This window comes from Wolffia australiana, chromosome 9 (assembly GCF_029677425.1).
Source record: "Wolffia australiana isolate 7733 chromosome 9, ASM2967742v1".
NCBI classification, from domain to species: Eukaryota; Viridiplantae; Streptophyta; class Magnoliopsida; order Alismatales; family Araceae; genus Wolffia; species Wolffia australiana.
The window spans coordinates 6,394,429-6,466,517 of record NC_135843.1 but is presented as its reverse complement, the minus strand read 5'-3'; the positions used below and the strand labels follow the sequence as shown (position 1 = coordinate 6,466,517).

At 38.1% G+C, this 72,089-nt stretch overlaps 3 protein-coding genes and 1 non-coding gene across 21 annotated transcripts; 1 reads left to right on the top strand and 3 right to left on the bottom strand.

Moving 5' to 3' along the window:
* Positions 1-18,642: 18,642 nt before the first annotated feature.
* LOC144707543 (HAD-superfamily hydrolase, subfamily IG, 5'-nucleotidase) lies at positions 18,643-33,377 on the bottom strand. Of its 2 annotated transcripts, none has more exons than XM_078580714.1 (19): positions 33,225-33,377; positions 32,843-33,135; positions 31,399-31,694; positions 27,499-27,576; positions 25,730-25,950; positions 25,164-25,256; positions 24,753-24,836; positions 24,516-24,632; positions 23,863-23,968; positions 23,712-23,774; positions 23,549-23,602; positions 22,139-22,196; positions 20,933-21,009; positions 20,659-20,729; positions 19,760-19,820; positions 19,522-19,581; positions 19,297-19,359; positions 19,077-19,205; positions 18,643-18,989 (listed from the first exon to the last, which is right to left on the bottom strand). In XM_078580714.1, exons 2-18 carry the CDS (start codon positions 33,114-33,116, stop codon positions 19,083-19,085), a joined length of 1,899 nt encoding a protein of 632 aa, XP_078436840.1. In that variant the 5' UTR covers positions 33,117-33,135; positions 33,225-33,377; the 3' UTR covers positions 18,643-18,989; positions 19,077-19,082. The 2 variants fall into 2 exon arrangements, with proteins under 2 accessions (XP_078436840.1, XP_078436841.1); XM_078580715.1 differs by having other exon boundaries at positions 33,249-33,363.
* A 5,110-nt stretch (positions 33,378-38,487) lies between these two features.
* On the bottom strand, positions 38,488-42,917 carry LOC144707915 (phosphatidylinositol transfer protein PDR16-like). Of its 17 annotated transcripts, XM_078581191.1 has the most exons (10): positions 42,509-42,666; positions 42,315-42,367; positions 42,172-42,224; positions 41,452-41,502; positions 41,317-41,379; positions 40,984-41,052; positions 40,669-40,845; positions 40,083-40,181; positions 39,378-39,623; positions 38,488-39,274 (listed from the first exon to the last, which is right to left on the bottom strand). In XM_078581191.1, exons 6-10 carry the CDS (start codon positions 41,038-41,040, stop codon positions 39,023-39,025), a joined length of 831 nt encoding a protein of 276 aa, XP_078437317.1. In that variant the 5' UTR covers positions 41,041-41,052; positions 41,317-41,379; positions 41,452-41,502; positions 42,172-42,224; positions 42,315-42,367; positions 42,509-42,666; the 3' UTR covers positions 38,488-39,022. The 17 variants fall into 17 exon arrangements, with proteins under 17 accessions (XP_078437317.1, XP_078437315.1, XP_078437308.1 ...); XM_078581189.1 differs by lacking the exon at positions 42,509-42,666 and adding an exon at positions 42,686-42,917 and having other exon boundaries at positions 41,317-41,502; XM_078581182.1 differs by having other exon boundaries at positions 41,317-41,502; positions 42,448-42,668.
* A 7,044-nt stretch (positions 42,918-49,961) lies between these two features.
* Positions 49,962-53,080, bottom strand: LOC144707720 (Sec14p-like phosphatidylinositol transfer family protein). The gene is made up of 6 exons (XM_078580951.1): positions 52,539-53,080; positions 52,144-52,239; positions 51,828-52,004; positions 51,330-51,428; positions 50,964-51,209; positions 49,962-50,438 (listed from the first exon to the last, which is right to left on the bottom strand). The coding sequence occupies exons 2-6, from the start codon at positions 52,207-52,209 to the stop codon at positions 50,217-50,219; spliced, it is 810 nt and encodes a 269-aa protein (XP_078437077.1). The 5' UTR covers positions 52,210-52,239; positions 52,539-53,080; the 3' UTR covers positions 49,962-50,216.
* Positions 51,536-51,639, top strand: LOC144708182 (U6 spliceosomal RNA). Its single transcript, XR_013582716.1, has one exon. It is a non-coding gene; the product is annotated as a U6 spliceosomal RNA (small nuclear RNA).
* Positions 53,081-72,089: the final 19,009 nt, after the last annotated feature.

Here is a 72,089-nt window from a genome sequence, read left to right as displayed (position 1 = left end):
TCCCTAGATCAAACTCCCAATGACCCGCGAAATCAACTAGACGTCTAGACAATGAGGGGCGTATGACGGCCCTGGAGTGTTTGGCGTCTAGGCCAAAGAATATCCGTCAACCTCAAGAATTCCTACACTCAACGACGGTGGCTATCCTATCCGTGAATTGTAATGAAAATAATGGCAGAGGACGCGATAGCGGAAGACGAGACTGGAAAAGATAATAATGCTGGTAAACGGAGGGGAGACGAGACTAACCTTAAGTCCCACTAATCCACGGCGTCAAATCTCGTTCTGGCAGGTGATGTGGTGTAGATGGTAACGTATCGGTCGACGACTCTAGCGAGATCGCTCGGACGTCAGACTGATGAGCGCAGGAGGTGATCAAGTCAACTGACCTTGGGACCACGGCAAAGGATGTGGCAGCAGACAGCATGCGCAGAGGTGTTTGGTGCGCGCGCGCACGGGCTGGCACGAGGAGCACGACGCGCGCAATGGCGAGCGGATGCACCGCACGGTGGTCGTAGGCGAGGGCGCGCGGACGCCTGCAGCGGCGGGCGGAGAGGCGCGCGGGAGGGGTACCCTCTCGCGCGGGCGCCGGGTGATGAATGGTGGAATGGTGGTCGAGCAGGAGGCGAGGGCAAGGGGCCAAGAATCGAGAGGAAAGAAGTGTGGGAGAATTGAGGGTTCAAGAATGGTAATGGGGAAGGGTCAAGAACGAGATGGGGAAAGGACCAAGAACAAGATGGGACGGATCAAGAACGAGATGGGAAGGATCAAGATCGAGATGGGAAGGGTCAAGAACGAGATGGGAAGGATCAAGAACGAGATGGGGGGGTTCAAGAACGTGAAGGGACGGATCAAGAACGAGATGGGAAGGTTCAAGAACGTGATGGGAAGGATCAAGAACGAGATGGGGAGGGTTCAAGAACGTGGAGGGGCGGATCAAGAACGAGATGGGGTTCAAGAAGCGTGAAGGGACGGATCAAGAAGTTCAAGAAAATGGGTGGGCGTGGGAGAATCAGGAAAGGGGGCGAGGGGGAGGAATCAAGAAAACGGGGGGGGGGGGAAAGAGGGGAAATTCAAGAAATGTGGGAGGATGTTCAAGAACGGTGGTGGCGTGGATCAAGAACGAAGAGAAGGGGGGGGTATGGATCAGGAATGGTGGAAGGGTGGAAAAAGGTACCAAGAAATGGCTTTCTTGAACTGTAACAACCAAGAACCCTCCAAGAAAGAGGAGTTCTTGATAGATCTGGGGTGTGTTCCCTCGGCGGAGCAGATTTCCCCAGTTGATGACGTGTCGGCGACGCTTCTTGAATCTCCCAAGACCCCCGGAGTAATCTCGATGAAGGCCTCTTTCGATTCTTGATGGCGGCGGCTTCTTGAAACTCTTTCCTCACACCGGAGTGATCTCGACGGTGCGCTTTAACACGTCTCCCTCGGAGTGATCTCGACGGGAGAGACGTGGGCTCTACCCACGGAGTGATCTCGACGTGGGGTGGGGCTAGCCAAACCCCCTACACTACTCTCTACGATAGGGGAGAGACGAATTGTGAATAAACTTTTCAACAATGACTCCAAGGTGTTCCTTGGGCATGCCATCCCCTTATATAGTGAGGATGGGTGCCAAGTGAACGTGGGAGAGGATGAACCGTCGCGAGACGTGGTTCGGCCTCTCCTTACAAATTCAAAATACAAACATAAAAAGTAAAAATGACGAGGACGGGGCCCAACAACATTGGCCCAGTCCACGAATCTGAAAATACAAACACACATGAAAATGAGCATAAGTAACAAGATAAAAGTTCTTACGCGGGGTACTTAAACCCCGGGTGGCGAGCGTCGGCGCGAGCTGCTCGGCGTGGCTGACGACGTCCCATCGCGTCATCCTCGAGATGGTTCTTCGTCATCGTGGCGTCGTCCTCGAGATGGTCCTCCATCATCGTGTTTCTTGATTTTTTCTATCTTTTTCTCTCTTTCCTTACTTTTCTCTCTCTCACTCTGTTTCTTTCTCTCTTTCTCTATTTTTGTTTTCTCTCTCTCTGTTTCTTTCTATCTTTCTCTATTTTCTCTCTCTCACTCTGTTTCTTTCTCTCTTTTTCTATTTTTCTCTCTCTCACTCTGTTTCTTCCTCTCTTTCTCTAGTTTCTCTCTCTCACTCTGTTTCTTCCTCTCTTTCTCTAGTTTCTCTCTCTCACTCTGTTTCCTTCTCTCTTTCTCAATTTTTCTCTCTCACTCTGTTTCTTCCTCTCTTTCTCTATTTTTCTCTCTCACTCTTTCTTCCTCTCTTTCTCTATTTTCACTCTCAACTCTCTTCCTTTCTCTCTTTCTCTATTTTTCTCTCTTTCACTCTCTTTCTTTCTCTCTTTCTCTATTTTTCTCTCTTTCACTCTCTTTCTTTCTCTCTTTCTCTATTTTTCTCTCTCTCTCATTCTGTTTCTTTCTCTCTTTCTCTATTTTTCTCTCTTTCATTCTCTTTCTCTATTTTTCTCTTTCTCTCTCATTCTGTTTCTTTCTCTCTTTCTCTATTTTTCTCTCTTTCACTCTCTTTGTTTCTCTCTTTTCTATTTTTCTCTCTTTCACTCTCTCTTTTTCTTTCTTTATCTATTTTTCTCTCTCGCTCTCTTTCTGTATTTTTCTCTCTTTCACTCTCTTTCTTTGTCTCTTTCTCTATCTTTCTCGCACTCACTCTCTTTCTTTCTCTCTTTCTGTATTTTTCTCTCTTTCACTCTCTTTCTTTGTCTCTTTCTCTATTTTTCTCGCACTCACTCTCTCTCTATTTTTCTCCCTCACTCTCTTTCTTTATTCTTCTCTCTTTCACTCTCTTTCTTTGTCTCTTTCTCTATCTTTCTCAAATTCACTCTCTTTCTTTCTCTCTTCCCCTTTTTTTCTCTCTCTCTCGCTCTCTTTCTTTCTCTCTTTCTCTATTTTTTTCTCTCACACACTCTTTCTCTCTCTCTCTCGCTCTCTTTCTTTCTCTCCCTCTGTATCTATATCTCTATATTCCTTTGTCCTCTCTCCTCTCTCCTCTCTCTATTTCTCTCTATATATCTCTATCTTACTCTCTCCTCTCTCTATTTATCTATCTCTACCTCTACCTCCAGCTCTACCTCTATCTTCCACTCTTGTCTGTGTATCTCTATCTCTATCTATATCTCTATCGCTATCGCTATCTCTCTCTATCTCTATCTCTATCGCTATCTCTATCTCTACCTCTAGCTCTACCTCTATCTTCCACTCTTGTCTGTGAATCTCTATTTCTATCTCTATCTCTATCTCTATCTCTATCTCTATCTCTATCTCTATCTCTATCTCTATCTCTATCTCTATCTCTATCTCTATCTCTATCTCTATCTCTATCTTCCTCTCTTGTCTGTGTTTCTCTATCTTCCTCTCTTGTCTATGTTTCTCTATCATCCTCTCTTGTTTGTGTTTCTCTATCTCTATCTGTATCTTCCTCTTTTATTTTTCTCTGTGTTTCTCTCTCTATCTCTATCTTCGTCTCTCTTGTCTATCTTTGTTTCTATATATCTATGTCCATGTTTCTCTCTCCATGTCTGTTTCTCTATATCTATCTCTATCTTCCTCTCTCTTGTCTTTCTCTCTCTGTTTCTCTATCTCAATCCCCAGCTCTATCTCTTGCTTTCTCTCTCTTGTCTTTCTATTTTTCTCTTTTTCTCTATATATTTATCTCTCCTTCTTTTTTTCCAATCACTCTCTCTTTTCTTTTCTTTTCTCTATCTATCTCTATTTTTCTCTATCTCTACCTTTCTATCTGCTCTTTTTCTGTGCTTCTCTACACCTATCTTTACATCTAGTTTTTCTCTCTAACTATACCTCTATAGTCCTCTCTTTTTTCTCTTAGTTAAACTGGCTAATCCAATTGACATTGCCTTGATGCATAATACTAACTAAAATTGGGCATTTTAACTTAACTTTAAGGAGTAAATGCGTGGCTGTATCTATATGGTTATCCTTTTCTTAGGGAACAAAAGATATTTTAACTCACCAGTAGACACCTTGTGGACAAGGAGAAATGAATGGTATGAAGTTAAAAAACTCAAATTTGTGAGGTAAATTGGAATTTTTAATGAAAAATTTAGAGAGAAATCATAGACTGAATGTGAGCTCTTTAGATATAAAGTGGGTCATTACAGAAAGATAAATTGGACTGATAAAGAGAAAGAATGATGTGATCAAAGAAAAAGTGATAGAAATTGATAGAAATAAATGAAAAAAATCATTTCAACTTCCAAGTAATTCATGTTTGAGCCTTGAGCCCTCAGTTCCTCTTCCTTCATCGAGATTCTTATATTTTCATCCAATTTAGCTTTTTTACTGCAAGAAGAGGAAGCAAAATTATAGAATACTTCAAAAAAGTTACACCAATCAAGTTGAATATGACATATCCTAGAGAGCATTGTCCTTTTGGCTGACAACTGTTGCAGTGCATCCAAAATGACAGGAAGGAGGAGAGAGAGGGAATATCAATACAAGAAATCCTTAAATTTCAATTCATAATTTCTTAATCTCTTTCCTTACCCTTGATGTCTCCTACTTTGTTAGTTTATAAATCCTTCAATGGAATCTGTGTACCTCTAACATCTTTTTATCAGGCAGTTGGACTAGTGGATAGAATCAAGAAGTTCCTACACCTCTTTAACTTCTCCCTTGAAGCCCTAAACCCAAATTCCACATTTATAGCTCCATAGCCCAATGAATTAGCATTAAATTCCAATGGAGATTTCCAATCCAGATAAAACTAGTTTATTTATTTTCTATGCTCCTGAATATACGACGTTAATGAATTATATTCACCAATCAAAACTTCCTAAATATTCAAAAAATATTGAAAATTTATATTTTAATAACATGATACATTCATGCATATGACTATACCAAACTTAATGTTTATTATCATTTATATATTTATTCTTAGTTGACAATATTTGTAAATTTTAAAAATAAAATATTTAAGTGATATACGATGAGTGAGGGGTGGAGCCAAATAAAGACATCAATTTGACTTTGGAGTTTTGTGCACTTGGAAATGGAAGAAGTGAGTATATAAGGGAGAAATTTATTTTGATACAATTTCTGGATTTTATAGCTTTTAGGTAATATTTTATATTAAATCAAAAATTGAAGAAAAAATGAAAAATGAAATTCTTTTATTTTTTCTAGTCTTATTTAAATTTATAAATCCAAAATAATGTTTAATAATAAATTATAAATGAATAGAAATGATGTACAACAAAGTCAGTTGAGCATTCAGTTAGGGACGACAATCGCAGGTTTGCTAGATGAGAGGGTGTTGCCCACTCATAAACTCACGCCTTCTATTGTCTATGGAGTTTTTGGATTATGATTCTACTTTGGTCATTATGGACTGGTATCAAAAGACCTGATGTTAATAGCAAGCACAATCACAATAAAATGACTCCTTTATTAAGATTACATGAGCAAAAACCAAAGTCATTGGTGAGCTTACACTATTTCTTCAAAATGAATTCTTACGTTAAGGGAGTTGATAAGTTGAAAGCACCCCAATTCCAAATAGGATAACCCTAATGATTAGCATCACCTGCAGTTCCATCTGAAAGCCTATGCTCGTAAGGATCAAGGCCCATACGTAAGCACACATGGGGATCACACTCCAGGAAATTCTAAGCACAAATTGTATAGTGATAGCGCACGCCATCAAGGATCGTCAACGACGTCATCTGCGCCACGCGTCTACGACGTCAATGACCGGGTGAAAGACGCTCGAAAAATCACTTTGTTTCATCGGTCTTTTCTCGCATGTTTTGTCTTTTCCCGTACTTGCCGTCGTGTTTTCATCGCGTTCGCGACGTGTTCCATCCGCCCACATTTTATCGTTAAGGGGGAGGAGCCTCCCGTTGCCCCCTTTTCCCTTGATTCCCCTCTTCTTTTTTTTATTTCTTTAATTTCCCCTTTTTTGTCTTGTAATGGGGGTCCAATTTATAAGGGCCCCCTTAGTGAACTTCGTCTCCCCTTTTGTTGACCCATTTAGGGGGCCCAGACCTCTCCCCTATATAAACGAAGAGGGGGGGGGCGCCATAAGAAAATCAGACCAGGAAATTTCAAGAAGTTTGTTTGTTCAACGAGTCTTGGTCTCCCTTCCTCGATCAATAGAAGAACAGAGAGGGAGGAGGAGTCGTGGGAGAAGATTGAACAGGGAACTCAGGGAGAACAGGAAGGGGAGGCTCACCTGTGACAAGAATCACGGGCCACTCAGCTCCCGCTCTCCAGAAGTGGGCAAACCCGGAATCGCGAGATCGGCAGCTGTGGCGAAATCCTGGATTGGGGCTTCGCCGGTGACGTAAAAGAGGTGTCACCCAGACAATCGAAAGAAGCTGTCAGCGGTGGAATTGGAGGGGAGAGGGAAAAATTTGCGCCCTGACGACGTGGAATGCAGCGTGGCCGGCTGAATTGTCCCGCCAAGTCTGCCATTCCCTCCCAGTCAAATTCGATTGCGGCTGCAATGGCGCCGTAGCTCAGTAACCCAATGGGATTGAAGTCAGCGAGTCTTCTACCTCAGAACGATCCCCCCCCCAAAGCATTGCTACTTCACCGCCTCTTCAACCCATCGGAATTGTTGCCACACTGGCGCTAAAGCTCGACAAACACGTCGTGTTGAGATCTGCCATTTTGGCTTGGCGTCGGTCGAGAGCCTTACCAACTGAAGAAGAAAACGTCGCATGGCGGTCAGATTCTATCTGCCAGGTCCGTCGTACCTTCCCAATCGGTCGATCTGCGCCTCGTGTCCCTGATCAACTACTCCAAGCCTGGCTGACTTGCTATCTCATCAAACCTCTGGAGTCGTAGCTGCGATGCCGTAATTTGAGCAATTATTCCTGGAATTGAGACAATTGAAGCTAATATTCATCGGCGCCACCAGTTTGATGGGAGTCCTATAGCCATACTCTACCTTGCTTGCGCACCAGGATAAGTACACAGTTGAGTCTCCTGCTGCAATCGTTTGTCGTCTCACGCCTCTACGGCCTGAGGATTTGCTGATTGAACCCCTCTCGGCACCTCGGACGTCTCGGACCCCCCCACATCAGCCGCCCGTGAGGCATTGCCACGTTGGCCTGCCGTAGCTCGCCTCCACTGCTCGCTCTAGACCGTGTTGCTACATGGTCCGGGTGCAGAGACGGGACTGGTTAGTGCTTGAGCCGCGCTGCCGCTTGACGACTCACTCATCACTCCTGCGACTCCTCTGACCTTTATTGAAGTTCCAGCAACACCACGGCTCGTCGAGCCGCCGTCAGCTCTCCGACGCCTTTCCGCCATACCCGCTCCGACCGCTGCAACCGTCGACGACTCCCGCCGCTTGTCCAATTATCGCTTGTAGTATAGTTTCGTCTTGACTCCACCGCGTTCGGGCTTGGTAGGTGAGAGAGGTATTGAGAGAAAACTAAGATGTATTTGAGTGTATTACCAGTACGGATGAGACCGTCCGTTACGTGTGAGCCCTACGAATTGATTCCATTCGGCCCTAGTCGCCTTCGTCATTTCGACGAGGTTCGAGAGGCCACCGATGTCGTCACCCCGTGACCCATCCAAGCTTGGAGCTCGGCACCTCCTTCGAGTCGGAGCCTGCACGTACGACACGTAGGGCACTCATTTTATTGCATCATAGTCTCATGACCCATTAGGGTTTCATCCGTCGGACGATGACACCGTCGACGTTTGATACCATGATCCCCTATCAACACCGAACCATCATATTCTGGGTCGACCGGACGACGTCCCCGACAACTTCCAACATCATATAGGCTAACACCTTAATATTTTGATCTTACATCCAGATATTGAACTTTTTTTCTTATGGGTAGACAGCAAAGACAATCAGCAGGGGTAAGCATGCAGCCTTGGTCCTTCAGATCAGTTGGGAATATGAATTGTGGCAAAAGCACAGTGGCTGCACAGAGCTACAGGGCATGCTAGGTGCACAGTTAGGGGTGAAAAATAAAGTTGTCTAGAGAAGCTTAATATGGAGAACTAAGATATATTTTAGGGTTTTACAGACATAAAATGACCCATTATAGAAAGATAAAGCGGTAAAAAAGGGCAGATAGATAGAGAGTGCTTGAAAATGTAGGAAAAGGGAAACATGGAAGGGATGATGGTGAAAACTTAGATCTAGGTTCCCAAAGTTTGATAATCAGATTTTGAGCCTCCAATGCCTCTTCCTAAACTTTGCTTCTTATATTTTTCTATAACATAACATTTTTTCAATAAAATGATAAAAATTTCAAAATACATGCCAACCAGGTTGGACAACCAGGATTCTAAAGATATGTATTCTACTAGTTTTTCATTGCTAGACAACATCCATAACAATGGAAAAGGAGAGAGAGGAATAGAATACTATAATGCCCATCCATCATTTCCCAATTACTAGAATGTCCATCCATCGTTTCTTCCTCTATTTTGATTGGTTGAGGGGTCCATAACCTGAAATAATCTCATTTTTAGCATAGAAGTCATATAGATTAGTGGGTGATCTAGGAAATAATACAAACCCCTATATTTTAATCCTTTCAAGCCCAGAATATAAATATTACAATCTATCCCAATGGCCAGAATACATAGCTTTAAAATTCCCCCAGATGTGTTATCTTATTCACTATCACTCCATTAAATTAACATCATCAATAAACAATATTGTTAAGCAAGTCTACCGGAGTTAGTTTCAAAATTCCAACTATGCAAAAAATAAGATTCATATGAAATTCAAGAACACTATAATAACATGATAAATCTGATATTTACAGACTTAGATCCTATTAAATGTATGAGTTTATTGGCACATTTTTATGTCATCACCTGAATTTTGTCCACGAATGAATGATGACTAGCCAATATTTTTATATATTTTATTTTACTGAAATGGAAAATAAATTATTATTTATATTGTAAATTATTATAAAAATTAATAAACACATTCTAGTCAAACCCTTATCTACTGTTTTGCCTATAATTAATGAATTAAATTCCTTTCTCCTTGTGGATCACCCACTCCACAACCCTACGTCATCTGTAGAATTGTTAAGGTTAAATAATTGATAAATATGGTTGGCTAAGTCTGACGTAGAAAAATGACTAGAAACACTGAAAATCTGACTCATCAACTACTGTAAATTGCTTTCATATTTTTCTAACATCAAATTTTATACTGGAGAATGGCATGTGATGTTTTTAAAACTCTAATAGGGTACATCTAGAATGAGGAGAGAGAGATTCAGATGACACTATCAATGCATAGGGCAGTAATATTGAGACACTCACTTTATTTTTGTAATAGCTCCCCTCACAATATATTATCTTTTGTCATTAGCTCATGGTTTTTTGGTTTAAATTTCATGCTCCCCCTTTCGGGCGGAGTTAGTGATGGAATGACACATGTCCAAAAGCAATCATACCTTCCACATTTTTTTGGATATTTTCTTATAAATATAGTCATTTTTATGAAGATGTGGTGCTTATAATGAACTCATAAAACAAAAGACATTATTAGTGAATTACGATGGGATGAGAATGTGGTGATGGTTTATCTTTAGACATGTATTAATCAAATATGTGATATTTTAGAAGGACATCATATTTTCATCAATTTTATATTCAACATGGACATCAAAACCTCAAGATAGAATAGCTGTTCCTGATCCTTCCAATATGAAGAGGATGGTTGACCCTATAACCATTAGTGTAGAGATGTTAAGAGAGATAGCAGGTGTTGTTTAGAAAAAGAGTGCAGTGAATTGATATGTATGAATCACTAAATTTTTTTATGTTTAATGGTCAACCAAGTTGATTGGACCATTAAGTTAACACAATCATTATGTTAAGTTTCCTGCCCATGGGGTGCCAAGCTACCCCTCACACTTTAGAAAATACATATTATTAATGGAACTTTTACCCTCATTGAATACCATAAATTTATAATTCTTATTTCGTGTAAGACTCCTGAATGACTTAGGGTCTGGTTATCCATCGAATCCTAATACTACTAATCATAATGTGGATCCTAAGAGAATTCTCTCTCCAATATACATACTACCCAGGCTTGAGACTTAATGCGTCTGCTTTCTCGAGTCAATATTCTCCTATACCCATGTGTCACGCGGTAAAATTTCAAGCTAGGATCTATGCTTGAATCAAACACGTGCCGCCCTCAACACTTTGAGCAGAAACGCTGTGCAGCCTTTGCTTGTGCAGAAAAAGTCTCTTACAGTAGCTTTAGAATGGTGGGAGGTTAAGGAAAGAGGGTAGGGACTAAGCCCCGTACATAAATTCGGTCATTGCTTTATATTATGATAGATTACATTGTAGTTGTAGCCATTACATGGGTGAATACCAGGGTTGAAACCGAAATAATAAGTTGAGGCGTCGCGCACCTAGGTAGTGGCACTCATGTGCCATGAGGCCCACAACCCCTCCCCCCCCATTCTTGTCAGCAAAACCACTACGTGCTTCCTCCTGGTTCAGGCATCGCGCACCCGTGGTTCAGGCAAACCAGCCAATCTGTCCCAGTCTTGATGCTCTACGTGCCACCCGAACTTGGTCCACGTAGCCCCCGTCATGCTCGGTGCCCCAAGTTGGGCACTGAGCACTAAACACTCTTCTAGGGGCGCCACGCGCCCAACAGCCATCTCAGCGTTCTCTCTGCGCCACTGCCTTAGTCTCCTAGAGGGATGTCTCCCTCCAAGTCCTTGCGCATGCAACACGCGCTGTGTGCACATGCGGCATGCACGCCATGCATACATCTGGCGCTTAGCGCGAGCATGCTCGTGTAGTGTCTGTGCCTAGTGCATGCACTTCTGCCGCCTAGCCTGCATGTCCCACATGCGCACACAACGCTTGGCACTCAGGTGCGCGCTCTTGGCGCCTTGCGCACGCTCTTATCGACTCACACACGCGGCTTGTCCTCCATCGCACCAATGAGCACCCGCACCTAACAGACATTGGCTTCAAAGATCAGGGTCCCAGCGTTGACGCTCTACGTGCCACCCGCGCTTGGTCCGCGTAGCCCCCGTCATGCTCGGTGCCCCAAGTTGGGCACTGAGCACTAAACACTCTTGTAGGGGCGCCACGCGCCCAGCAGCCGTCTCAGTGTTCTCTCTGCGCCACTGCCTTAGTCTCCTAGAGGGATGTCTCCCCCCAAGTCCTTGCGCACGCAACACGCGTTGTGTGCACATGCAGCCTGCACGCCATGCATACATCTTGCGCTTGGCGCCAGCATGCTCGTGTAGTGTCTGTGCATAGTGCATGCACTTCTGCTGCCTAGACTGCATGTCCCACATGCGCACACAATGCTTGGCACTCAGGTGCGCGCTCTTGGCGCCTTGTGCACGCTCTTATCGGCTCACACACGTGGCTTGTCCTCCATCACTCCAATGAGCACCCGCACCTAACAAACATTGTCTTCAAAGATCAGGGTGGAGTGTCACCACCCAAGTTGTGTGTGGTACTCACGCTTAAGGACTGGATCCCTTATTTTGAGTCCAAATAGACTAACATGTCCTCACAATAAGCACGTAGGCCTTTGTGCATGAAATACCGCCTACTTTGGAGCCTTACACCAAGGTACATAATCCATTTTTTACCACTCAATCACCTTCATCTACTTCTTTCTTTGTGGATATACATATTTATGTATCCAAACTAAGACATGTTCGAGTTCCATGATTATAAAATCGTGAATCTTAGTCAAAACATACTCGTCCATGCACAAGGTATCCTCTATCCCTGAGACTTTTGGATCACTTATATGATCACGAAATGAATTGGCCTAACTAATGTTTTTGTGTAATAACATTCAAGGATTTGAGCAGATCAATAAAAAATATGGGTCCATGATTACACATATTTTTAGTTGATCAATCTAACCATTAAATAAATTGTATATGCGTGCTATCGAGCTTAAAATGATTAAATTCATTTTTGAATTCTGTGTGTATTGAATTCTATGAATTTTGAAGTACTTTTAGGGATTTTTTTTAAATATAAGTATTTTGAAAATAATTTTTTAAGTCAAAATATGATTTTTCCTGAATTGTTTGACATTATATTCCTCCTAGAGAGGCATATTGAAAGAAACTGAAGTATTGAAGGTCCATCAATTGTGTTCTTTGTGTTATAAGTTCTTGGTGAGGAACATAGAAGTGGGGAGGCTGATCTACATAAACAAAATGCCTTGAGCCCGATGGAACATAGGGATCTAAGGTTACCCACTTGCCTTACATTGGCCATTCTTCTACACATTTAGGTAGATCATCTATCACTCTTATCTATCATCAACATCCATCCTCATCTTTTATCACCCCTATCTATCATCATCTACCATCCACCTCATATAACACTTTCATTATCACAATCCTATGATGTGCCCCTCTACTTTTGTCTAAGAGAACTTAAAGCACTATCTCCCTCCATTTCAATCCTCACTCTACTCATATTTCTCTACCTTCATCACCACATCCCACTCCATTATCTTCATCCTATCTGAACTTCACACCCTCATATATTTTATTAAACCCTGAATTATAAAATCCTAAATCAGATACCTCTTATCATTAATTCTCATCTCATCTCACTGTCACCGATTTACATCTTCTTACTCTCTGGTTTTTTCACTCTGATAACGACTGTTACTCATGTATTACACGTCTCATTCTCCTTTAATAGGAAGTATCATTATCTCTGATCACTACCTTCATTCTACCGCTACCTCTTACACTATTCGCATGCCTTCTCGTCATCTTGAGTTCACCCTATATAGAGAGATATCTCCCTAAGATATGTTCCCTATGGAGACGACCCTTCCATAGGAAACATATCTTAGGGATTTTTACTCTCTATTTTGTGTGATTATCCTTTGTTTAACTACCCTCTAGTTGAATTAAATCATTGCATAAAATTCCAGTTACACACTATGAATAGGTATTTTGTATTTTATATTTGTGTTATTTATTTTAGAGATTTCACAATTTTGATGAATTCCAACTGAAATGGCCAATTGAAGCACACATATACATCGTGACTTAGGAAATGAAGTTGATTGAGGGGAAACCTCTAATGATAGAGTTACAAACAATGATGTTGAGGATTATGTGATAAATGAGAATGTAGGATTGGTGAATAGAAGATGAATATTAAATGAATATTCCATTCCTCTAGGGTATGAATCACTAACCAAAATTAACACTCTTATTGCTGAAGGGTCAAATTTTAATATAGTTCATCGTATCATTCAATCTGTTTCCACTTTTTATTGTATATCCCACAAAGAACCATATAAAAGTTTTGAATAATTCACTCTCATTTGTCAACATTTTTATTTCTATAACATCACTAAAGGTGTAATCAAAATTAGATTATTTCCATTCAACCTTTGTGATAAAGCTTGTAGTTGGTTCACTTCTTTATCCCTGAGTTTTTAATAGTTGGAAAAAAATGGTGATTGCTTTTTAAAAAATATATTATTTTGTTGGATAAACTAAGGCATATTATCCCTGAGTTTTGATAGTTGGAAAGAAATGGAGATTTCTTTCTTAAAAATATATTATTTCATTGGATAAACTTAGGCCTATTATCCCTGAGTTTTGATATTTGGAAAGAAACGGAGATTGCTTTATAAAAAATATATTATTTTGTTGTATAAACTAAGGCGTATTATCCCTGAGTTTGATAGTTGGGAAGAAATGGAGATTAACTTTTAAAAATATATTATTTCATTGGATGAACTAAGGTGTATTATCCCTGAGTTTTGATAGTTGGAAAGAAATGGAAATTGCTTTTTTAAAAATATATTATTTCGTTGGATAAACTAAGGCGTATACAAGAGCCATATGAGTATTCAGCCAGCGACCCAATGAATTCTTGGGAGATGCATGGGAGAAATCAAGGGGATGAACATAAAAATGTCCACATCACTGATGGAAGATTGGGAAATTTTCTAAACATTTTATGTAGGATTAAGAGACCAAGATCAGAAGATGATCAATGTGGCTAGTGGAGGTACATTTATGCATAAATATCTAGATGAAGCCATATAGATTTTAGGAACCCTTGCAGAGAACGATGCCTTTTATGCCCCCCTCAACCGACATGGAAGAAACACAAATGCAAGAAGGGGTTGATTGATCAAGGTAGGTGCATTTGAACCAGATTACGTATTGATTAATTAGTTAAAAATTAATCAACTAATCGACTAGATAAGATGAGCACGCATGAGGCATCTTGACCATCTCAACTAGATATGACATTATGCCATCATTGCTATAGTAACGATCATGTGGAAGTAGATTTCCCTTTACATACACAAGTTCCGGCTATTGATTGATCAAGGATGAATAGATCTATGTGTCAAAGTTCTTGGAATAATAGAGATAATACATACAACAGGTCAACCATGCAAAGGACCTCTTATCCGTCTAACCCCTCATCTTTTCAATAGCAATAACAAAGGGATTTCTACCCCCAGGGTTTATAAAACTCTTTTTAAGCCCAAAACTAAACCATCATATGATGAGCTGTATAGGAATGTGCAAGAAAAAAAAGACAAGATGGAACTGATGCGAGCTCAAATGTTGGGGATGATGCAAGAGTTCAAGAAAGATATGTTCCAGATGAGAGAAGCGCAAGCAGCAAGGATGGGCTATAAACAAAAAGATAAATTGGATGAAATTGGTTCCCAAAACAATGAACAAGGTCTACTCCTAACTCAGGCTTAAATACATCCTAGAAATATCTCATCCCAAAAATCATCATGAAACCATGCATGTAATTTCTTAGTCAAGAAATGGAGAAGTACCTCTTGATAATTATGAAAAAATAGATGAATTAGAAGTATATCGTGAAGATATAGAAGAAAAAAGGAAATATCCTGATCTTAAAGATTATGTGCCGTCTATTCTATTTCTCAATGCTTTGAAAATTTATAAGGCTAAATCAGGTGCTAATGATGAGCATCCTCTTGAAAATTTTAAGCACATTATGATTAACATTCCTTTGACTGACTCGATTCAACATATTCCCTCTTACACTAAATTTTAGAAAAATTTGTGCACCCACCCAGTAGGAAACAGAACAGAATCTCGTTATCAGAAAATGTGAGTTCAACACTTCAAAATATCCTTGAAAAACACAGGGATCCTGGAGCTTCTTTAATCAAGTGCGAGGTAGGTGGAATAGTCACCAGATCACTGCTTGATTAAGGAGAAAGGGTTAAAATTTTGTGTAAGGATTTATATGATAATTTTCAATTTGGAGATTTAGAACCAATATTTCTAAAAATTCAATCAGCAGATGGATCTATAAGGCAATCTTATGGATTGTTAGAAGACGTAGTACTAAATAGTGAACATTGTTATTTTCTGGAAGACTTTATAGTGACAGATATGAAGGTCATTGAGGATATTGACTGCCCCTGTCATCCTAGGCCGACCTTTCCTCACCACAACTAGGGACAACAGAAATTGGGGAAAGGGATTGTTGGATTGAAAGTTGGAAAAGATAAAGTAGAAATCAATATGTCTCGGTCAATGAAATATCCAGTAAAGGCTTGTGAGGATGTTTTCTTGGTTTATTCTAATGATGATTATGATGTTATGTGTTCTTCATCTCATGATTCGTAATATGGTTTCACATTTGAGAATAATGTTTGTTCTATTGACTCAAAGATCGATTTGAAACCATTGTCGTCCACATTGAAATTTGCATTCCTTGGAGAGAAAATGAGTTTCCTTTTATCATATCATCAACGTTATCTTTGCATCATGAAACTAATTTTTTTACGATGCTTAGGAATTATTAATATTCCATTGGTTGGTGCATTTCTGAAATCAAAAGGAATTGGTGCAGTTACATGTGTTCATGCAATCTTTACTGATGAGAATGCTAAACCTACTAGAGAGTGTCAAAGGGAATTAGACCCCATCATACATGAGGTAAAAGAAAAGAAAAGAAATACTGAAATGGTCGGAAGTTGGATTTCTATTTTCGACAGTCATTTGCTTAGCCCAGTTCATGTAGTTCCTAAGAAAATTAGTATAACCGTGACCAGGAACAAAAAAGGGGAAGAGATCCAAACGAGATTACCAACTAGCTGGAGAATATTTATTGATTATAGGAAGCTAAATGCAGTGACAAAGAAAGATCACTATCCCATGTCCTTTCTTGATCATATTTTAGAGAAATTAACAATTCAAAACTATTTTGTTTTCTAGACAGATATTCTAGGTATAATCAAATAGAAGTTCACCCTGAAGACCTGAAACATAACATGGTTATGTGCTTCACTCTAGAGCCACATAATATCCATCTCAATTAAGTATATCTTTCAACATCCAATGTTTTTTTTTTCAACCTTTTGAACCCATCTACTAGTTTAGTTAATAAGTCTGATACCACAATAACCTTACTAACTTTATGAATCAACTATGTATAACACCCAGACTAATTAATAATGGATTGATTTAACCTTTAGATACATTGAGCTACCAGCCTACGGGGTGCCAATGCGACACCTCATGTTATAAAAGCTTCAAAGGAATTGATAGAAATTTTTAGTCATCAGTTACCATGTATTGTGTTCTATGGTTATGATGTATTATCAAAAATAATATTTCTTGCAGAATAATAGGCAAATATTTTTATTTTTCTATAATATAACGATGATCACATCACCTTGTGTAGAATTTACTTCACTCTCACTTTGTTCACTCAAAGAGCTTCTTCCAGCCATTTACATGCCCAATCTCATGACGTATCCATGCAAATCCATGCAAATTTTGGGACGATGGATCAATAAAATAAATTATTCAATTTGAAGTGAAAATGTAGTTGATCTTATCACCATCAAGTCTCACTTGAGGATGGATGTTTTAAGAAATAGGGACGACAAGGGCCTCTGAAATCTAGCTAGCATGGGTTCCTAAAATGGGTGCCCTAATTTTATATCTGATTCAGAAATTTTCACAAACCGTCCTACTTTGAGTATATCGACCAACCTCCATTTAAGTAGTGTGTGACAGTCTAGGCCCACATATTAGTCTGCTTAATGTGTAAAGACCAAATAGTATTTATTGGCCATCCTAATTAATTAGTATAGTGACATATAGATGAATTAATCAAGGATATACTAATCCCAATTTATATCTTCAGTTTCTAGCCCATGGGGTGCCAACCTACACTGCATGATCTAGAAGGTACATATTAATGAATGAACTCTCTTATTTACTGTATGCGTATAATCCCATATATTGGAATAGCAGATTGGGGTTTCACAGTCTACCCAATTGTAAGTCATTTGGAAGTCATAATGAAGTCATTAGTTATAGTATATGTAACAAAGACAGACCATGGAAGAATACCTCCAATAGATCCAGTGCACTAGAAAATGAAGTCATTAGTTATTGTATATGTAACAAAGACCATGGAAGAATACCTCCAATAGATCCACTACACTAGACAGATTTAATGCATATTCTTCCTCGATTCAGTCTCCTCTTACACCGAGGACAAACAATATCCTCGTGTTTCTTGCTATATCTGAGGTAAAACCACTATGAAACATGAGATTAGGAACTCGTCACAATAGTCAAAATATGATCAGCCATGCACAGTGTCTTTGATGTCTCAGGTCTTAGGTCCACTTCAACAACTGTGACCTAAATCAAATGGTCAGACATTTAGGTATAATATCATTCAAAGATTTAAGATTATTGTGAATCAATTCAGTGAAATGTTTATCCATTAGCGTCTTTGCATTAATAGCAGAATAGATACTGTGGTTAATATTAGAAGTTGGTGACTTAGAGTGAAACTGTGAGTTTAATAAATATTATGCATTAATATGCATTATAGAGCAATAAACTGAAAATGTTCTATTATATTCATATAGAAAATGGCATTATGAAATATTGGTGAAGCCCTTGGAATTTTATTTATAAAGTAAATGGCGATAATCTGGGGACATTAGAAAATTGAGAACTAAGTTATTTACAGAATAAAGTGAATCATGGTGCGATTGAACTGGGAGATAAATTAAATTCTTCTGTTGGGGAGAATGTAGAAAAAGTAAATTGGTGAATCTCACTCAGACTGTGCTTATATTTCTAATATTTAAAGAGAAATTCATTCTTTTATGATTAATTACATAACAATGGGTGTAAATGAAACTTATACTTCGAGCACCTGCACACGTTACCAGAGAAACTGCAATGGGGCAAATGTAAGAGGAACTATGATTGAGGAATCACGAAAGGGAAAGACAATCAGTTAGGCCTTTATATTTCATTATTATCTATTAATTGGACCTAGATCCAAGGATAAGTAATATTTCCCCAATATAATTTAGCATCATCCATCTCACTAGATCAGCTATTTCACAGCAACGTGTATCATTGTACGGCTCCTCATCTAGATCTTGCTTAACCATCACATAATTATATGGCATTTCAAAAAAAATCAACAATTGCAATGTAAGTGTAAATGGCACTAAGAAATATTTTTGTATAGCAGTAAAATTTTGTTGTCATAGATGAAGAACGCCACAATTCGGTACTCATCTTAACAGACTGCATCTTATACAAAGCCCTCTTTGATCACAATTTGGGATAGCCTCTGATTAAAAAGGAACCATCAAGAAGAACACTACAAATTATAGTTGTGGTCAAGTAACACTCCAATACAAATTTGCAAATCATTTCCCACATTCAAGTGGATCACAACATGCATCAAAGCATCAAATCTTTTTGTATTTTTCCAGAACACTTATTTAAATCAGGAAAAATAGAGAATGCTTGAAGAATCAGAATATCAACACCAGGTAAGCCCCTCCCCCTTGCAGAATTTACACATCAGAGAATAAAAGTATGGGCCATACCATGCAATTTATGTACATCCAAGTTTGGATATTATGATTCTGTTGCTTCTGTGCAAAACAGAGTTCCACATGGAAGAACCTGCATGAGATTAATAGCCTCAGAGATTGACTTTTTTTCTGAAATAAATATATAAAAAATTGAGATAAAGATTTCATTATCTCTCACTTTTTTTTATAGTGGAAGGATGTCAAATTCATGGGGCATGAAGTCTTCCTTGGGCCTGTAGTACTTGTCAGGAGAGTAGAGACTCAGGTTGGTTACTTGACTAGTGTACAGGCAGGCGAATCTCTCCACCTTTACAAGAAAAAAGCCAAATTTCTTCAAAGTTTTAAGGAAATGTTGCAAAAAATAAAATAAATTAAGATGAATGGTGAGTTCCAAAAACCTGATGCGCGAAACGAGAGTTCTGGAAACCAGTCTTCATAAGTTGCCCCCAAACACTGTGGAACTGCCGCATAAAGAAATAAAATTTGTTGAATTTTAAAAATTAAATAAAAATATTAATTTATATGTAGTAGATGGTGATGTCCTTAATCCTTTTATACATGAAACTGAAATAAATAGAAAGTAAGGATCCCTGCGATTAAAGAGCGACAAAGAAGCCACCAACCTTTTGGTGGCAGTTGCGCTGAGCATGTTGATGAAGACTGCGAACTTTCTCTCTTTTGGCCTACATTTGACGGGTATAAGAACACGAGAATTCAGTTTCTTTTGAAATCTCAGATTTTACTCCAAAATAAATAGGATTATTAATTGGGAACATAAAAATTATTTGTACGTATGTCACTATTCTATAAATTCACATCATTATTATGAAAACAAAAAGCAGTCTGTAGACCAAAAGGCACCTCTAGTTCACATAGTTCATGGGATAGTTTTTGCTTCTTTTCATCATCAAGGGCTCCAAACCTAAAGAAACGCCACCAAAGACAGTGAATCAGAGATGATAAATTTACTACTTTGTTAGATTTAAAGCATTATTATTAATCTGGCTAAGAAACACCAGCAAAGACAGTGAATCAGAGATGATAAATTTACTACTTTGTTAGATTTAAAGCATTATTATTAATCTGGCTAAGAAACGCCAGCAAAGACAGTGAATCAGAGATGATAAATTTACTACTTTGTTAGATTTAAAGCATTATTATTAATCTGGGTACACTTGCAATGAAGTGATAGAAATTTCCACAAAATGCCATAAAAATAAATTCTGAATGTATAAAAAATGAACATGGTCTGGCTTCAAAGCGAGGATCATGACCGTATCGTTCTTTCCAAAAAACCCAGCTTGAAATAGCACGACGACGAACTTAGAGGCCAAAAATACATTTATAACCTTATTATGTGATACCACTTGCATATTTTATTTGTAATCATATTTTTTTCATTGGAGATTTTAGGGCCTCGTGGATGGGACAATCCTTTCATCCAAACCAAGCCTCTTAATGTTCAGACGAAGATATTTTTCTCCCAGGAGGATGAAACATTAACCCCACCGATAAAATTATTAATATTTTAATCAATTTTATTAAAAAATTAATTTAAATCTATTCATAATAAGGTAAATAAATTATCACAGGGCCTATACATTTTTCATTATATTTTACTGGTCCACTTGCGGAACAGGACAATCCTGCTCCACCCTCCCGTTCTGATGTCCCACAGTGTTTTAAAAAGCATAAACCATTGAATTTGCATTCTTTGGGAGAAAAAATGCACAAATCAAAAGTAAAAGGTAAATCCTTACTTAAGTGACCACTTCAAGTGATGAACTCTGTCCTCGATAGTATCCCGCTCATTTCTAAGCCCTCTAAGTTCCTGATCAAATGAAGAGATGGTTGCATAAAGTTAATACTCACACAGTGCATTTCTATTAGAATCAAAACTAAATTCATCATTATTATGTTTAAAATAATTTCAGCAGAGAATTCAATTAGCATAAAGGTTACTCCAGAGAAAGCATTCTTAGATGTCCAGTAATTAAACGCTCATTGAACAAGACAGAAAAAATAATAGAGCACCTTTCTCAGGTCTCTTGATTCCCAGAGCAGCTCCACTTCCCTCTCGAGCTCTGGAACAACAAGCATGGTTCTCCAACCTAAATAAAAAGGTTACTGATCAAGAAGATGTAGCTATTTCGAATTGGATCAAATCGAATTGAATTGGGGTTAGAGATCAAAATCTGGTCAGCTATTTGAAATTTGGGTTAGCGATAAAATCAAATTGGATCAATCAATGTCTGGTCAAAATATTTGATCGATAATTGAAGCAGAGGATTTGATCAGGTTAAATTTTCCTGATCGTGTCATTGATTGTAATTGTGCAAGAGGGTCAACCTGATCAATCACATAGATTGCGCTAGATTGAAAGACTTGATCTGATCCAATATCTGGTGAATAATTTACGATCGATATTTTCCGTGATTTACGAATAACTATTCAGATATCTTGCAGAATATCAGAATGAATTAATATCAATCAATGGTAAACCATTTGGTGCCGGTATCAGAATGAATTAAATTGAGTTGAGTACACGTCTTGTTTTCCCTGAATGTAGTTGTCTTTATAATCAATCGCAAGTCAAATATTTTTTACTGTCAGATCAGTCTGTGGCTTTCGTGATCATAGACTCAAATAATCGTTCATTTTATCGATCAGATCAAATATCCAAGCATTAAGGCAGCCAAGGCACAAAAAAGAAATTGAAGAATGAAATATTTGAAAAACAAAAGGTTTATGTCATTTGCAAAAATAACAACGAACTCTGTCAACTTATTTCTGGATGTTAGAAAACTCTACGGAAAGTAAACATGAACCTTGGGGTGCAGCTCATGAATTTGGACATTTTCCTCTTTAATCCCCCTCAGTATTATAACGAAAGTAGAGCACACAAATTTAGACACTTTCCTTGATAAAGAGTTGTTTTGGGACAAGTATGCAAGCAATAAAATATGATGACTAAGTTCCAAGAATTTGATGATAGTAGCTTTATGATTAAGAAGAGAAAATAATTGATACACCAGCTTCCACCAGACAGATTCAACAAAAATGCCAATAATGTTATTTTTCTTCAGACATTTGGTATTGTGTCCGTTTTCATGAGAACGTCGAGGAATTTCAAGACATTTCCAACAAAAAATACTCAATACAAGCCAAACTATGCAAAGATTCATCAATCATGCCAGAGATATAACCTAGAAATTAGTACCTTTGAGAAAGAAAACATACCTAGAACCTTCTTGCTGCGCAATATATCCCCATAGATATGATCTCCAACATATAAAACCTAAGAAAAAAAATAAAGAAATGCCCATAATCAGGAACGACAGAAAGGTCAAATTAGCTAAGAAGATTTTCTCACAAAAAACTTGTTATCGCCAGAGAAAGTGTAAATTACGCCTCATTGCTAAAAAATTTGAAGGTTTTTTATCTTGCCAATCACATCTCAAATATTCCTTTTTTATGTACAACACGTAATATTTTGGTAATCTTCGACGATAATAGATTTTATTGCACTTTTGACAATAAAGAGGTTCGTTTCTTTTTGAAAGAGGTGGGAGAAGGTCACCCAAGATCAGTGGACCTCCCTATATGATTATTAAATACAGCCTAGACCCAAGGGGTTCCCACACCCTCTGTTCACCTCCCTCTGAACCAAACCGAGGGTAATCTCGCCACATGGTGCACTTCGCAGGCTAGCAATGCCTATCGTCCTTTGAAGACAACCTCGTTGAGGTGCAGCCATATGGCCCAGAGCACAGCAAACGCCCATCCTCGTTTCTCTTGCCCCCTGGGCACGCTATCCCGTACTGAGTCCCAGAAGGTCTCCTCAATGGAGAAAGTTACCCCTGTCAAAGATTGGCTGGCCCATGCTGCCTGAGCAAGCAGGGATTCAAATAAACAGTTTTGTTATCCTTGTCACACTGGTCCAAGTGAGCTCTCTTGCAATTATGCCATTAACCATTTTGCCAATTAGCAACAGAAACAAGCATAGTGGTAGGAAAAGGTCAAAGAACCATCGATGGGTTCAGGATATATCCACTCAATACTCAACAGATGATTGGTTTGCTCCATTAGAAGGCATTTGAATCTTCTCACGTCAACTTTGGGTTTGCCGGAATATTTCAGGAGCTTCTGATAGGATACATCCGGGGTGTACATTCACAGGGCGAAAAAATCCAATAAGCAATCAGCATGTGGGGACCCACGCCCAAAAGACACTACAAAGGACCCTCCCCAGAACAAGGAAGGGCAGGCATAAACATTTTTGTGAGTTTCTCTTCTATCTCCCCATTCTGAAAATTCAAAATTTTAATTAAGATTGATTCTCTTTCGGAGGAACTCGTCTGTAGAATACAGATACAAGGTGTAACTCAAGCATACAGATACAAGGTGTAACTCAAGCATACAGATACAAGGTGTAACTCAAGCATACTTCTGGATTAGCGGGAAAAGTTGACATTTGAAACATAAGGGGTTCGCAAGAGAAAAAAGTAGAGACGTTTTTGAGGTTTTAGATGGGGCTTACCTTTGATAGAACAATGCTCAGCATAACGAAGGTCAGATAAAATGCAACAAGGAGATGAAAATAGGATTTGTAGTCTCTATTAAAATTAATCTTTATAAACAAGCTAATACCTGAGAACTTGATTCAATAGAGAGCAATCTATGGAGATGACGAACATTGCCTCCCTAAAGCAAAGGCAGAATAAGGAAATAAATGGTATTTCTTCAAATTTATAGTACCAGCTGACAAAGATAAGATATGGAGGCCAAGAAACCTAAGTCACCATAGAGCTACCTGAAAAACTCTGCAATCCTTTTTCAGTTCCTTGGCAGGAGAACTTGTTGAGGTTGATCCAATCTTGAGCAGATAAAAGGACAAGCAGATAATGTTAGTAAAAGAGAAAGGAGGGATCACATGGTAAGAGGAAATGTCTATTTCCCTATACCTGGGGAATGATATTGCCATTGTCTGTATTGAGGAGCATCCCTGACTTAGGATCAACTTCAAAGAGATTGGCACGATTGTCTTCATGAAAGAAACTTGGTTTTGCACTGTAAGAAAACAAATATGAAGTGAGGTCAATCAATCAATAGTTGTCCCCAAGAAATGAACCAAGTATAATCTAAGATGAAACATTCCACGATATGGAACTAGACTGATGTGCAAACCTAAGAACCCTCTTCTCACAAAAAAAAGAGAAAAAACTATTTCTCAACCCATCCTCCAAAATTCCAATCCCCCGGAAGACAAGTGTCCAAGGTAATAAGAAGATCATGTCACCAAACTGAAACCACAGAGGTCCACCATGGATAACTCTCAGTCAGCCTATATTTCAACCCATCCTTTCTTCTTATTACTGGTTTTTTTTTTATTTCTCTGCCGGAAGTGGCTATGGGGTTATAAGGATTCCACACCTGTGTCTCTTTAATATTAATTGAGTTTTCTAAGAGGGCACATACTATAAGTGACCCAAATGAGTTTTGACAATCAGGTAATAAAGAAAATTCATTTTGTGGGAGCCAGATATTCATTTGTGATAATATCACAATATTCACATATTTTTGTACAATAAATTAAAACTCAAATACGAATGAGCACCTTCCCGTAATAACCACGTCAAAATGGTCCAGCCAATCAAATATATGGGGGGAGGCATGATTGAAGTTCTTGTTCCCACAAAGGAAATTCATAACAACATTTGTGTAGTCCCACAAGCTGCGAGGCACGAGAAAATATGATAAGTTTCTGGTCAGCTTTCAATTGTGGAACATATCCCACAGATGGAATCTAAACGAAAATAAACATGGTTAATGGATTACAAGGTAGAAGTAGCACCTGTTGGTAACCATGAATGTACTTCGACCCGATGCCCTAAGCATTTTCAGCATTGGTACAATTGATAAGTCCTCTTTAATGTATCTGAGTAAAAAGACAACAATCTTGAGTAAGATAACTGGTTCTGAAACCATATTTCAAAGGGTTTTAATCGCAACTAAAAAATGCAACGAAGTATTTATGAAAAAATAAACCAGTGAAGGCACAAGAGATGGTTCCGCGGTGAAGGCAACTTGGTGACCTAAACTTTGGGAAATACTATATAAGATTCTCTTTTCAAAAAAAAAACATATGAGATTCTTCGGGAAGTAAAGAGAGAATTCATCAAAAAACATCAGAATTTTCCCTAATATAAACAATCAATATATATGTTGTATGACAAACGAAGGGTAAAGATCCATCCTTATTTACTTTCCAGGATCGTCCGCAACCATTTGTTTGAGAGTTCCATCTCGATGGCACAAGTCAACTGCAGCTCTTACATCTATGTACATCTGTTTATAACTGCATAATACAGAAATAAACATTTAATTTAAAACGCATGAGAAGATAATTATAGAGAAATTAGATTCACCATTAGGATCAAACGTAGAATACTGACCACTGCATTTTCAATTGAAGTTAAATAACGAATGAAAATTAATAAAGTTGATGCAAGTATATCTGGCGTGAAACATGCATGTGAATCATTTGAACTTCTAAAAAAGTTATAATTTCCAGAATGGTAGTTTTCATTCCGTAAGATATATAATCCAACAAATGATTCCATTCCGAGGTGAATGTAGACCAGGAAGCTTTGCATAAAGGTTGCATGGCCACTCCCATGTTCCTCGAGAGCATCATACTTAAGATCAAGACTAACAATACCACAGCTAATAAAAGAAATAAGGAAACTATGTATAATTAAGTTTCAAAGGAGAGGAAATAAAAATTAAGCAAATCATAAATAGTGAAATGAATACCGAAATGGTACCTACTCGGTGCCAGGTGGGACCTTGCCCGGATTTTTTTCAGAGAAGTCCACAAGTTGGGCAAACAAATAGGCTTCAGCCAGAGAGAAAAGAGTATCAATAAGTGCATAATCCGGCTCATCAAATGCATCTCGCGTCAAGGTGCTCCCATACGTGGAAATTTTTTCCTCTTTAGACATCTCCTTGAATCCATGATATGCTACTTTGACATACTTGTGACGGTCCATCTGATAAATGAAACTTATGCCAATAAGCAAACGTTATTCCATAAAATAGTTTGGTTGTTCAAACCGTTCTTGATGATAACAAATGTGATACTGAATTTTAAACAATCCCTAAGCTCTCTGCCTGTTAGAAACATGTTCAGAAATAAGAAAAGAAAAATGAAATTGCATCAATTCAAGTGTTTGGATAAATTACTAGTTACCTTGGAATCAGCAGTCACAAAAATTATTTCTGGGCGGCAGAAAACTTATACAGTTCTGAATGATAATTTTTTTTGAAGAAATCTAAAAGATAAATACTTAAGAAACCTGGCTAACAATGACAACAAAACACAGATGATTGAAAGTAAAAGAATGAGTTGATGAGTAACTGGAAGGATGCTTCGGTCCTGCTGCTCTCAGTGCCCTGTACAGAGCATGATACATTCCATGATATAATAAATAACAAAAAATTTTATTCTTGTCAAGACAGTTATGAATTAGATAATAGTCTGAATCCCCGACAGAAAAAACTAATTGGAAGAATGCAAGGAAGACCAAGGGAAGGAGATTCTGGACTTCAACCATGTTTGTTTTTGACGGAGCATTCCATTGTAAATTAGACAGGAAAATTCTAAGTTACCTTTTAGCATTCCACTAAATTTGAGGTTGGAGGGTGATATAAGCCCTGAACCCTCTAGGGATGTTTTGATATCTTTCAGCAAATTATGTAGCTTTCCCATCCCCTTAAAATTTTTCTACCCCTCCCTTATAGTTTGGTTTATTTCCTTTTTTAGTCCCTTTCTTGCCAATTACCCAATGTCTTCCTAACCTCCAGTCTCTCCCTCCCTGGACATTGAATTCTCATCTCCCTCTGCCCCTTCTCATCCCTGTCTCTCACTCAGAGACAAAGAACCACATCAAAAGGCAAACCCCTTGGGTCAAATAAAATAGGATTAGGCAAAACTTTTTAAAAAAATTGGCTTTAGGCTACTGTAAGAAATATGTCTCTTTATCTGTGAGTCAAACGTGGCAACACAGCCGTAGACTACTTTCCTGAATGCTGACTTCAATTTTTTGTCTAAATGTAAAGAGGTAAGATCATTATGGAACTGTTTTATGCACTGGATACATTCATTTGACCTCGTAGTCCACTCTTTCACTCAAGCATGATTATGGCAGACTTAGTCAGAAAAAGACTATGCATGATTATGGTAGACCTAAATGTCTTCAAGTACATGGTACATGACGGAATAAAGAGCTTCACTTTGTTTTTTTAAAAGAAAAAGGGCTTTCCTATGGTTTTTTTAATGATTCATATTTTTAAAGATGTCAGGGTAGACAAGAGACTTGCCCCTGATTAATGATAAATATTATACTGAGTAGAACCAAATAATTCATACTGCCACCTTCTGCATCGTTACTCATCAAATCAGGTAATAAGTATGCAGTTGAAATTGTACAAGGCCTTTCCCAGTTCTGAAACATTTAAGTTCTGAAACATTACAGCGTTCACCGATTTATCAAAAAATATAGAGATCTTCAAGAATGAAACGGTAGTCAGAGACAAACCTTCAAGATATTTCCTCGTTTCTTATCAAGGACGAGGCCCCTCACCATGTATTTCCAGTCAAACGACCACCTAAGCAACTGAAATCAACCGAACTATACACTCCATCAAATAATATATTTGCCAATATGACAATCACTATAGACTAAAATGTCCATTTACAGGGTACATTTATAGTGTAACAATAAAGAAATTGTAAATAAAGAAAAAGCCCACGAAAATGGTAAGCTAGAAATGAAAATGCCGGCAAAAAAAAGACACTTGATTACCTAAGTAAAAGAAGGACTAAATAAACTAGTGGAAGAAGCTTCTATAGTCATCCCAACCAAGTGATTAAAAGTCCAAAAAAAATCGAAGCTGTATAGTTGCGTATTTAAATATATGCATAAAATCTCCTACTTCCTTTGTCTCATTCCCATTCAGTGCATACACTTAAGTCACCAACTTGGTAGCTAGCTTGTGCACTCCCAGCCCAGTAGCCCCTTGGTGAAGATAACAGCTATCTGATCGACAGATCCAACAGAAACAATAGTAATGATGCCAGCCTCCACCTTTTCCATTGTAAAGTGTCAGCCTATCTCAATATGTTTTGTTTTCTCATGCCGAATGGAGTCATTGACATGGGAATTGCTAACTTATAATCACAATAGACTTTGATTGGCTCTCACTGCCTAATCCTCAATTCTGTTGGGATTCCTTTAATCCACAGTCTTTCACATATGACCCAGACAAGTTCTCTGAGTTCTGACTTCACACTTGACCTTGCAACAAGCAGCTGCTCCTTACTCCGCCACGTTACCAAACTACCTCCAATGACCTCCAATCAACAACTGACCGGACAAGGTATGCATCATCGTAGATGTTCCATGGCAAATCACCAATTTGATGGAATAAAAGTCCTTGCCCGACAGTTCTCTTCGGGTACACCAAGACTTGATTAGCTGATTTTAGATGAACCTCCCTTGGATCATTTATATGCAGAATCAACAGTCCCACTGATGTGTCCAGGAACTGACGCTTCCTGAGGGCTCTGGTCATAATTTGTCTCCTTAACAGTAACCATCCAAAAATCCCCCCGTTCAGTGGGACCTTTTAATTCCAAAGAAGTCGGCAGGTAAGAACAGTAGATTCCTCTTTTTGTTGGGCATATGGACATGTTGATCTGAAGTCAGTGTTGAAGCCCAGAGTTTTTGATTCTGTGGCATGTGACCATGTCCACAGTCAACGGAATGGTAAACTTGACCCAAGAGCCATTAAGTGTTCTATGGTTGGCTAATCTCTCTTTCTCTATCTCAGGAGGGTTATAAATGTTTCAATTCCTCATCTGATAAATCTTTTATTTCAGCAGATGAAACCTTTGGTGAGATTGAATACTTTTTCCAGAACAGCAATTCAAAGTCTCCAGGAAATGACAGAACACAGTCAAGGAGGGCCTCCTCAAATCTTGAAATGAAGGGCTCTCAAACAAGCACAGAGTCATCAGAGGAAGGTATTTTTTCCGGAGAGAGGATTTTGGAAGAGGTTAAGCCTGAGTTCGGTCGATCCATGACTGTTGAGTCTCCATCAGTGGAAGAAGCGCGTAGAGGAGCTGAAGGTGGTTACCGAGAGGCTGACGAGAGGCTCTCAACCTTAGCCTGCGAATGATATAGATGATTAAACCACTCAGAAAGATCAGTTGTATTGGCCTATCGCATTGCAAAGGTGTAAGGAGCAGTAAAAAAAAGACTTCCTGTCTGAAGTCCAATTACTTTGGCCTAAGCAGATTGCCACCTCGGAGTTGGGCTTTCCTTACTAACCTGGTGGATGTGGTCATTCCATGGTCAGTAGAGGAGGCCCTATCTACACAGGAATGGAGAGAAGCCATGAACCGTGAGATGAAGGCCCTGTGAGACAATCATACATGGGATTTAGTAGAGTCGCCAGCAGGTGAAGACCCTTTACTCAATCATATGAGATAGACTACTTTGAGACATTAGCACCGGTTGAAAATATGAATACATTAAGGATATTAATTGCACTTTCAGCCTATTTTAGCTGGGAGATATACCAATATCACATCAAGAGTACATTTCTACATGGGGAACTTGATGAAAAAGATATACTTGATTCCTCCACCTGGAAACAAGCTATATCATGAGAGACAAGTGGTATGTAAACTGAAGAAGGCTCAATAGGGTCTCAAACAATTGCCTCGTGCTAGATTTGAGAGGTTTATGTGGTCTGTGAAATGGCTCAGGTACCTCTATAGTAATTAGGATCATAACATGATATTTAAGCATGGCACAGATGGGAATCAACTGTCCTACTCAACTATGTTGACGATATTATTGTCGTAGGCAATGATGCAGAAGAGACCAAAAGACTGGGCAGATACCAATCTCACGAGCTTGACATTATGTCCCTCGGGACCTTAAAGATCCCTGCTGAGTCCTGATTTGATTATCCAGTTGGCTGTCGTAGATACTCTGTCACTGAGGTGGCAAGAAGAAACTGATTTCCATCTTTCTTCTTAGCCACAAATGGTGTTGCCTCTCCTTTGCCAGGTTCTGCCAGCATATGTAGCCTCATCTCCTCCTCCTGGACAGTATTTATTGTTTCTTCAAGGTTGGAAACTCTCTCCCAGTAAAAGATCTGGCTCTATAGAGTCTCATACTCCATATTAAGACCCATGAGAAATTTGTGGAGATGAACTTTCATCACATGTTGCCATTCCTAGGAATCAGGGTTCTTTATCAGTTGATGATGGTCAATTTCCCCCCATGGTGCGATCAGTTCAGCTGAATATTCCTCCCAGACCTAATACCCATGCAACAAGTTAGTAGCATGAGTAACCAACAGTAGATACACCTGTCAATAACTTGCTCAGAGCTACCGTGGAATGCATGATCCCGAATCACCTTTGAAGTCTTCAGGAACAAATTTTCTTGAATCGCTCCCTGCCCAGGAGCCAAGTGTGGACCAGAGTTTTTTCCTACTTCCATACTTTGTAGTTTGAATTTCCGAATCGGCCACCCTAGTAAGGTGGTCAAGATGTTCCAGTCCTTCGAGAATCAAGTCCAGTGAAGTAGATTTAAGCCATCATACTTCACAGAACAGTCAGGAGAGATAATGTTTAGTAGGCCTCAGCTGGTGTTCTGGCCAGAGTGTGTCTTTGGCTGTCTTTACGAAACCCCCAAACAAAGAAATTTTCTTCCTGTTCCTGGTATGAGGCAGAGCAGTCTCCACAAGGGACATTTGGGAAGGTAATATGGGGAGCTCTCCCATGCTCATCTAGCAGAACAAAGACATAAGAACGAAAAGTTTTTTTTTTCGAAGAAATGATACGTAAAATATGGAATAATTCAGATAACTGATGTAGTGTCATTTTAGTTACTCCCAAGAGGTAACTGAAAAAAGAAGAGGACAGTGATCTGGCAACCAACAAAACAAAACTTATGTTCAGAGAATTATTATATTTGATTCACATAGTTCAAAAAAAAATTATATTTGATTCACTTCAATGCTCCAAAAATTTTGAAATAGAACATGGTGCACAAAATTCTATAGCTAAGAACGCCACATGGAAGCATAGGAAATGCATGCAAAAGGTCAGATAGCATCCCGTTTTTAGAATTTAATGGCATAAACCTAGCTGTAAATACAAGTTTGCTTATTTTGCATGCCGAATCACAAAAAAAATCTAACTTGGAAGCGAGGGCATAACAACCTATAGTTGAGCACAAGAAATAAATATCACAAAGAAATAAGACAAATTATGGCTAAAAAATATTGAAAGATGGAAAGAGGAGGAGAATATAACTATTTGGACAAGAAAAACTAAACAAAATAGATACAAAACAATGCACAATGGATTCTGTTGTGTATATGTAGGTCAATCTAGAATTAATTTAAATGAAGCGTACCTCTGAAGGGTATCCCAAGTTATATACAAGCTTTCTGACAGTGCCCTCATAAGCTAAGGATTCAAAAGTCTCAGGCATGTATTGTGCTAAAGTATAATCCATGTCAAACCCGACTGCAACGATATTTTTCATATTCAAGGACCTGTTACAAAATATTTGCTTTCCCAAGGCAATCCTTTCTCCACGCTCAGATGAGGACCATACATGGTTACCGTTGCTACCAAAATCACGTTTATGGTCCACTGTAAGAGAAGCATTCTCTCCCTTGCTAGCCATTGTGGGAAAGTCCTTATCTCCTGGTGAGTATAACGGACGAGAATCAAAATTAATAAAACGGGTGCGATTGGTTACAAACAAAAACAATAAATGAAAGCAAGAGAGAGCTCTGAATTTCTTATCAAAAGACAGGCACTACAGAAGATCATCATGTATTCTGAGAGGTCATGATGCTCTATTCAGAACCTTGAAAATAAAGAAAAATATATTGATATTTATTAAAGTTTGCCCAATCATGTCATTCAACAAACGTGTAAAACATTGAATGTCCTGCCAGGTTCATAACATGCATACGAGAAATTGGCGACACAAAAAATAGAAGATGAAAAAATATTGATAGGCCGCAGAACATGCTTACCAATGTATAATTCATAATAATCAGATTGCAATATAGATAGAAGTGCGAGTTGAGACCTCTCTTAAGGAAGAAATTGAAAATATTGGCCGATGAGAATATTTCGTACGATTTTAATTCTCCTTTAAAACTTGAAAGACGCTTAACATAATTGAACATTCGAGCAAGCAACACACAGATCCAAAAATTACGTTTTCCGGAATATAGTCCAAAAAATCGGAGCACACTACAGACAGAGATGCGATTTGATGCCCCCTTTAGCGAGAAACTGTAAGAACGACCAGTCAGAATATTTTGCATGAATTTAGTTCTCCTTTCAACCAAAGATGCCTCACACAATTTGACATTCGGGGCAACCAACACGCAGACCAAAAAACTTATTGTCTGTCGGTGTATAATCATAACAATCAAAACACATTCGAGAAAGAGATGCGATTTTATACCCCTCTTTAGCAAGAGCAATCAATCAGATTGTTCGGTATGAATACGATTCTCTCTTCAACCGAAAGACACTTCAAACAATTTAATATTCGGGAAAGCAACATGCAGATACAAAAAATACATGCTTTTTCGGTGTATAACTATAGCACTCGAAGCACATTCGAGACAGAGATGCGAGTTGATACCCCCACCTTATAAAGAAACGGCAAGAAAAATCAACCCGAATATTCCGTATCAATTTGATTATCCTTTCAACCGAAAAACACATCAAACAATTAAATTTAGGGCAAGAAACACGCAAAGCCACAAACTACATTGACGACATCTGCCACCATTGACCAATCACTGCCAAGACGGCTTTAATCATCCTACCTCTGATAGAGTGAAGGCGATGATGACCGCCCGTGGGAGAGCAGAAGCAGGCAACTCTGGAAAAAGACGGACGCTTCAAGGCGATCAATTCCAAGGCAGATCCCGAAGTCGAACAAACTTCCGGTGCGGAACCGACAAAAGAGAACCGCAGCGCTGCGAACGGCCGCTTCAGAATTCTCATGCTTCGTGGCTTTAATAACCTCTTCGGGACCACGACGAGTGAAAGAGGCGAGATATCCGCTGCTCCACTGGCAGTTGCGGTTGGTGGCGACATCAACTTCGATCCATTCAAACTAGGTCAAACAAAGAGAATCAAAAACCAGTCCAAATTGAACAAAAAAACGACGATCACAGATAGGAAAAGAGAGAATTGACGAATTACTCTTGCGAATCGCACGAGATCTACCAATGCGCTTCTTCTGGATCAACGATCGATCTTCGTCCGCGATCTGAGGAGCTCTTTTTCTCCGAGATCACGAGCTCGAGAGCGAAGAAAGAATACTGTTTCGACTTTTCGAGTTGGTCTGACGTTGGCGGGTAGTTAGTTTTATGGGTATCCACGTGGCCCAATGAGTGGACCGGCCGGTTCGAACCGGATGGCGGACTCGTGGTTCACAACCGGATGCGTATCGCTGCGTACTGGAAAACAAAGATTCTTTTTAATTGGTTGTCTCTTCACAGAGCGCATGTTCTCCGTGCATGTCGACTTAGACTGTGTGTTGGCTTGCTTTCAAGCAACGGCGGTTAGTCTGTGGCGGGAAACTTATGTGGGTTGATCAAGATTTGTGGGGTCCACATAATACAAACTCGACCAGAAGGTCTTGTCCACGTGTCGACAGTAGCTGGCCTTTGCCTGAATTTCCCACTATGGATGGATGACGGATGACGAACGATGGTTCAGGACGGAAGGACGGGACGGAAAGGGACTAGACGAGACTGAATGGCTATCCGTTCAGTCAATTGTCTACATTTTCGTCATCCTTGCCATTCTGTCATCTGCCCGTTAAAATGGGACAAGACTAGGGAACAATAGCCATCATCCATCACATCACACCTCACGGTGACGGCAACGTGACGGATGACGTGACGGATGATGTGACGGTGATGGTGACAAAATTAGGGGCCTGTGACGGTGACGTGATGGTGACGGTGGGCCTCAGACGAGTGACGTGACGGGACAGCCGTCGCGGATGACGGCCATGACGGATTTTAAAAAACTATCGAAAAAGCTTAAAAATTGGTAGATTTAAGGTTTTCGACAACCGACATTTCCCCACGTGGTGTTGTGAACTAGATTTCTTGGCATTTTCCAGAAAAGTCCCTGCATTAATTCTCACGCGCAAAAGGATCCCGTCGAAAGATAATTGGAGGTATGCCCCTCTTATTCTCTCTCCTCCGCATAGTTGTTTTCCTCTCACACGTGACGATGATGCCGTCTGGTGACGGGGATGCCGCAAACCATGACAGTGACGCAAACGTGACGGACTTTTCTGAAATCATCGGACGTGTGACGGGGGAGGTGACGTGATGAAACTTTCGTGACGTCACGGTCCTTCATGGATCGTCATCCATCCCGTCACGTCCGGGCCGTCACGGCTCGGACGTGCTGTTCCCCATTGAATGGACATCCTTTCAGTCAATCATATACAATTTGCCAAGACCAGCGTCAGTTCGCATTTAGTCATCTTCACCATTCGAGAGTTAGTCTTGTTCTGTTGTGTGCCTGTGAATACAGGACGAGACAGAATGACTAACTGTTTGGTCAACCGATTACATTTCATCCCTCCTGTCATATCTTCGTCATTATTCCTTAGTTAGTCCCGTTATATCATTTGCTCGTTATGAAGAATGGGAGAGATGAGGGAAATGATCTAGGTTTTTTAGGTGAATGTCCTGTTTTTGATTCTTTGACATAGATTTATACTAGACGGTTTATATTAATATCCTAACTTAGAGCATCTTTAAATTTTCATGGTGAATTCAATTAATACTAAAAATTGTTTTTATTGGTAAAACAATTTTAATGAATACTACCTAGGTTTCTGACATAAAAAAATAATTTCCACAAGTATTTGCGCTCACATTGTCCTAAGTATTTAAAAATCACAAGTTGTTAAGCAGTCCAACTAAGTCAAAATAAAGATCAACACAATTCAATGAAATAATAACCTCCTATTCCCATTAATAGATGTTTACACCTACATCCATACAAAATGTCCCTAATTTTTGAAATGGTTAAGCACTCCTGACAGTCGGGTGACGTGTGTTCAATTGCAAAATTTACTTGGTGTGTATTATGAATGTTGTAGGATTCATATGCATTTTAAATGTTTTTTTTACTTTTTAAAAAAATACTCAAAGTTTAGTATGAGGACTTTGAAAAATGGTCTACTGAAATTATCATCTTTAAGATCTCCTTTGAAAATATAGGAAATTCTCCTTTAGAACCTAGAAAAAGGAAAATAATTTGTCCACTATTAAATTCAAACCAGGTAACCTACTAATTAACTTCAATAAGAAACGGATAATTACACCTCCAAATTGATTTTTTTCATTATTTTCTTTATTGAACTTCCAATTAATTTATTCAATAGAGATCTTTTTATAAAGTATCTCAAAAATTATATTTCACTACTATAATGAAATATTATAATAATTTTCAAATTATCCGTCCAACTTTTTATTGACAAGTCATGGTCCTGAGGTATGACCAGAACTTGATGGGCCTGCACCTATCCAGCCATGCATTGGTATCCACCTATCCAGCCGTCCTTCATATTTTTAGGCAAGGTTCAAGCCTAAAGACTTCAGATACATGTGGAACCCAATATCCATGCCTATGATAAAGGAAATGCATCACAGGCTGCCATATTTTGGATTGTTGATGTCATAGACTGAACTTGAAGGACCTTATGATTAAAAAAAATAAGGTAAATTTGTAGTTCACTTATTCAAATGTCAACATATCTTCATAAACACGAATGTACTAATAACTATTCAAATATAGTAATGTTTAAGTAGATTACTAGGTATTATGTAATATATTAAAGGTACCTTATAGGAATTCACTTTTGGTTTTGATGCCTAACTTATTTTAAAAATTTTGAACCAGTACACATTATGTATATGATAAATGCTGACTCTAATTACTTGTGAATACTATTATGTTATACTATCTGAGAATATATCATGAAATCAGTTGTTCATCACAACAAGCACTCAAATAAGGCTTCAGTTTTGTTTACATAAACACAGATGGATCCTCTTTGCCGAGAAAATTTTAATCAATTCCCTTCTTAATGATGCTATATGCATACATATATATATATACAATTAACTTATATATACATATTATTTTATTAATAATTTTGACCTAAAAAATTATAGAAAGCATAAATTGAGGAAATGAATAGCTGTTTGATAAAAGTGCTACTCTTACATTGTATATATTTTTTAGCCTTACTTTAATTATCATTGAATTGCTATATTGACAACTTGTTTCCTTTTTACAAATGGATCTCTATTTTAGCTTTGCATGTGTCATATGAATAATTAGGAAAAATATTGTCTTTGGCTTGTAGATGAATAAACATGCATAAAAATAAAGAATGTGTGGAATAAACCCTAGGTATAATTCAGCGATTACATATTTTATGTGTTCATAAAATTGGTCATCTTTGTTAAGCAATACGTATTAATCTATGAAATTATGAAACTTATACATATTTTCCCAACCATTGATTTTCTTTAAACAAGAAATATCGATTTTACTGGACTCCTTGAATGTCCAGATATATGGACTTCAAAAACTTATAAAATATTATGGATTCATCCAACTTAAACACATTGTTCTGCTTTTTATTTCTAAAATTCATTCATGACAAACCATAATGATTTTATACCTAAATATTATTTAATACTTTGATAAATCAATATAATGTGATCAATTCTAGAGAGGTCCTCACCAGGATTAGCAAGTGACCTAAAACATATATTTTCCTTCTGCAAATTAGCCTCAGTTTTTTAGATCACATAACGAATTTGAATATACTGTGAACTAGAATCCCCCTTTCAATTGTCATGATATAACATTCATGAAATAAAATGATGAAAATCATCCCAGGTTTTCAGTTCACTTAGTGCATTTGAATAAACTGTGAACTAGACTCCCCATTTCAGTTGTCATGGTTGAACATTCATAAAATGCAATGATGAAACTCATCTGAGTTTTTTAGCTCATTCAATGGATTTGAAGGAAAATGTGAGCTAATCTGCCCCTTTCAATAATCTAATATACTCTTATAGCACTATCACTTAATATTTTCAGTTCAAAGGTCACCACTCGAAAGGGAATGTGACACAATCCTTATAACAAATTTAAGCAGATGAAAATTTAGAGGGCTATTGTGGCTTAATTGTCCATTATTTTTGTCAATATTTGTCATCTTCAAGAATATGTTTTATTACTTAATGAAGTTCCTGGAACTTGGAGATAAAGTCTAGATATTATCTAAACATCAAGCTTATTAAATTAAAGGAAGTGTTTGGATATCTCTATAGTTTATATGGATTCATACAATTATAATTCATCACTGATTGTGGAATTCATGAAATATAGATTCCATGTAAGTAAAAAACTCTAAGGGATCAGGTAAATCAAACGAGAGGCAAGGTCTAGCTTTATACAATTATAATTAAAAATGAGTTGTGAAATGCAACTTACCCTCTGGAAAATCTTTTCCAATAAACAGATGGTAGGAAATTTCTTGAAAAAGGTAAATAAAAAATATGATTATAAGTATTAAACTATATTTGTGATTTCTCAATTTCATAAGATAGACTAATTACTGGAGACAATTAATAAATCTTTTTGAAAAGACACCAAAAGTCTTCCTCATGGATGACAGATCCAATCTAAATCCTAATTATGATCCAGTATAATTGAATTCCTATCTTTTTTCGAATTAAAAGGGTTTAGGTTTATAATACCTCCTAATTACTTAATTATGGATACTATATTATTATTAATGGAAAAAAAGTCGCATTACGATAAGTCTACAAAGTGGGAGCAAATGATAAAATGACTTACTACTCGAAACAAAATAATATTATTATGCTACAATAAGACATTTATGACAGTATTATCATCTACCCAAGAATATCTTACATTTGAAACACTAAAGAGTAGAATCCATCACAAGTTTTTGATGAATTCCGTTTATATTTTAATATGCTTGTGTACATGCACGAGATAAATGTTATATCAAAAAAAAAATCTCTATGTATAGTGTCTGAAAATCCTAAGTATGAGCACATGTTATCTACATTCTGGCCACAGAAAATTATATGTTTCAATGGAAATATTTAATGTTAATCATAATCATATCAATCTCTACGAATGGGCCATTTCTAGGAAAAAATAATCATATCAATAGTTTTCAGAAAATTCTCTTTTCAAGGAAAAAAAAGAATGGTTTTCGTATCAATCTCTACGAATGGGCCATTTCTAGAGAGATTCAAAAAATCACCAAGAATATTAAACTAAACACTGGCCAAAATGTTAGATCAAGCAAACAATTTTTCTCACCGGTCATTAAGTTAAGTTGATTAAGGAAGTTTATGAAAACTATTGCTCACAAATAATGTTGATAAAAAATTCTCCATAGGACGTCAAATTAGCTGAATAATACACTTAAGTTTTGTGCGCAGAATTTGGTCCATATTTATATGGTCCGTTTTCTCAACAATAATGATACATATTAACCAAAGGGATTACATAAAAAAACGTAAGAGAAGCAATAAGACAGTGATAAGAACCCGGAAGTTCTATTCACACAAGATGGGGCTAGAGGAGCAGAAGCAGCAGTAAGATCCTTACCAAGAACTCGGAGAGAGAGAGGGAGATCACAGGAAAGATCACCACCAGAGGAAGGTTGGCAGCCGGAAGAGCATCACCTGAGAGGGAGAGAAGAGAACCAACTACTACCATTTACTTCTTGGCTTGTCTCCTAAAGGGAGGGCAGCCCTATTTAAGGAGGAGAACACGCATAATGGAAATGACAAAAATACCCTTAGAGGGTAAAATGGTGAACTTCCCTAGATACGATGGGTATCAAATAATAAGATAGCATATATCCCTTTTTGTGGTGTAATATTCTTCAGCAAAACAGCACCCATGGCTTAAGAGCATATGGCATGTAATGGCTGTTTTTCTTCTCCAATTCCCCAAAAAGCTGCTGATATAATGTCTGCGTTCAACATAAGCCTGGAGAACACCTCGTGATCATAACGTTCGCTTAGTTTACCTCCAAACTCCATTGGTAGAGTTTCCAAGTCAAAGTTCGCCCGCATAAGCTCTGTACTTTCTTCATTGTTTGGGAAGACAAACTTCAACTTTTGGAATGTCTTCTCGTCGACAAAATACTTAGCAATCTGCAAGGATAAAATAAATAACACCCCATAAACATCAAAAGTTGTATTAGAAATATGGATATAAACCTTAGCATTAAAGATGTTAGAAAGGTGGAATAGCTACCTTCCAAAATGGCTCAAAAAACCAGGGGGGATTGTAAAAGAATAATGCGCAAAGCCTCTCAGGGTAATGATTCTGCAAGATTTCCACGGCATCTTTTGCAGTTTTTATGGGCACGCATTGCCTGAAAGACCATCCAGTAAAGTCAATCAACCAGACCATCTGCTCTTGCTCTGGTGGTAAATGGAGAATTGCGCGCTCTGTGAGATAGACCAGGTGTCGGATCTGATTGTCGTATGTTTTTGTATTCTGCATACGAAATTAAGATATAAAGTTGATATAATCATCAGAGAGTATATCTCTGAATTATATGATCTACATTTAACAAATATGTAAAATGTCCCAGTCATCAATTCGTGGTATGACTCATATGTTTTGGAAATGGAAACAAAGGGTCATATCCGTGTAGCAAGAAAGGCATCAGAAATTTGAATCACAGAGATTCAACAGATACTTAAATTTCTAAAACCTGGAAAATTCCAAATTAATGTTCAGTGTATTCATGCCTTTTAGGAATGAAGACAAAGGGTCCTATCCATCAAGCAAGAGAAGCATCACAAATTTCAGGGAAATATAACTTCAGTTTCAAAATTTTGAAAAATCCCCCAGCCATAATTCGAAGTATAAATCGTGTGGTTATACTCGCCTATGTTTTTTCTTTCTCCATTCCATATTTTTCCTACACTGGTAGGAAAAGATTCAGTGCACCTGATTTCTTGGCCTCATGATGATAACACTCCTCCCCTCACGATCTTGAAAACTTGCTTTGTAGGCTTTCCCAGTCTCCCCTTCCTTTGCAACGTCATGCTGGAGATGAAATAATCAGATAAGAGTAGTACGATAGTCTTTTAGAAAACTAGAAGGAAAACTAACGCAGATAACCTTTTTTTTAAATTTCCTTTATCAGTTTAAAGCATTCTATTATGATTCAGATTATAGCATAGATCCAATTTAATACCAAATAATAAACTAATATCGAAATCCATGATTAGTTGGTCTATGCACCAGTTTGTTGGTTTAATTTGGAAACCAAACTTAAATTATGTTCCCTGCAAAAATCATGGGCAAATGGGGATAATCAGCAGTGATTAAGTCACTATCTTAATGATAATGACCAACAACCCACCATTTTCTCCTCCAATAAAAATCAAATGTTTTGACGGGTCAACCTCAAAACTCTATTGAAACCCATTTCCGCAAAATTCATAGGTTAAGAGTTTAAGTGCCATCATGATCTAAAAAAGAGAAATCAAGAAAATTTTATTAGAAACTCCAAGAGGGAAGAATCACCCACCCATTGAATTTCTTCAGGTTTATATTCTGATCTCCACTTCAACGTGGCCTCGAGCATCTTTCTTGCCTTTTCAACGTCCCAGTCACGTGATACCAGGTATCTTCTTAAGCATGCATTAGAACAGTATAGAAGGTTGCGTCCAGACATGGGCCCCATCAATCTTCTCAATTTCTCAACCTGGCTTAGGAATAGACCCAGTAAGCCTCTGGGAAAAAGAAAATAGAATCCATATATATTTTTTTAAATTGCCTAAAAGGAATTTATAAATAAATCAGTATATAAGAAAATCCTTGAACAGGATGTGGAGATCCTTACCTTCTGGTCATGGTCGCTGGTGATATTGTCAAGATCAGCTTTACCACAAGAGCCCATTGTCAAAATCTCCTGAGAACGTCTGAATGATTATTTATTATTTAAATCGGGATAGAAATATCAAAGTTTAGAACAAAGAGAAAGTAAATTTTAGTGAATTATAAAAGTTTAGAGTAATTTCTATTCCTGTGCCCAAAAGCTCTATGAATTTATCTCTGGGTTAGCTCACATCGGTTCACATACAAACCCGGAAGAACATGAGAGAATGAAGAACAGTGGACATGAACAGGGGAGGCAGCAATAGAAGAAAAAAGGATAACAGCAGTGATTAGGCACCTGATTTTGAAGAGAACCGAGGTTTCCTGCTTAACGACGAGGGCTTAGCCTTCAATAGATTAACTAAGAGTAGCCATAAGAGAGTGATCACTGAACTTTATAACTAAGGAGAAAGTAGAGGTGACTTTGACCCACAATGAGTTCAAAACCATCGTTGCCCCTTCTTCTCGGGCATTTTGGCTTACCCTGAAAAATATCGATTAACAATAACCATTACTTCAAATTTACAGATCACTTCAAATTTATAACGAATTAAGGAAGACTGGAAACGACTTTGACCCACAATATGGCTTTAAAACCATCTTTGTCTCTTCTTCTTGGTGATTTGGGCTTAGCTTGGAAAATATCGACTAATAATAACCATTAATTCATAGATTACTTCAATTTATGACGAATTAAGGAAGAATGGAGAAGACTTTGACCGACAGTACGGCTTTAAAACCATATTTATCTCTTCTTATTGGTGATTCGGGCTTAGCTTGAAAAATATCGACTGATAATAACCATTACTGCACAGATCACTTCAATTTGTAACGAATTAAGCGAGAATGCAGAAGACTTTGACCCACAATATGGCTTTAAAACCATCTTTATCTCTTCTTATTGGCGATTTGGGCTTAGCTTGAAAAATATCGACTGATAATAACCATTACTGCACAGATCACTTCAATTTTTAACGAATTAAGGAAGAATGGAGAAGACTTTGACCGACAATATGGTTTTAAAACCATATTTATCTCTTCTTCCTGGTGATTTGGGCTTAGCTTGAAAAATATCGACTGATAATAACCATTACTGCACAGATCACTTCAATTTATAACGAATTAAGCGAGAATGCAGAAGACTTTGACCCACAATATGGCTTTAAAACCATCTTTGTCTCTTCTTCTTGATCATTTGGGCTTACCCTGCAAAAAGTCGACTAAGAATTACCATTACTGCACAGATCACTTCAATTTATGACGAATTAAGCGAGAATGCAGAAGACTTTGACCCACAATATGGCTTTAAAACCATCTTTGTCTCTTCTTCTTGATCATTTGGGCTTACCCTGCAAAAAGTCGACTAAGAATTACCATTACTGCACAAATCACTTCAATAATTAACGAATCAAGGAAAAACGGAAACGACTTTGACCCAGATTATGGGTTTAAACGATCTTGATCCCTTCTTCGGCGGCATTTGGGCTCACCCTGGACAAGACTGACAAAGAAAAATAACTTGAGCAGTGATTGCCTCAAATTTATGGCCAACAAAGGAGGAAAGGAGACGACTATGACCCACGATTTTAATTTGACACCATCTCTGCCCTCTCTTCTACGGCATTCAAGCTAAGAAAATTCTGGGTATATGTTTGAGCATTGATCACCTCAAATTTATAGCCGAGTAATGAAGAGAGGAGAGGACTACGACCCACAAGATGACTTTGAAGCCATTTGTGCGGTCTCCTCTCTGGCATTTGGAGCAGTCGCTTTCCAATACTAACCACTTGAAATGGGAAAACAGCGCATGCCCACTTGAAAAGCGAAGATTTAATCATCTGGGCAACGCTGTAGAGAGCAAGTAAAGATCGAAGGAGCCAAGATTGGGTCTGTGTTCTTCATTGTCTGATTCGAGCCGGGTCGCTTTCAGAGGTTGGTAATGAGTCAGTTCGACCAATGAATCGATAGAGTGATCAACCGGATCGGCCGCTCGATACGGTTTTCCGTTGCTAGATGGAGAAGAATTTAAGCCAGTAAATTAACCAGTAGCAAGTTGCTGTATCTGACTTGTGAGAACATTGAAAAGTAACGAGAAAAAGTCAATGAAAAGACAGGCAATTTATTTACAGAAACAATAATTTCACAGCTCACCATATCATTTAAGTTTCACCATGCTTTAGTGCATTTTTTTTTATGATTTCCTTTTTTCAGAAAGCATAAATTGTTTAAGACAAACTTTCTAGCACAGTTAAGGATGAATTACAGTGATCTGTTCTGATCCAAGACGTACAGATAGACAAGGCGCGACTTTAGGAGCAGGAGTTCTTCATAGAAAAGGTTGTGAGGCTCGAGTTTACAAGGGGGAGCAAGCAGAAGTGACAGAGTGAAGTCAATTCATCTCAAGATTCATGCTTCAATGACCTTAATGAATGCCATGTCATATATAAATATTAAGGGCAATCCAACACTCTTGAGAAATCTTTGTGCTGGCTCATTTAATGCTCTTGGATAATTGTGGGGTTGGCTCAAAGACACTAACATTGATCCTATTAACTTGTTAATTGTTTCTACTAGGTGTATATGAACTGGGAGGGACAATGAGTGCCGATAATGGCATGGATTAATAGTGTAGATTATTTATGCAAATCAGAGGGGTTGGACAGGACCTCCCAAAATTTAGCTGTCATTATGAAGTCTCCACTTCATTTTACCTAATTTTTTGTCCATAAAATAGTGATTGACCATATTGAGGGCGATAGAATTGATGGAATATTCAAGACTTTATATTTTTTCAACATGTTTCAAAATCCAGTACTCTGATAGAGAAACCTTTTCTATTGTACTCAGTTTTGAACTAGCTGGGTATATGAAACTGCACAAACTCAGATTGTGATCAAAAGCATGATATAATGTGATGATAAATGAGTAAGTGTCGAGTGATGATACTCAATAGGATGAGTTGAGAAGAGATTTGATAGTCTTGTTTTCCCTTCTTATGTTTATGCAGGATTCGGGTACTTCAACAAAGTATGCCAAATTTTATCAAAATTTCATTACAAAGTCGCCAGCTGAGCAGAAGTGCACTAGTTAGACATTGTTAACTTTGCTCTTCCGAATGCGTCTCTAAGAGATTTTAGTTTTATTTCATTTCATTAATAGGCTCAGTTGATTTTGTTTCTTCTCCCAGACTCGCATTCTGCTTTACCACTTATTATTTAGTACTAATTTCATTTTTTTGTTCCTCCCCACTAAGTATTCATGTGTGCTTCAGTTCAGCTTGGAACTTTATAATGACATATTTCATCTCCAAAGATGTTGCCCTTTGGGCGCAGCTTACTCATGTTATGTTTTGTTTAACTCTTTCTATGTGATGTATTATTTAGATACAACTATTACAGTAATTAAATTAAATATTGTTTCATATTATTATATACATTCATCATAATTTGAAGTTCAAATAAATTAAGTTTTATTATATAGCTGTATCTTTTGCAGAACATCAATATTTTATCATGTCATACATGCATATTTTGAAAAAATATTCATGAAATTTTCAATACCATATAGGCTGTTTACTGCAGCATCTAAGAAAAAACAGGCCTAAAAAATATCCAAAATTTATCCTATATTTTTAATTAATTTATCATCATAACATTAAGCATTTTGTGTATTTAAGATGTAAAATCAACTATTTTTGAATTATGGTTGTGTAGATGTCACCATCATTCAGTTTTATTAATATTAATATATTCACATGTATCTTGAACCTTTTATTAATGTGATACCTTTGGGCTTTCTCAATGTCTTGCTTCTATAAGGATATAGAAAATAACTTAATAAGATTATTCTCCTCAATATATGTATTTAAATCAATTAACTTACCAATATTTAAAGATTTTCCATAAGATGCATGTTATTTGACAAAGGTTTGGAGGGTTATCTATAATGTTAACTATCTTTGTATTTTTAACTTAAAAATATCTTCAAATTAAAAACCCTAACCCTATTCTTTTAGGGATAAAACATGCGTTTCCAATGTGACATTGAAGTATTGTATGCATCTAGTCTTACTCATCAATATATCTACAAAGAGTAATTTTTGTTCCTTGGAGTATGATAAAGTCTATATATTTATTTATTATGTTTATATAAAAATATTTTTTGCGAATAAACTATTGGACAGGAAATTTCACTTTTTTAAGCACAAAAAGAAGTCATGATTTCTTTCAATTAACTTTCTATTTTACATTTCAGGATATTATTTTACTATTGTGGCACACACAAAATCTGTCTCATGTCCTTTATACAACGATATAATTTTGTTCCTAATATATGGAATCATATGTATTATTAAAGGTAAATAAATTTTTACAATTTTTCCTAGGTATTTATTTCTTAAAAGAATAATGTTAGTTTAAAATCATTTATAACTAAGTGTGTTTTTTATTAATTTTAAAAACATATTATCATTAATATTTTGGTTGTGATAAAGGGTCATGATAGAGTTGCATTATTAGATTTTATAGGCTGACTTTGTACTTGAGAAATTGTTCTCATTGTTGCATACATATATTATTGTATATTAAACATCTTTATTTTTATTTAAAAAATTTCGTTGAGTTTGTGTTAAACATATTTTATTGGATTTCATACAATGGATTATAGTGATATCTCTGGTCTGATTCACTTGTACAAAGCATTTTTTAAAGACTTAAGTGCAATTGGAAGATTATATGAACATACATAGATAACATTGTTGCCCAATTTTTCATAGTATTTGCACAGCGTGAAAAATCTACAGTGAGTTAGAGAATGTTATTGTATTCAATTTAAAGGTTCTATACATATGGATATCTCATCTGAGTTGATCTAGTTGAGTGAAAGAACTATTGCCAAAACAAATGGCTCTATCATTTCTTTTTCAACTTATAAACTTAAACTTGGGCATGTCTAAAACTCAAACTATTGAGAGGCCAGGCTAACTAATGAATTATATTTGTTTTGCAGTCAATTGGACTACAAAAGTGGGTATACATGTATATTGATTTATCTTCAAGCCCGATCCATGCCAAAATAAATCATGGAACACTAATTTCAATTATAAATACAGTAACCCCTCACTTTAACAATCTCATATATGGCAAGACCAGCCCCCATTATTGGGTTTTCAGCTGACATTTACTATCCAAAATAATTTATGCAGTGAAAAGACGCAAAGCCAGATCATTAGATGATCATATCACCGTAACACATAACATATTTCATTATCCTTGATACATCAAATGAGTCTCTTTAAGTTGTTCACATGTTCGGCCTCTAGACCCATTTGTTGGATTCTTTGCCTTGGTTCATCCATGAAAAACATGGTTTACATGATGTGGAAGTGTGTTAATTGATTCACAATTGATCTATGAAATAATACATCGTATGTACCTTATGGGAAACTTATTCCACCCTTGAATTTTCCACTCTGAGATTGTTCTGAAGCCGTTCACGTGCCCGAACTCCAGAAGTATCCACACGATCATGTTGGCCTTGGACCTCCACTTCTTCTTCTTCAACTCTTCTTGAAAAACTTGAAGATCTTCTCACCATGAAGAATCTTTCCTTGGTTGAGTGGAGAAGAGAGAAGAATGGAGAAAGGGGGGGCTGTCAAATCTGGCTCGCCTAGGTGCTTGAAATGAGTGCCCCTTCCCTATTTATATTTTAATTAAGTTTTTCTTAAAAACACATAAATATATTCACCAATGCTCCTATGATATTATGTATGTGTCCCTCTAGGTCCATGTATAATTCTAGTAAACAACTTTAGTGGCCCGATAACAACTATATCAACATATAAATTAATTAACCAAGGATTAGTTGAAATCAATCGACAGGTTAAGTTTTCGGGCCGTGGGGTGCCAAGAAACACCTCGTGCTCTAGAAGATACTGAGTAGTGTCTGAACTCTCTCATGGAACCTTTAACGTCATCAGTTACCGTATATGTTTAATCCATCATATGTGTGCGACTCTTGAATGACTTAGGGTATGGGTTAATCGTCAAACCCTAATCCATCATTCGATTAGTATTGATCCGTAAGGGGGATCATTGGAGAACTCCTGTCCAATATCCTCACTACCCTGGACAGGAATTTTCTACATGGTCTTCCTTGAATATGTCTCCTCTTATACCGAGGACGTATGATCCCATCTTGACCACTCAATCATCTTCATGAGCTTCTTATTACATTTGGAATCCCATGACTAAAGGCTCGTAATTCGTAGTCAAAATGTAGTCGTTCATCCATGAGCTTCTTACTCCACCACTCGTCCATATGTATCCGCCTCATCTCCTTCACCGCTGGCGAAGACAAATCTGCAACTCTTCCCCCATTCCTCTGCTTGCTTGCATGTATCTGGCCCATGTCTATCGCAATTAATGGCAATACTTTTTAATAAACTTTCAAGAGTTTGCTTTATTTTCAATTTATTGGTATTTCAATTGAAATTTTAATAATTAAACTATAAAAATTATTAGTATTTTTAATTATAAATTTTCTATAAAATTTGAAAAAATTAGGTTAACTAGGATAAATATTTTCTCATCATTTTATAATTATTTTAAATAAAATTTCAATAGTTTTATTTATATAAAATTTATTATTATTTTAATAGAAAATTTTATAAAAGTAAAATATTTAAAATTTATTAGTATGAATTATAAATTTCTGGAAAATTCTCCAAAATTGTTCTATAAAATTTTAAAAAGCAGGTTAATTAAGGAAAATATTTTCTTATCATTTATAATTATTTGTAATAAAATTTTGACAATTTTATTGTATTAATGTATATTTACTTTCTTAAATAAATATCAAAATTCAAAGAAACTAAAGCTAAAATCCACTTATTCAATACTTTCTGCTTATGTATTTGACCATTATTCAATATTCTCCATATGCTTGAGAGGAAAATTATAAATATTGTTGCATAAAACAAATGCGATAAATGACATGTTTAACTCAAATTTCAAGATTATTAAAATACCTCGTTGAATGGATTTGTATGAATCCCCCGAAGGGTTGTGCATTGACTATGACTTAAAAATTCCAAATCATGGATTTCTTTATAATATATATATCTATGCTATTATACATAATTTATTATGAAATTCATGAAAAGGTTTAAGGCCATTAGAGTCATTAAATGGACTGATGCATAAGCTTAGAAGGTCACACATAAATGGTCTTTTGGATGTCGAAAGATATACATAAAATTTAAACGTTTTGTGAAATATTCTTGTTAAATATAAACAGGGAGAAGTTCTTGAACAAAGTTTGCCCATGTTAGAATTCTTTTGATGCCTATCCTTCTTGTCCCTTCTCTCCTTGGATCCGCTCCCAATGTGATAGGAATGGTGAGAAGTCAATGTTGGATTGATAATGGGGATCATAAAGATGGAGGATAATCAACATGTCACCAATCATGTAAATACATCTAGAGGATGGGCACCTGAGCACTTCAGCAGGTCTCTGTTGAGGAACCAATAAGTAGCGGATCTGACTTGCGCCAAAGTGATTTAATCATCTGGTTTAAAGGTTCATTTATAATTCTGTTATTCTTCTTGAATTGCATGAATCATCATGGGTTCATGTCAATTATGACCCTGGAGCCCAACAATATATCCCCTATTTAAGAATGCTAATCATCATCACAGGCTGATTATAAAATTGATTATTGGGCTTTGACTTGTCTATGTTATTTCTTATATTTTTATGACTTTGAGAGAGTTTAGGCAAACATACTTACAGGTTTATCAGGTACGTACTTTACAAATTATTCCATTGATTAATAACTTTCTTGTGAGAGGACTTGCACAGAAGGGACATGGTCAGTTACATATCGAAGTTTTTTTGTTTGGAGCTATGTTTGGGTACATGGTGATTGTTAGTACAATTTAGTTGTTAAACTTACATCGGTGGAATATTTTACTACTGGGAAAAAAAAAGATGTTACCTCTGGTCGAACGTAGAGGCAGAATAGAGAGCCACGGCCCAGCTTTTGAAAAACATATTCTCAAGGGAGGGAAGCATGAGGGAAACATAGAGCCTTCGCATGGGGAATGAATTTTAGTTATATTAAAAAAATTTCTTGTCAAAAAATGGAGGTAAGACCCTCTACCCATCTAATTTATTCCAATCGCATAACCAAGTTCAGTTCCCAAAATTTGGAGAACATATATATATGATACTAGGATGGTAATACTAAAACTCCTATCATTTGTCCTATCCTTGATAGTATGCCAGGTTGATTTTGGAGTTGGTTTCTGGAATGCCACATAAATACTAATCGGTATTGAAAGTTGAATTTGTCCTCTATTATGGACCTACTGGTTGTAGTATCTTACTGAGCCTTATTGGATCTTTGACTTACTATTAAGAGCACTTCCCATTGAGAATTAAACCATCAGTTTATTGCTTCTTCTTTCTATGGACATCTTTTACAGTTATAATTGTTTTAAAATAGTATCTTATTGTACCTAGTAACCAAGACTTAATTAATGCATATGTTTCCTCCCTTGCTCATAAAGAGTATTGCTTGGACACGGAAAATTTTTCCTACATGCATTTTATCTCCCTTTGTCCCATGAAGTTCTAATCTTGATGTCATTCTCTCTTACCGATGATCAGCATCAAATTCATACTTCTTAATAGTCTTTGGAAGATCCATACATCTATAATCGTCGGATGTGTCAATGGGGACTAGGTAAATAACTTCGTTTTTTATTGTCTTACCTTATATAGGATAGTTAGGATATTAACCTACTTCTCACAGACCCTTTTCTCCATTTCATTAGGACAACTAAGAAAATCCAAATATACCTTGTCTAAGATAGAGACGCAAGAGCAATGGGTGAAAAAGAGCAGGTTATGACAATTTTCAAAAAAGTCTGCAATCTAGTGTAACCAGAAATATGAATCAACGGATGAGATCCAATCTGATTTGATAATAGGTAAGAGTCATAATGATTCTACGATGATAAGAAATCATTGACATTAGACATTTGCTAGAATACAAAAAGCTTAACTAAGCAAAATATTATTGGGCTGAACTTGGACCTGCGGCATTTCTGAGAGGCTAACTAAAGATAACTTTTTTGCAGTAACAAACTAAAGAGCAATGACAGAGGATGCGTACGCAGTCTATTGCTGAATGTGCTAATTTTCGAGTCCCCAAAATATGGCTTTTTTGTGGTCATCCTTCTCCATAAACTCAGAGAATTCTTCATGGTCATAAGTTATATCCCTCTTGCCTCCAAACTCCACTGGTAATTGCTCAAGATCAAAGTGCATCTTCATGAGTTCCAGGCTTCCTTCATTCTTTGGGTAGACAAACTTCACCTTCTGGAATGTCTTCGGATCCAAAAAGTACTTGACCATCTGATTCCATTATCATGAAAAAAACAAATCCAGAACCATAATATTAATTAGAAAAGAAGGATTTGACAATATCTTCGGAGAAAATCACGAAATCAACAAGCATAAAAATCAAGAAAGACATAATTTCCAACCATCCAGAAGGTCCCAGATATTTGGAAAAACATAATGAAATAAACAAGTATCAATAAATCATGAGGTCACAACCTCCCAGAAGGTCCCATATATATGAGAAACCTTAAATTAAAAAAAGTATCAAATAAATTAATAAAAGATATGATTTAAGCCATGCCGCGGGTCCAAAGTATCTGAGAAAGCTTAAATAAATTAACAAGTATCAATAAAATCAAGAAATCAATTTACTGCAACCTTCCAGAAGGTCCCAGATATCAGGGAAAACTTAAACAGATAAAAAAGTTTCAATAATTCAATAAAGATATAATTCCAACCTGCCAAAAGTTCTCACATACCTGGGAAAACATTTAAGAAATAACGAAATATAATAAATCAAAAAAGTATAGATACAACCTTCCAGAAGGTCCCAAATATCCTGGGGGGATCATAGAGAAATGCAGCACAAAGCCTTTCGGGATAATGATTCTGCAAGATGTTGGCAGTCTCCCTTGCAGTTTTGATGGGGACAGATTTACTAATTGACCACCCAGTAAAGTCTATCAACCACACCATCTGCTCCAGGCCTGGAGGAAGGTTGAATATTGTGCTCTCTATCAAATAAACCAGGTGTTTGATCTGGTTTTCATGCGATGATGTGTTCTACATCAATAAACAAAGAACCATCAGATTTTCACAGATTGCGAAAAACTTAATTTATATAAGAGGAACTATCAGACATAAGTCATTTGAATGAACATAAGTAATTTATATAAGCCGCACCTGCTTTCCTGGTTTCATGATGAGGACATTCCGCCCCTCGCGATCTTGGAAGTCTGCCCTGTAGACTTTCCCAGTTTTCCCTTCCGGAGCCACTTCGTCCTGGAGACAAAGAGTGATCTAATCATTTTACTCTATTCATTCAGGAAATCAAAGCATAGATAACGTATGATGCAACAATTTATGTAGTCAGCCCATCATGACCGGGAGTATCCCTTTAGATAGATTAGATAAAATTGGAAAGATATAGAGAAGATTAGCAAGGCCCCCGCGCAAGGATGGCACCTAAAATTGAGAAATGCTCCATTGTAACAGTAGTGTGATATAATCAGCTACTTATCTTCCACAATAATCATGAATACTACCTGACACATTAGGGCATATTCTACAGAGAGATCAATTTGTGGACACAGTATATTGAATAAAATCCGGGTCAGCCAAAAATAAAATAAAATTATGTTTAAGTAATTCTCTTTCAAGTCCCAAGGCAGCTTAGCCTACCCATTGGATTTCCTCTGGTCTATAAGTTGATCTCCATTTAAGTGAGTTCTCCAGCATCTTCTTGGCCTTATGAACATCCCAGTTTCTTGCCACAAGATATCTCCTCAGACTTGCATCAGTGCAATACTGAAGACTGCGCCCAGAGATGGGACCGATCAATTCTCTCAACTCAAGAACCTGAAGTCAACGTAAATACAAAGAATTAAGAAAAAACGAATTAGGAATTGCAATAATATGAACCAAAACAAGATGATAATCTATCTGGTTGATAGAAATTTTTTTTTTTTTCCTGGTTGATAGAAATTTAAGGGCCTACCTTATGATCAAAATCTTCGGCATCACTTTCTTGATCAGTACTGCTGCTTGACCCCCAGTGAAACATGATCAAGAACCCTTAGATCTCACGAATAATCTATGGAGAAAAATGAAGATCAGGGGAGATACTTAGCATAGGACTAGAGAATAATTTAAAACTAATGATATCGACAACAAGATAGAATTCATTCCGTCGCCATCCCCATTCAGAAAATCGAGTAATCTGGCAGACATGAGTTCATTGTACAGAAAAAAAAATTCTAAAAGATTCAAGGGTATCAATCAAACGGAGAAATCGAAGCATTAGATCTATTTTATTGAAAAGAAAAACAGAAATTAACGTGCAAATACTAAAAAATACTAGAAAAAAATATAAGAACTAGAAAGATAAATTACCGGGCTTTGGGAGCGGCCTGAAGAAGGGTTTTTCCAAGATAGAGACGAAAGCACTACGATTTATAACAGCGACTTTCCCGGTCGAGGAGGAAATTTCAAGGACCCACTTGTCCAGGGAACAAGTTTGAATCGTTCTCTTCAAAATCCATCATTGAATGTCCCTTTCGGCATACGGCTTCTTCCAAGTAGGAGGAGACTAGGCGAACCCTGATCTTGAACAGAAAGCAAACCCTAGACCACAGAGAAGAACAGTACCGACCAATAATGGCGGAGCAGAATCGATGGAGATGACTACACTCCACGATCGTCGAATCTTCCGCGATTTCCGACAGAAATGGAGTCAGACCGGCGATCCGATCGGATTGGATCGCCGTTGATCGTCGGCTACGGCGCGGCACGCCCCAATAGGGATGAACAAGGCGGATGACGATAATTTAACGAGAGGGATGACGAAATATAACTAGATGGATAAGGAAGTGAAACTATATAGATGACGAAATATAAGTAGATCGATGACGAAATATAACGTGGTGGATGACGAAATGTAACAAGATGGATGACGAAATAAAATGAGATGGATGACGAAGTATAGCGAGATGGATGATGAAGTATAACAAGATGGATGATGAAGTATAACGAGATGGATGACGAAATATAACGAAATAGATGACGAAATATGACGAAAGGGATGACGAACTATAACTTGATGGATGACGAAATGTAACAAGATGGATGATGAAATATCACGAGATGGATGACGAAGTATAACGAGATGGATGACGAAGTATAACGAGATGGATGACGAAGTATAACAAGATGGATGATGAAGCATAACGAGATGGATGATGAAATATAACGAGATGGATGACAAAATATAACGAAATGGATGATGAAATATAACGAGATGAATGACGAAATGTAATGAGATGTATGATTAGGGAAGGACACGGTCTGACCCAAGCTCGGTGTGACCGGACCTCGGTCAGCCTTTTTAGGGCTGACTGAAAGAGTCGGTCAGGTCTGGTTGGCACGTTGAACTGGACCGTATACCATCTGTATTAGTATACTGCATAATTTTATTCTATCATTCTGTCTCTCTCTCTCTTGCTCTCACTCTCTTATTCTCTCCCTCTCCCCCCCTCTCATTCTCCCCCTCTCGCCTTCTCTCTTTCTCTTCATCTTTCCCTTTCCTTCTATGCTCCTCTCTCCCTCTCATTCTCTCTTGCCGTCTATCCCTCTCTCGCTCGTTCTCTCTCCCTCTCCCTCTCGCCCTCTCGCCCTCTCGCTCGCTTTCACTCTTTTCCGCTCACTTTTCTCTCCCTCTTATTCTCTCTCCTGCTCACCTTTCTCTCCCTCTTATTCTCTCTCTCCTGCTCACCTTTATCTCCCTCTTGCTCTCTCTCCCTCTCTCCTGCTCTCATTCTCATTCTCCCTTCCTCCCTCTATCTCCCTTGCTCTCTCTCCCCCGCATGTGTGCTACTATTAGTATCGATATGTGATATCCGCTGTCGGAGATCGCAGTATCTGTTTTCCCAAAAATTAGGAAAGTGGACGATATCGGATTCAGCTATCGATAATGGATATCGTTATCTCTTGGTGAACGGATAACAATCCTAGATACCTTTAGACGGCTCTCAATATCTTTTAGCAGCTTACGATATCGAATACGATATGAAAACGGATAACAAATATCGTGTGTGAAATTTTAGTTTTTTCACTATCAACCAAACTAGATATTTAGGCTCAATTGTTACCTAGTAAAAAATATTGAAAATATGCTAGATAATGGACAGTGTATAAAATATGATAATGTAGATTGAAGAAACATTGATATTAACATAGAAAATTCAACCAAACATATACTATAAAAGTAAAGATGGTAAGTAAACATAACAATTACTATTTGGGGAGATTGAGGCGGCGTATTATTTCATTCCACAAGCCATCATTTACCCATACTTGAGGCTTGGGGTGATGGAGGTAGCCTTCGATAGATGTTGCGGGTGACCTGATAGTGGACGAGGTTAATCACTGTCGGGGAAAAGTTGTAGTGGGTCCGAAAGATGTAGTCAGCTCATGGCTCAAAATACATATCACGGCTCACTGGGATGTATGGCTCGGCTTTTCAACTCCTCTCCCTCTCTGTTGTGAAAGTCCTCAAGTTCAAGCAAAATCTGAGGAATTATTTTTTTTAAAAAGAAAGTGGGAATTTTGTGGTAGGCATTGTTAGTACATCAATTTTGGTACAAGTTAATGTTTATTGAATCTAGTGAGGGCATCACACCTGATTTCTTTCTTTCTATATATATCTCATTTGTCTAAGTCTTGCGAGAAAGCAACCTGAAATGATACATCCATACATTCCAAATCCATCTCTTCCCCTTTGAGCATTCTATATTTCATTCGTTCTTATTCCCTCACCCATGTCATCACAACATTTGATATTCTGTGCTAACAGGGAGGCAGATAATGTCTAGCTTTTATCGTATAGTAGGAGGAAACTTAGTGGAGAATTTCAACATAAAGTAGCCGCTACCCGGAAGAGAGTGACCTTGATATGCGAGGGGAGGTCCACCACTTGAAGAGTGCAGTGAGGAACCTTTTAGATCATAGTGTAATATCTGGAGAGAAGTACATCTTTCTTTCTCTCATTAGCTCTACCCGAACCAAGAGGGATGGCACCCATTTTCCAAACAAGGTGAAATCCAAATTGTCAAGGGGAGTTCCTTTTGAGATGTTATTGATATCTGTAACACTTCATGCAGATGAATGAGGGTTGATGGATGAAGAAGTAATCTAAAGTAATAATGGTACATTGCTAAGGGACTAGCAATGATTTAAGTGGGGGGGGGGTATGATAGCTTGCAAATTAACATGTTTAATTGATGAATTTTACATTATATTTATGTGTTTTAATGACCATATTTGCATGTTATCATATATAAATGAAGATAAATGACTTACACTTTGATTTTATTATTGTTTCTAATTTTTTATTATTTTTTACATGGTATTTAACCTCATTTCATTTAATAAATATTTTTTACAGGGCCTTAAATACTTGGCTAAAGTTTGGTAAGGGAATTCCTAATTTTTCTGGAATTTTCCATATTTTTTATATTTTTTTCTGATCAATATTTAGCCAAGAAATTATCTTATGAATTTAAATAATACATATTTAATATATTTGGCATTTTATAATTTATTTACACATATACCATGTGGCATCCACGTCATTCGCCCGAAATTCGGGCGAATAACTGGATGTATTTTTTTTTAAAATAATAATGATAGAGAGATAGAGTGTTATTGGCTCATTATGTCATCGCAAATCGCGATGCCATAATGAGCAAATCATGAGCTCAAAAGAAATTATGACGTGGCACGGTTGGCGAGAGAGAGGTACCATTTTCATTTTTTACTTTTATTTTTCATGCAATAAATGCACTCAGAGAATTGATCTCCGCGTGCATTTATTAAACAAGAATATTCCTCGTACCGCAGTGGGTTAGCCGCGTGCATTAAATACATGCGGCAACCGACACATGTTTATAGAAAAACGTTCTTTATTTATTATCTACGGCGTCGATTCGCCACGTGCATTAAATGCACGCGGAAGTCGACGATGCATGCATTAAAAAATGGTGGTAATCTCACCACTTTATTGATTCTTTATTCTAAAGGGGGCTGACGAGGGTGACGTGGCATTTTGTGAACCCTTTAATTGCAGGAATCATTCTCTAATGATTGCGCTCTGCGGACGCGCACAACGACGTGCCAGAACGTGATCCGAGAAGGCGTAAAATGAGAAAAAATGCCAACCAATCAGAAAATGTCATTTTTTGAGATATTTTGAAGAGAGATAAAAGATCTAACGGTTGAGATTAAATGCCAGTAAAATGGCGATATCTTGAGTCTAGAAGTCCGATTGAGCTGAAATTTTGAGGGCATGTTTGTCTTTTACCCCTCTATGATCCCTACTGTTGGATCTTTAAATAGAGGTCTGGAAAAAGGTAAAATTTCCTTTTGAAGCTCTCCCCAAGGATTTGGCTAGGAAGGACACAAGAGTTGCTTTGGTAGTCGACAGATCTTGATTCTGCATTCAAAGTTGTAAGTTTCTGATGTGTATTTTGAACTTCTTCTTGAGAGATTCTAAAACGCCTTGGCATGGGCGAAATGTACATGCCCTAGAAGTTGTTTTGAATAAAATTAGCATTGCAATTAGAGTCTGATTCGAGATCTGATTTTTTATCTTTACTTTTAAATAGATTTGGAACAATTATGCATTTTTAGATTTTTAAATTCGGGTCGGATTTCACTCTTCCCCCAAATTCTTCACTTTCTCTCTCTAGGTTAATTCATCTATTTTCTCGCTCTAGATTTCAAAACCGATTGTTTGGAAATTTAATTCAATATATAAAAAACCTAAATATAAAATTTCATCCGAAAATTTATTCATCTTGAAGTCCAATTTCAAAAATCCCTTCTTGATTATTAAATTCCCAATTTTAATTCATAAAAATTGTCTTAAAATTTTATAATAATTGGGAAATAAATAATTCGAATTAATCTGATCTTATAATTAAAATTATCCTATCTTGAGATTTTTGACCGAAAATATTTAAAATCAAAATTAAGTTTTTACTTAATTTTGATTAATTAAAAACATCATTAAGTATAATTAAGGTCTATTAATTGCAAAATTAATTCATTCTTGAATTAATTTATTAAAAATTGGATAAAATTCTTGCTTGCTGCCTCCCTATTGTTCGACTCCTTGCTTGCTCTATACTCTGTATTTAGTGATTAAGGGTATTTATAAATTTTATTGTATAAGTCTAAACGCTCAATCAACGACGTATTCACACACCATTTTTAGGCTTATCACTCTCCCTCTCCCTCTCTCCCGCTCTCTCTCGCCCGCTCTTGTCCTCTCTCTCTCCTGATCTTAGTCTCCCCCTCTCTCCCTCTCATTCTCTCTACCTAGCTTCCCATCTCTTTCATTGACACTCTCTCCCTCCATCATTTTCTCTCACCCTCTCTCCCTCTCATTCTCTCTCTCTCTCTGTCTCTCTGGTGGCGACGACGTCAATGCATTGACATTGGACGCGTCACCACCATCATCTGAAGTCAACACGACCGTTGAAGACATGCCACCATTGTCACCAGATCAAGTCAACACGCCAGCTTCAGTCACGTCTCCACCTGCGCACACCCCCTCATGCGTCTTGACACGTCGCCAAAGGCAGATCCAGAATTGCCCCATGACGTGACACAAAATCACGTCGTTCGTCACGTCGCTCGTCTATATTTTTATTTCTTTTAACTGTATTTTCTCTTTCCTCCAAGGCCTATATGTATAGGCCAATGTTTCAAGAAACACTTAGACAGTCATTATTCAGGAATTGAGTTTGTTTTAACTCTTCTTGGAGGACTGCCCTAGCCTCCCTATCCCCTCTTTCCCTTTCCGATCGCTGTCGACGCCACCATCTACTTCGTCGCCGCCAGCCACCATTCCTTTCCCTCTTTCGTCCACCCTCTTCCTCTTCCTTCCCTACTCCCTTCCTTTCCTTTTCTTCTCCCCTCGCCTTTTCTCTTCTTGCATCCAGGCAGTCCGGCGGTCTAGTCACCAGGCCGCCTAGCGCCCAGCGCCAGGCCGTCTCACGCCCAGCGCCAGGTCGCCCAACGCCGGCGCTTGGCCACCTAGCACCCGCGCGCGAGGGCACTCTGCGCGCAGGCGCCAGGCACCCCACGCCCAAGCGCTTGGCCGCCCTGCACCAAGGCCCAAGGCGACCCCGCGCCAAGGCGCCAGGCACCCCACGCCCATGCGCTATGTCGCCCTGCGCTAAGGCGCAAGGCGACCCCACGCCAAGGTGCCAGGCACCCAACGCCCAGGTGCGAGGCCGCCCTGCACCAAGGCGTAAGGCAACCCGGCACCAAGGCGCAAGGTAACCCACGCCCAGGCGCCAGGTTTCCCACGCCCGCGCGCAAGGATACCCTACGCCAAGGCACAAGGCAGCCCCACGCCCAAATGCCAGACCGCCCCACACCTGTGCGCGTGACCTACCTACGCCCAGGCGCGAGGCAACCCCCACGCCTAGGTGCCTGATCTCCCTATGCCAAGGCGCCGGCGCCCGCACACGCTTACCCTGCTGGCGTCCGCGCGCGCCAACCGCACCAGCATCCGCGCACGCCAGCCCCGCCCACTCCTGCGCTCGACTGCATCCACTTAGCAGCCACAATCCATCTTCCGTCTGCTTTCGGCACTCGTCCATCACGATCCTCGCCAGGGCCGCTCAACGCCCGGAACGCCCAGACATTTCATCTAGTGGGCCATACAACGCCCGGACCGCCCAGTCGCTTTACGACCAGAATTTTCGGCATCCTCAACACGCACTACGGTGTTGAGGTACGCCTGAACTCTTTCAGTGTCGTGTGTTCTTTGTCCAGTGTTCCACGAGGATTCTTCCACCGTCATCGGATTTGATTTGAATTTCTCTGTCCTTCCGCTAAAATTCTTCCTCTCGTGAAATTTCCGTGACGTGAATTCGAGTATTGGATTTGGTGCTTCGGCATCGTCGCAGTGGTTGAAGACAGTACTCCCGCCCTTGACGAGGAACGGGGCTGCACCACCATCATTTCATCAGTTTTAGGTTTTCGAATTCGACCGTGCGAACTTTGTGGTCTGTTTTATTCCTCTTCCCAACCCGTCTAGCCTCCTCCACCATCATTGTCATACTCGTCACCCTAGTCATCTCTTCCTTAGTCGTCCTACATCATCCACCCCTCGTCGTCATTCACGTCTCCCCTAGTCATCCTACATCACTCTCTCTCTCTCTTTCTCTCTCTATCTCTTTCCCTATCTCACTCTCCTCCCCCCTCCTCTCACTTTTTTTTCTCTCTGACTTGCACTATCTCACACTCATTCTCTCAAGCTCCCTCTCTCTTTCTCCACTCTCTCCTTTTCTCACTTTGTCATCATCTCCTTCTCTCATTCTCTCCTGCTCTTACACTCTCCCCTCTCATTCTCACATTCTTTCACTCTCTAAATATATTCCTTGTACTCTTTCTCTCTCCTTCTCTAACTCTCTCATTATCGAACACTACTCTGGCGCTAGATGTGGCATTTTATATGAAGTTTTGTAAGACAAGTTAGTTGCAGTGATTTCCAAGTCAACTTGACATTGAATTTCACATTGACTAGTCTCAACATGACTGACTGAGATCGGACTGGACCAAACTTCAGGTCTAGGTTTAGGTTTTTTGGTAAAACCTGACCGAGACCAGACCATGTCTGTTCCTATATATATAACCAAATAGGACAGCATGAGGATGCATGGCAAAATGTGACCAGATGGGTAACAAAAGGTGACAGAGAGAATGGGATGGATAACAAAGATGACTGGACATGACGGATGATGAAATGTGACAAGACGGTTAATGAAGGGTGGTGGAGAGAAGTGAAGGGTAACCAAAGGTGACAGAGAGAATGGGATAGATAACAAAGATGACGTGACATTACGAATGATGAATGTGACAAGATGGTTAATGAAGGTGGTGGCAAGAAGGAAAGGGTAACAAAAGGTGACAGAGAGAATTGGGTGGATAACAAATATGATGGGCCGTGACGGATGATGAAATGTGACAAGATGATAAATGAAAGGTCACAGAGAGAATGAGATGGATAACAAATATGATGGGACATGACGGATGATGAAACTTGACAAGACATTTAATGAAAGTGATGGGTAGCAAAAGATGACAAGATGAGACGGGTGACGAAGTGGGGTAGGACAGTTAGCAGAATGTGGTGGAGTGAAGGGATGGTTAAGGTAAATACGAGATGTGACCGATGAAAATATGTTTCAGGACAGATGATGAAAGGTAATAAAATAGGATGGATAACGAAAAATGACCAGATGGAACGGATGTCTAAAGGTGACTAAATGGGATTTATATTTTAGTTTCTGATTAACTGTCGCAACTGCCCGTGAATTGGTGAATAGAAGAATGTGGATTGAGGGAAAAAGAGGAAGAGTATGAGTGAGAGTGAGAACAACGACAAGAGAGAGAGAGGATGAGAGATAGATCATGAGAAAAAGACAGAAGGAGAGAGTTATTTTTTTCTAACATCTTCTCGACTATTGTTGGTAGCTATCTATCATTTGTCACTTCATCATCATCCAAGATAGTTGTTAGGTCTCCCCTCCTCGTTATGTGACAGAAGATGTTGGAACGGAGTTTGATGACAGAATGGTCTGGGAAGAGGATGCGTTCTGTTGTCCTCCCCATAAATGATGTATCAAGTTCCATCAGCCGCCTGCATATCTGTCCATGAATCATAAAGAAGTCGACGCGATTGATGAATCGATCAATCATTCCAAGGAACCACTAGGTGTAAGATTGTCAATCTGATGAAATTGAATGGATATCCTTTTCGTTAGCCCGTGATAGAAGTATGACTGTATTCAGTTGTCATCATGTTCTATTCATTCCACTCAATTTTGGGTGTTCTGATGCCGGATGCCGTCGGGGCGTCGTTCGGTCGTCACTGAGTATGACAGCTCAATGTCGATGAAGATGATGGTATCAGACTACGGCAGAGGATGTCGTCCGACAGTGAACCCTACGGTAGGGAACTACGATGAAATGCAAAGTGCGTCTACTTATGGTACGTCCAAGCGCCAACATGCAATGAATTCTGACTCTCGAGAAACCGATGGAGTCGCCCGGTGGTGGGTGGTTAGTCCTCCTAAGCCTCGTCCGAAGGGGCCGAGGATGCTACGCCGCCAAACAGGGTATTCCCTGCCAGGTGTTACTGACACGGGACGGGCAAGCCCAACTCGTACCAAACAGGTAAGCCACTCTAGATTTCGCGTGTTTTCACTTGTCCTGTCCCGCTCACCTACGTCTACCCGAGCGGGGTGGAGGTAATACAAAAGTGCACTGAAGGAAATAAGAGACGGTGGTAGAGGAGGCGTACATCGTCAGTATCCACTGACCGTCAATCCTGGCTTCGTGCGTTCGTTCTGGCGCGGCAATGTGGGAGACGGGGTAGCTGGTGCGCGGTTGAGTGGGAGATTGATGAGTGGCTGGTTGGGCGATCGAGCGAGCGGTGATGGCGACGTCGTCGGGCATGAACGTGGATGGTGGCCAGGCTGATGAAGACGACGGCGATGGCTGCTAGGGCGCCGGCGGTCTTGTGGCAAGCACGGGCATGCGGACCGGCCGGGTGGTGAGACTGGCGTGACCAGCGCAGAATACCACGCGCGGACTTTTGGGTGCCGGGCGTAGAGACGGCGATGACGTCAAGGGTAGACAGCGGCCAAAACATCGGTCGGACACCCGGCGGCTCATGGACGCGGGGGGGAGTGTGAGCTAAACCTCTGCGGATGCGATGGCGCGGTACAAGCGCGGAGTGTCAGCGTCGGTTGCAAAGGGGCACGGAGCGGCGACAACTGAGGGTGGGCGCAGTGGCAGCGAGAGCGGCCGGTGATTCTGGGGCACGCCCAGGCAAGCGCGCAACTGGGCGGTGCGGCGTGGCGTCGGTGCAACGCAGTAGTGTCTGGTGCAACGTGACACGTCCGGGCGAGCACGCCGAGAAGTGGCGTGGCATGGTGCAAGTGCCGCGCGGGCATCAGGTGAAGCAGATGCGTCCAAACGAGCGCACAGTCGGGCGATGCAACAAGGCGCCGGTGCAACGCGGCAGTGACCAAGCGCACGATCAGTGATGGACGTGCGCAAGAGGGGTGGCGAGCATGGGAGTTTAGCGGCGGTGCACGCACCAGGAAAACGGAGCCGTGGTGCGGAGGGGCAAGCGGCGGCGGGCGGCGAGCGGACTCGCTACCCCCGCGCACACAGGCGACGGCGTCGGGCGCGAAAGGGGTCGGGCGATGGCGGTTGGAACCCCGCAGTGGTGTTCCCCTCTTCACCCTTCTTCCTTCCTTTCTCTCCTTCTCCCTTCATCTTCCTTCTTCTCCTTCCTCGATTGTGAGCGGCGACCCTTCTTTCAGAATAAACTTCCGTGAAAAAAAAGATAGTCAAAAGAGGGGTCCGTTTTAGGGCGCCCATCCTGTCCCTTGGGGGGTTGGGTGGGCCTTAACACAACAAGCCCAAACCAAAAAGAAAAAGAAAAGAAGGAAAAAGGAAGAGAAAAGGGAAAGAAAAAATAAAGGAAGAAGAGAGGGGGGGGGAGAGGGGATTGTCCTACCCCTTTAGTGGTGGTGGAGGGGAAATCCTTATAGGTTGGATTTCCCCTCACTACAATGAGTAAGGTGAGGTAAAATAGGCGGAGAACGAGAGATAAAGACGACAGAAAGGAAAGAAAACACGGGTGAAAGTCCAAACAAAAACAATGAAGGAAACAAAGATAACGATCCTGGCACCCGGGATATTTGAATCCGGGCATGCGCGTTGTTGCTTTGGCTTGCCGTGTGGGCTGGACGCGAACTGGCGGTGATGTCGATGACGAGTTTGACGTCTCCGAAGACGATCCTGGGGGCTCGAGCTGCGTCGCGCCATCATGTTCTGTCCCATGTTCTGATTGTTGATCACATCGGTTGCTGATCTATCAAATTTATGAGTTAGAAAAGGAGAAAAATTAGAAACTAAGACACTAATAAGGAAAATTATACATATTTACTAACATAAGAATAGAAACCAAGATTGTGATAATAGATATGAAAGGATATGAGAAAAGTTATTGTTAGTTTAGGTGGCCAAGGAATAACCTAAGGGGGGGGGTGAACTAGGTTCTTTATTTATATTATATTTTTATTTTGATTAGCCTAGGATTTTTCTACTTAAGAAATGAGGTAGGGGAAATGAGAGACATAGTTATTTTTTTAGACAGCTTAGGCTAATCCTTAATGCTGTTTGGGGGTATCCGTCTCAAGGTGATGATGTGCCCTAACCAAGTTTGTGTGAATGCCCCCCGAGTAAATTACTTGGAAATAGGGCTGAATAAAGATACCAAGAAAAAAGAAAAACTCAATAAAGCTTTGTCGTCCTCAACACTCAAAGGCTTCCACAGAATGGCGTTGCTTAATCTACTTCAACTTAACTGCCAAAGCCTTCTTCTTATGGCCGCCAAAGCCTTAACCTGAGTGATCACAAAGATCTAGAAATGACAGTATGTTTCTGAATAATGTATTATCCTCAACAACACTCAGTATTGATAACTACTCAAAATAGTATTCAAGACAATGATCAATTTTAAGTATTTCAACAAGAAAAAATTTATGTCAAAATTTTATTAATTCAGAGATAAAGATTCATAAATATAACTATGAATTCCCTTTAGTAATACCTCCTTGTTTGTGATCGTTCTTTCTTTAGTCCTCTTCACCTCCACATTTTTCTTTGGATAAAATTTTCGATTCCCATTTGACCTTTGATGCTTAAAACTCCAATATCTTTTTCAATCCTGCACCAAATACAATGATTCTACATGGAACGGTTTCGTAGCACAATTTTGCACAACTATTATCTCACACAAAGTATTTAAAAATCAGAAAAATCTCCAGAGATCAATCTTTCAACGTCCTTTGTTTACTGCTCGATTCCTCCGTTTCCAACTTTAAACCCCTGTAACTTTTTCCAAACTCAACCAAATGATGCGATCCGAATTTCTTTGGTTTTGTATGGATATTAGCAACGATTCATATGTTGAATAAAAGCTCAAGATCAATATAAAAACTCTGCTAAAAATTATAAAATTATCACAAGGTCGAGGATGTGCGTAGTTTGGATCCCAGCCTTCTTTTCCTTGAATCTTGAAATACCCTTCACCAAAAACCATGATTCCAAGTTCTATGGACTTGGATTGATGTTAGCAAAAAATAATCTCGTCAAAAATGCCCAAAAACGGTTTAAAAATTGCTCCAGGAACTGAGAGATCTCTCTAACTTTTGGACTGCAATTTTCAAAGGGCAAGGAGAGGGGAGTTTGAAATTAGGGCTCAAAACTCCATATATGGACTTGGAAATCTGAAAGGGCATAATGGTAATCTATCAAAAGTCCAACAGTCATATTCATTGATTATGATTAAGCAATATAAAATAATAATCATTTTAATTTTGATTTTGTATATTTTCAATTTTGTCATGAATTCAAAATACTTTCAGGCGTTAAGAGCAAAAACTAGCGGTTATGCCAAGGATACCCTTAAAGTTATGAGATATGTTTACCACATCATTTAAATAAAGATATCACCATTGGATAATAATATCTTAATGTAACTAATTTTCATTAAATCATCAATAAATTCAGCCTTAAATACTCGAAGGCAGTAATGAAGATTTTGAACAAGTTATTCAACAAATCAAATGAAGACAAATTTACACAAATACCTGAACAGTGGTAAAAATGATGTTTATCTTCATGTCATAAAATTACGAGTCCTAAATACATGAGTTGACTTGTTCAGTGTATGGTCAAACTAAGTGACCTTTTAATATATCTAATGCTCTTATTTTATTTTCACATACAATCAGTCAACTACTTGACTGGGGGCCTATTGTGATTTGATCACAACCCATATTGAGGCATGCATCACTTTGAACATTCATAAAAAAACACATTAAGGCATTGTACTAAAATACCCTTAAAGTTTAATCTTCAGTTTTTTTTTGGCTAAGAGATGGGTAAAGATGACCAATGATGCAACATAGTAAGTAGAATAAAGAGTGAAAAGAGACTAATAGGGATGATATTTTTAGGAGAGGAAATACTTTTTATATTATTTTTAAGTGAGAGGTGGCGGACATGTGTGAAGAAAATAATTATTTACAGTACTATAAGAAGGATATTTATTTGGGTTGATAGTAGAATATAAGTACCTATTTTGATCATATCAAGAGAAAAGAAATATCAAGAATAGAAATGTTAAGATGAATAATAAGAAAATTTAAAACAATGATGATGTGAATTAATGGACACAGGGCAGATATTCTTAGCATAGTGATAGTGTAGATATTTGTATATACTTAGGTATTAATTAGGCTAGTATTTAAATAAAATTGGAGAAAAAAATAAAAAAATGGAAATGATGAATTCCTCAAAGTGTTAGATGAAATATCTCAGTGCATTTTAATTCAAATTTCAATTCAAATGAGTTTAAATCAACCCTTAACTAGAATTCAAGTTTAACAATCATATAGATGAATATCACAATACCTAGGTCACCCTGATTTCATGATTCAAAAAGAAAGGGGTGCTGATCGCTGCCCTCTAGCAATGGTGTTCTTGTTCGCATTGTGTTCTGCACTGGCATAAATCCTGATGCCCTACAGCTATTCTATTAACTTTATGTTCTCTCTGAGAATTCCTTTGAGTTTTCATGACTCAGTACCACTTGCTGAGCATTCTCTTGCCCTCTCCAATTTTGGAGTTCCAAAACGAAGGGTGGCATACACATGTTGATTTTCTTTAGGGTCCGGACTGTGCGCCATGCATATTAGCTTTGATATCCTTCTTTGGGGATATCTTATGACAAGTCCACAATTGAATCACTTTGCTCCCCTTTTTGAAAACCTCAGTTTGAATGAGGGAGGTGATGACCAAGGGCAGAGAAGGGAAACTTTACCCTGGTCTTCTTATCTTCTTAAAGGAGAAAGCTAATGGTTGTGATTAAATCGGCCATGCCGTCTTCTTAATTGATACTCCATCATCCTGAGCAGCCAATACCACTCAATCACAGTCTTTAAAACCTTATATCCCAATCCTCGTCAACCACTTCCAACCAGCCACTACAAAAGAAGATAAAAAGGTTAGGAATTATAACATTACCATCAGATACTTTTTTCAAAAGATTGGATGGGTAAGATTATAATACATAATTTAACTAGCCCTTTTATAAGTGAGCTTTTGGCCAGGTCGTCTTGGTGCCTGATTTTTTTTCTTTCTTCTGTTTCTTTAAGCTCATAGATCGTCCCACGCTTTAAGTGCATGAATATACTTATTGATTTCATATCAAGTAGAAATAAAATGGTTTTAATATAAAATATCAGATCTTTCTAAAGATAGAATATTAGCTGACCATGTTCACATGCTGTTTTTTATGTATGGCCCCCCTAGTATGCATAAGAGTGTCATGCTAGGGCTGGCCTTGGGTATAAATAGGACCCTTCTCATTTGGTCTCTCCCTTTAGTGGGCTCTGCTAAATGGCCACTGACTATGAACTTCCTATTATGAGCCTCTACAGAAGTCTATGATTGAACATGAATTTCTTCTTGGTCAGATAAGGCCCCTTTTAAGTCTTGTTTCTCTGTTTTTTTATGTTCTTGCATTTTGATATAGCTAATACAAGAAGTAAGTTTGGCAGATGATTGAGTTTTCAGGAGAAATGTTAATCAAAATGAAATCAATATTTGAAATTTAAACCATTGATTCACGAAGCAACAAATGTAGCCATTTCATGGATGGATGATGATTCTTGAAAACATAATTGTTAAATGAATGTACAATAATATAAAATACTATAAAATAACCATCAATGCATGCATGAATTTCTGTTGGTCAGTCTTGTATGGTCTTTGTCTAGTCCCCGTCTGGCCAGGTTGACTTGAGCATGAAAAAGTAGAAAAGTCAAAATTTGAAAAGAAAATTGATGCGAACTTCATGTATAGGAATAAATTTACTAGAAAATAATAAAATGTAAAATCCATACTTTGAAATTAAAATTTCTTATTAGATGCTGTGTCATGGCATGAATTAGCTCTATGCAATCATTGCACCTCATCAAATAGAGCATAGCTTGGGTTTTACGTCTCCACCTCAACTTAAAAGAAGTATAAGCACACATCATGATTTAAAGTCTCAACATAAAAGAAGTATTACCAAAAAAATCTCTACATTTTTAGTCTTTGTTGTCATTCTCTTTAATTTATTATAAGCCTAGAATTACAAAGTCATTAACATGGATATAGATTCCAAATACACTCATCCTCTTTTCAAAGTAATGATCCCTCTTCTTGCTGAAAAAAGGCACTCCGAAGGAACACTCATGGCACAAATATATAGGAACTATTGTACAAGCAATGTAAGCCAATGATATTTTGCAAAACCAACTTCACACCACCATTTGAATTGTCAGAACAAGGGCCAATTAATGGTTCTTTTAAATTTTCATCCACTTGATATCTAGTAAATTTTTTGGATCACAGTTATGATTAGTTTATATGTCTTTATCGATGCAATCATTAATTTTAGCACTTCATAATCATAGAGGGTGAACCTAAAATAATCCACTGGTTGGTTCAAATTGAAGAGGTAGACGTCTTGTTGAGTAATTGTATAATAGTGTCGATAGTAAGAATATTTTCAGCATCAGGGATAAACTTTAGCATCTTCTTTTATCCCACATTGTCGCATTTGGGAACCTACGCTTCAGCTTCATGTAAGGTAGATAATATGGAAAATTCTTTTTCATTACAGTGTACACATTTTTAAGTAACCTTGTTCGTTCATCGCCAAGAGACATTGGGAGGGGGGGAGAAGGATTATTCAGCACATGAATTGATGGATATCATGCTTGAATTCAATGGATTAAATATTTATTGATTATCATTCTGTTACTGAAGTACTTGAATACATGTAATGAGTTAGTGAATTATGATGTGAGAATACAGTGATATCTAGACTTTAGACATATATTCTAAATATTCAAATTTAACGGATACTTGAGTCTGATATCAAACTATCCAAAAGGAAAAAAATCTTTAGGGGAAGTTCACTCAATTGACCCATATGAATACCTAAATGGTATTTTACCTTGGTACTAATCAAGTTGATTAATGTCACAATCATGCAAGTGATCCTTGGACATGATACCTCAAATATGTGTCATGATTTTTGCATAGAAGGCTAAGAATTTCTTAAATTTTTGTTGGTTAATACGTGAGGATGAAAAATTCACAGGGATTGAGGACCCATAAAAGTACTTTTGCTTCCTCCTCAGGTTTGCCGAAACATTTTGTAGTATTCGTAAAATCATATGAGATACATTTCACATGTACTAGGCTTTACAATTCTGTGTTCCTTGATATCACATACTTTCAAGTGATTCTATAACATTTGTATGCTCCTAGTAATCCCTTTTTAGTATTTTTTCCATTTTTTGTAAAATTTTCATTTATAAATATTGTCACTAATCTTGGTATAGTGCTACAAGACAAATGATGGTTTTTGCTGGTGGAAGGCTTGGTAAGATCCAAAGATATATCATCCATTTTTTGTAAAATGGTTATTGTCATAGAAATTACATGGTCTTCACCCAAACACCATTAACCCGTAAACTTTCACAATATATCTCAATAGGTTTCCTGTGCTCTTTTTTATGATGTAACACGACGTGCCGTGATCGAGCGACTTGTGTCACACCACAAGACGGATGAGGATGCATGAGGCAACAAGATAAAATGATGTGTACGAGTAGTAAAATCAACGAGAAGTACGACATAAGCCGGGTGATCCGAGGTATAAGCACATATGACAATACGGGGGGTCAGGGCACAGACATGCTCCCAATGACCCGAGTGTTCGGGTTGAAGGCCGACGATGAGGGGAACGTTCACCATCCGTAAGCGTCCACACCCATCGCCACTAGCAACATCGATATGACACCGACGAATAAAATTCCTGACGTGAATTTGGTGGCTAGCCCTATGACAAATATAAGCTCTCTCGGGGTAGTGGAATGATAACACCCTAAATTCGGTAGTTATTTCAAGCAATCAGCATTGTTTTATGCATTTAAAGAGTCTAAAATAGCGTTTTTATCATATACTACATGTTAATTAATTTTTCCAAGTGAATTCTGCTTTTAGCCTAATTTTATGAATTTTATGGAATTTATTTAAGCATGGAATAATTTTATTTTGATAAAGATGACAGGTTATAAATTAATTTTAATGTTAATTAATGGCAGGACGGATTATTGATTTTTCTAGAATTTCCTAGTATTTTATTGAAATTATTGGGAATTTATTGGAGGAAGAAAGAATTTTTAAATGGGAAAAAATTATATTTATAAGGAAAATATGAGTTTTGAACTAATATCTAAACTTGGAGGGTTTCCTGAAATTTTTGTTGCAATTATCCCCTTAAAAACAGCTCTCGGTCCTATGTGCAAGCGTAAAGATACAATTAAACTAATTTCAAGGTTTTATTGCAATTAATCAGAATTTTTTAATGGTTTTCAGAAAAAACAGAGGATAGAGAAAGCGAAAAGGACATATACATAAATATTTCTGAACGACATTGATTTGCGCTTGCGTATTTAATTAGGGACCTTTTTGCAAAATTCTAGGATATTCTCTCTCCAAGTGGTATTCACCTCCCGTGCTGTGCATTTAACATGGGAGGTGATGTGGCAATCTATGATTGGGTGTAACTTTTAAGGCGCGCAGGTATGTGCAAAGCACTATATATGGTGTCTATTTTTATTGGTTTTATTTTTAATTTTGATTTCAGGACAAGAGGTACGTGGCACTACGAGAATGAACCTGATTTTTAAAGTTCAAATGCATTGACCAATCATGGGACGACACAACATTGCGTATAGAAAATTAATTAAATTAAACAAATAGAAATTGATCCAACGGCTTAGACTAGTCGATTTTCATTTATTAATAACTTTTGATCCTAAAGTCCGATTGAGATGATTTTTTTATGGATTTGCTTGTCTTGACCTCCTATTTTCTTCTGTATGGTTAGATGATTATTCAGATCAAACCTACACTGATGGATAAAAATTAATTACTGACTAGGGATAAAATGGTAATTTTTACAATTTAACCTAAGTATAAGAGCCGAATTTCGAGAGGAGGGGGTCATTCTTGAGGTGGCTCTACCACAGCTGTAAGACAGAGAGGAGCTTCATCCTGGATCAACTCCATATGGTACTTTTTGCTTCTTTTTATTTTAATTTTTGGTGTAATTTGAATGATTTGTTTGTGAATTTCTTCGTCGTTCTTGTCAATCTTGGTATGAACTTCTAAATCTCTAGGCTTGAGCAAAATGTACAAGCCCTTACTGTGATTGGGAGGAGGGATTGTGAGATTTATCTAGCTATTCCAAGTGGACCATTAAAAATTTCCAAAAAAAGTTTAATTTATAGGATATATTAAATGGCTCTTTATGATCTAATAGTTCGTACATTTTAAATTACCAAATCCCCAAAACCAACTAAAACCAAATTAAATTTCCTTCTTAATTCCTCTACTTGACTCCTTTGATCCTTTTAATTGGATCGAAGAAATCAATTTAGAGCTCCTTATTTGTTCTATTCTTCCTATCTCTTCTACCTCCCTTTCTAAATTCTTCATCTAATTAGGGTGACTTGATCTTCAATGAAGATTACATTAACTTGAACTAGGGTCAAATTATTCAAGTATATCATCAATTGAATTACCTTACTAGCTTCCCTTTCACAATACCTCTACTTATCATTATACATCTTAAGTGAAGGTTTTATAAATTTTATTGTATAACCTAAAATTAACAACAACAAGGGATTATAAAATTGCAAAAGTCACCCCTATTTTTGGCCTATCATGGAATAGTAGGAGACTGGCACCGAAAGACGTAATGATACTAAAACCTAAAAATGGGGGAGGGAGGGGAGTGTTGAAATTCATGATGTCTTGGCCGGGAGTGAGAAGAAGAGAGAGGGTGAGAGGAGAAGAAGAGAGAGAGTGAGAGGAGAAGAAGAAGAGAAAGAAGACACAAGAAGAAAGAAAGAAGATCGTTGCTTATTCCGCAAATCTTTCAATCATACATCTGTTGGTATTTATATTACATATAATGTAGTTATAATTATTTTCTGTTTCGTATTTCTGTTGTGTTAGTTTTACAACGGTTATAACTTGGTTTAATCCGAACCGTTACAACAGGATGGGTGCACCGATCACAGCCGTCGATCATTGCTATAGACCCATCTGTTATAACGGATACTTTAAGTTTAAATCTTAACCGTTATAATAAGTGGGGTGCACCGATCACATTTGTTGATCGGTGCCGTGGACCCATCTTTTATAACGGTTATCTCACGATATAATCTCAGCCGTTATAACTCTTTATCTTTGATCCTAGCCGTCTATCTTTGATCCTAGTCGTCTATATTTGATCCTACTCTATCTTTGATCCTAAACTATGTTTCATCCTAAACTATGTTGAATCCTATATTTCATCCTATTTTCTAATCCTCTATCGAGTATAAAGTATTCATTCATTTTACTAACTAATCTTGATTTATGTCCTAACAGAAAGTCGATGGCGAGATCACCGGCGCGATCCTCGCCGAGTAAAACTCCTCCTTTATCACCCCCCCGCAAGATCATCGGCGGGCACGACGTTGAGCTTGTCCCTGAGAAAACAAAAATGAACTCTTTGTAGAGGTTTTGTTAGTGCATCTGCAACTTGATTATCACCATTTATAAATTCGATTTTTAAAGCTTTGGCTGCGACTTGTTCTTTGACAAAGTGATAATCGATCTCTATGTGTTTCATCATAGCATGAAACACTGGATTAGCTGCTAGATACGTAGCTC

Excerpts from the sequence above, each read along its gene's own strand:
- LOC144707543 (XM_078580714.1), bottom strand. The coding sequence starts at position 33,116 with ATGTCGCCACCAACCGCAACTGCCAGTGGAGCAGCGGATATCTCGCCT. Across the intron at positions 22,197-23,548 it reads CTATTGAATCAAGTTCTCAG|GTTTTATATGTTGGAGATCA; the intron begins GTATTAGCTTGT and ends TTTTTTTCTTAG. Across the intron at positions 20,730-20,932 it reads AATCAAGAGACCTGAGAAAG|GAACTTAGAGGGCTTAGAAA; the intron begins GTGCTCTATTAT and ends TCATTTGATCAG.
- LOC144707720 (XM_078580951.1), bottom strand. The coding sequence starts at position 52,209 with ATGTTTCACTGGGGGTCAAGCAGCAGTACTGATCAAGAAAGTGATGCC. Across the intron at positions 51,429-51,827 it reads GACCAGAGGAAATCCAATGG|GACGAAGTGGCTCCGGAAGG; the intron begins GTAGGCTAAGCT and ends CTTTGTCTCCAG. Across the intron at positions 50,439-50,963 it reads TATTTGGGACCTTCTGGAAG|ATGGTCAAGTACTTTTTGGA; the intron begins GTTGTATCTATA and ends TAATGGAATCAG.
- LOC144707915 (XM_078581186.1), bottom strand. The coding sequence starts at position 41,040 with ATGGGCTCTTGTGGTAAAGCTGATCTTGACAATATCACCAGCGACCAT. Across the intron at positions 40,846-40,983 it reads CCAGCGACCATGACCAGAAG|GTTGAGAAATTGAGAAGATT; the intron begins GTAAGGATCTCC and ends TTCCTAAGCCAG. Across the intron at positions 39,624-40,082 it reads TCATGAGGCCAAGAAATCAG|AATACAAAAACATACGACAA; the intron begins GTGCACTGAATC and ends TTTCGTATGCAG.